Genomic DNA, 71714 nt, shown 5'->3' with positions numbered 1-71714 from the left:
CCGTGAACTCTGATGTGTTTGCGAACGCTCTTCTTGAGGGGACGTCGAAAAACGTTTCATTGCCACCGCAGACTGTGGACCTGCTGTATGTGCTGTTTGCCAAGTAAGTGTTACAACAAATAGGCTAACTGACTCATGAATGTGATACGCCCTTCATTAAGGGAAACACTGGATGGCACACCTAGCTAACAATGCTAGCATGCAAGCTGGTGGGCTAACATGTGGAGTGCATGCATAGTTTACATGCCATTTAACCAAATATTGTAGCTAGCCACACAGCTGGAAAGCAGAACTCTTCATTTATTTGTCTTCTGGTCGTCTCAATAATATTCCTCTATGCGCATATAAACAGAAGAAGAAACTTAGCTTGTCTTCTGTGGTTGCGACAGTGGGGTGCATTTCCTTGCGTTGAACACTACAGGCGTAAGTACCAGCACAAACGAATACGAGGCGTAAATGTTTGTTGGTAATCTGGAGAGAAGCTTTATCCCTTTATCCACAAGTCAAGACGATGATGATACATGACCTCCATCGATCTTAATGGCTTACAGTTTGATTAGCAGTTACTGGTGTTTTGCATGGCGTCATTCATGTGATGAGTTGACACGTTAGAGACAAGTCAAGATTGCCGCATCGATATGTACCGTATCGCCTGCGGCAACATAGACCCCCGCTGCAAGGTTTTATCTGGGGTTTACATACACCAACCGCATGTATAAAAAAGGCAAGCAATACGTCTTTTTGTCAGTGTGCTGCGAGTTGTGAGACTCTCGGCCTGCGCCTCTACAGTTGCCACCCGACTCCTGCAAAGGAAAAAGGAAAATCTCAGGCAATCTCCACGTTGTCATGCAGAATGAACAGCCACAGGAGCAGATGGGCAGGGTTTATTAGGGCTAAAAAGAGGCGTTCAGGGACGGTGCTGCGGATGGAGAGACATTTGGGCGGCTTGAAAGGTCTGTGCAGCGTGTGCACAGGAAGAGAAGACACAGCGCAGCAGTGAGATAACGATGTGCGAAGACAGGAAATGTTTTCATGCATGTTTTGATGATCTCATCTCTGTGTTTGTCCTCTGGTTTGTCCTTCCCATGTTTTCCTTTGTATACTTTTAGCGTATAGTTTTACTCAGTCTGCAAATGACTGATGTGATTATATCTTTTTTGATAGGGGGTACTACTAAAAGACATCCATGTGTGTAGACAACTGTGTATTATTCTACCATAGCTGTACATCCTAGATATCCTAGATACAAGATTAGTTAAAGGCCCTGGAAACCTGTTTTATCAATTATGCGCTGTGAGGGATATACTCCCACGCACACACAATTGTTCCGCCGAAGAGCAGCTTTGATTTTGTCACGAGAGAGATTGCTGTTTTCTGTGTCTTTCTCTGCTGAGTGGTTTAAAGAGGGGGTAGCTCAGTTGGAGAAAGGTGATGTCATGTACTCCCAGGCACCAATCACACTCCAGTGATATTTGATAGTCACGGTCTGACAACAACAGTGGACTTGTTTGCTTATCTTACCAGCGCCGTCCATGAAATCTGATCACACCACACCCACAAAGTCCTGATGAAGCACATTATCTGACATTTTGAGTGCTTCTCTCTTTAATAGACGATACTCGGAGATGTTTGCTTTTCTTTTTCTTTTTGATTTTGTATATTTTTTTTTCATGGATATCTGTCATTTTGTTGTAAAAACAAAGGGGCTTTAAAAGTACAACATATAAGACTTTTAGTTTAAAACATTGAAAAAAAACTATGATTATCCACATAGTCCAAATAAATAACAGTGTTGACATAGTTAAGACGTCTGTGTATTGTTCTGCAGAGATATCTGTTGAAGTTTGCATGCTAGCCAGCTAGCCATAGTAGAGGTCACAGTTAATAAAACCATCTCCCACCCTGCTCAGAGCTCAGAGTCAGCAAACACAACAGCTAGCTGTAATGCTGATTTAGCTAACAGCAGCTATAGTTAGCAGCAGTCAGCGGTTCCTCTGGTGATATGCTGCCCCCTCTTTGTTTGGATTGTGAATTTGACAGGCCAGTTCTTACAATTTGCGGATTTAATCTCGAATAATAACTATACTGTTGTAAATCAAGGCTGTAATAAACTGTGAATAACATCTTTACTAACTGCAACTGTTCTCGGCTTCTGTCTTTCTCCATCCGTCTGCAGCCATGGGAGTGCTCATGTCAAAGAAGCAGCAGGTGGAGAAGGTGCAGAAAGCCACAGCTGTCGTCTCTGCCTTCCAGGCGGGCATTAAGGACCGCCAGGTCGCGGCCAAACAGGCAGAAGCAGATGCGGAGGAGAGCGAGGGCCCTGCCAAACCACCGGCCAATGCTGACGAGAAGACCACTGAGGAAGCTGAGCAAGAAGAGACAGACAATAGCGCGGGTCCGTCAACCTCCCAGCAGGCCTCGGCGTCAGCCAAGGATGAGTGTAAGGTCAACCAGGAGGCTTGGTCGAGGTTACGGGACGGGAAAGGAGTGGAGCCTGAGGACCTCGACAAGAGCCACCAGCTCACGCCGCCAGCGTTCGTGCGGCCCAAAAGGGAAGCTGACGATGACCAGCCTGTGGAGGTGGAGCTGGAAAAGAAAGAACAGGTATCAGTGGTGACAGAGCGGCGGCTAGTGATCTTGTGGCCATTGAGATTTCGTGGCCGAGGTGTTATCTGAATCAGGAATGTGTAAAAATATCTCTAACTTTGACAAACACACTCTTTAAGTCCTAGGATTAGAGAGATGTCTCAGAGATGTCAAAGAATCTCCATGGCAACAGGAGCGTATTATCTCTTTTCCTCTAGTAAGTTGGGCATTATGATAAGGTAGATCAGCCAGACTGTAAAGGCACTCTTAGGTGTTATCCAAACAGCCTTGTTGAAGGTGAGAAAGTAATAGTTAAATGTAGTTTTCTGCAAGGCTACTCATTCCCACACTAGCAGGGAGAGGTGTTGCTGTTGTGCACGAGGACTCTTCACAGCGTGCATCTTGTGGGCGGGCTGCTTTAGTTGGCTCAGAGAGGTGACCATATCCAGGGTGACGCTTGACAACAGGGGATGGAGTTCACAGGAGCACTGACACCATCAGGTTTGCTATTTTGCAACGAGTAAACATTGCCTGGCAACTTGCTGTGCTGCTAAAGCTGCACTCGACGAGAGGTACAGAAATAAAAGCGTCTACCTTGCAATTTAAACAGATGCGTACTTGGGAACTTTTAAAGGTTAATGCAAATCATATCTAGACCAGAATGACTAAAGCGATATAATGGGATGTTTCTGCCAGGCTAAGACTTTTGATAGTTTATTTTGGTTTGGCAGAAGGTATCTGTTAGTAGCTCTTCCTTTAGGTACTCATGTAAAGTATGGTGTATGGTTTTGTTCTCTTTGACATCCATAGACATATTGTCACTTGATAATGTTAAGCTGATGACATACACTTGTACATCAGCATGTTGAGTTGAGCATTTAACCACACTGACATTGAAGAAACAAAATTAAATCTTTTTTTTTCTTTAATTCATTTTAACATGTTAGTTTAATTAACCACTCTCTACATAGCTTTATGTAATATGTACAGTATGTATTAATAACTGTACTAAAATGATCAGCAGAATGCAAAGAAAAGCAGTTTTGACATTATGTCCAAAACATCTGAGTTTTGTGTTGCAAAGATATCTGTTGAAGCTAGCATGCTACCCAGTTGCCACTTTGGAAGATGATCATCCTATAGTCAACAACATTAACACTTCCCCTGGTACTCCGAGCGCCCAGTCTGGGCATGGTAAACTGATGCTGAGCTTACTGAGCTTACCAGATCACTGATAACTGCAGTTAGCAGAAATTAGCTGTGGCCAGTTCTTACATATTGCACCTTTAATATGTTGTTCTCTGACCTTTAAAACTCTTTTCCCATTGTATGCAAGAATTATCAAAATCTGCTTGACACCCAATCGGCTGTACTGTAGCTCTGCCAACAAGCCAAAATGTTAACTGTGCACCAGTGATACAGACGGAAAACTGCCCTCTCTTCACTATAGATATATCAAGACTTTCAGTGCACTGGTGTCACCCCCCCCCCCCCCGATGCCCTTTGTTTTGCCCTTGCCCCTCAAACATCCTAAGGCCTCCACTGCTGACTTTGGCCAATTCCTGACCATCAGCCTGGTGTGTGAGGGCCCTAAGAGTAGCTACACTCAGTATGCCGTTTGTTACTGCGTGGCATAATGATCAAACTGAGGCCTGTAAGTTCACTTGTAATTATCAGTCCTCATTTTCCTAGATATAATCGCTGCATCGTAGAAACTAATAAATGACCTTCTCCATGAATCACAGTCCCAATTGAAAGCCTACATCTCATTTGATCTGGGACTACAACGGCGGAAGCCTGTAGAGCCATTAGGTCACATAAGGTGGGCCATAACCATAAGGTAAGCTTTGACTTAGAAAGTTTGACAAGGTCTCATCTGTTATGTGTCCACTGCCCCGTAGCCGGTGCTGCGGCACTGCAATAGAGACAAAAAACCTCAGGGATGGAAACTGACAGAGTGTTGGCTCGGTTAACCAGTCATGCGCTCTGCAGTCATCTTCCTTGAGCCTGACAGCTGAGTGTAATGGGGTCTGCAGGAAAGCCGGAGAGGGGATGACAATGTACGCATGTTGGACAAGGGCACAGATACCAGTCTCCAAGTCAAAATCAAAACTACCTTAGCGATCTATCTCAGGCTGTGAGCAAATAACACAACACAAACTACTACTACGTTATAAAACCAAACTCCTACCACTGACGGACTGATGCCTCATTCTCAGCTCACCTCAGAGCTTTGATGGGCGGGAGGTGAAGCTGTCCGTCGAATCAAACAATTGATCAAACTGGCAACAATGATCTCTTGACTCGCGATCTCTTTGTTTCTTTTAATGTCAGCCCACGAGTGACGAGATGTGTGACGTGTGCGAGGTGTGGACCGCCGACGACCTGTACCCCTGCCGGATCTGCACGCGGGTGTTCCACGACGGCTGCCTGAGGGAGCTGGGCTACCTGCGTGCCGAGGCCCTGCAGGAGATGAGAGATACAGCCCACACCGTTACTGGCTGGAGCTGCTACTATTGTGTAAGTCTGGACAGCTCACTCCCACCATCTCCTGCTGGACAACAAACATGTAGGTTTCATAAATGTCAATGCAAAAAATAGGCCTTTGTTCCAGGAAATAGTCACCGTGTTTCTCTTTTCTCTTGATTCAACTGCTTTTTTTTTACCCCGTGTAACCAAGATCAGCAGCAAGCCTTATTGTACTTCGCCCTGCTACTTAAGAGCGGTATAAATAAAGCAGCTTCTTGAGTGAATCCAAATGAAACATTTAGCATTTAGCATCATGACTGGGTGACTGTGAGGACATCTGCGTGCTTCAGAGAAGAGTTATTGCGTCAACTGACTGCTAAGGTAGTCCTAAATCTACTAATTTAAAGATTTAATTGTCATGCTTTTAATTCATGAACAGTATAAAAAACTGAATTGTGAGCAATTTGTTATCTGGTTGGCTTAGCTTAACTTGTTTCTAACATGAACAGAATTAGATAACAAGTCCTACCTGGGTTCTTTTCCTGAACTTGTCTATAGCAGTCAGTGTCTTTGTTTTTACCAATATAACACTGATCATGGCATTCAAAAGTTGTAATGTATTAATTAAAGCCAACCGTACAGTTAGAGTAGTAATGACAAACGTCTGTTAATCCCATCTGACAAAGTTTTGGCATCTCGCTGACGACACCTAAGGACGACTCTTTATATTAGCCGTGCAGCTAGCAGTCCAGACATACAACAGCCATGCAACCGTCATATAACGGCAATGCAACAGCCATATGGAAGACGAAAAAACAGCCCCGCAGCAGCCCCGCAACAGTCAGCAGTCCTTTCCTTCAGAGCAAACATTTCGACGGAACACAGGTAGAGGTCATTTTGCTGAGGATGGCTCTATGTCCTTTAAATGTCAGGGTGTTAGCAACACTAATTGGCTCCCGCTGAGTGAGTCGCCAGCGACAGTTGTCATAGCAGCAAATTAACCGTTGCTGCCCGAAACTTCCACCTGCTCCAGCTTCTAGACTGTTAAAGACCGTTCCGCAAGTTATAATTAAAACGGGGGCTGTCGCAATGCGAAAATTACGCTCTTTCAAACTGTAATTGTCTTTTTAATGTGCAAGAAAATTGTTGGAAAATGGACCATCCTTGTTTTGCGGTAAACACTACGTACGAGCTGCCGTTCACATGAAGCGAGGCGGAAAATGTTGAGTTTTTTTAGTTTTTTTTTTTTCAAAATAATAAAACAAACTCCCAGCCTCTCATCAGGCATCCGGGGCAAAAACGCCAGAGCCAATGACTCTCTGGTGATCACCGCCCCGGTTAGAGGCATAATGCAATCTGTTTTAATCGAGTCATAAACAGCCGAAGAGTGCTTTCGCTGGAGGAGCTCTTAGAGTGAAGTGGGGGGGGGGCGCTTCGCTGTCTTTCGGCAGCCAGCGAGGAGAAGAAGCGTTTGCCAAAGTTGTGTTTAGAGGGGGGATGTTTTCACACAATCCGAGGGAGGACACTGAAAGGTCCTCTTTCTTTGGCTGGCCACTGTGTTTGTGTGTGTTTGTGTGTGTGTGTTTGTGAATGGGGGCGGAATGAGACAATACAATGAGGGAGACAGAGAGAGGAAGAGGGAGAGGGAGCACTGTTTTATTTAAATCGTGAATTCTAATCTTGATAGTGAAAGAGAGCAGCTTTTTTTCTTGTTTTTTTTTTTCCCGGTCAGCACGCGTCACTCAGCTGTTACAAATCCCCCCTTCTGTCGCATCTGACATTTCATTTCGCACAGGCGCTGGAGACCGGCTGCTGGCAGATGGACTCAGTTTCCTTCTTGAAAGTGGATTTACAGTCAGCCTTCAAAGGGGGACTGCTGCATGTATGGCCCATTGGTAGCCAATGGATTCATGAACATGGGTGACCCCTCTTAACAGTACTCACTTCTTCTTTTAATGGTGCTAGATCCCGGGGTCGTGCTTTGGTCAAGGAGGACGTTGTAAAAGAGTATTAAAGAGCACATTCAAAGCAGGATGTGTGGATAACGCGGATGTTTTCAGTGGTTTATGTCCACATGGTTGAATACGGTCAATTCTGGTCCGTCTCCGTCAACTCCTGGGAAAAGCGTCTGCTTAGCTAGAGGATGTTCCTGTTAAACTGGTGTGTCCGAGCTTATCGGGGCGTATTCAATGAAAGCATGTGCTTCTGCTGCAGCTGGGATTGAGGATAATGAGAATGGAGTTTGTGGGGGGGAAAAAAAAAAAAGTGACTCAAATGCTCCACAGACGCAAAGAAAGGCATGGTTGGGTTGCTAATTCTCTTATGTGACCTAGTTTGTCATCACGCCCAGCCATCTGATTCATCGATGACGTCGACGTATTGATTTGTGCGACTTTTATGTGAACGAGAGGAATGTTTCTGCTCCGGCGCCGAGGCTACATCTGGAATATTTAAAGCCGCTTGAACGCGCAATCAATGCCGTCATGTTTCTGAACAAGACGCTCACAAAGAACTATTTATGCGAGCTGCCAGAATAAGATTAGAATGTGTTGTTATTATTACACTTCCTCCCTCCCGGGGCCTTTATTCTTATCCTTAAGAAGCTATTTTTCCGGATGCTGTCACGAGGTGTTGCGTAAATCCTTAAATCCCTTTCAAGGTTACGCATTTTTGACATAACCATATAATAATAGCGGTGAGTAGCGTTTGGTGAACATAGCGACACAAGAAATCAGAGATGGGCCGAAGCGGTGCCTGGCGTGAAAACAAACAAAGGAAGCAGTTTGCTGATGATGGCAGGCTCGTTTGGCTCTCGTTTGTCGATTCTCATCTCGTTTTCCAAATGATAGATATTGCTTTATGAATTGCAGCACACTGAGCACTGTAGGAAACTTATTACTGATGACTAAAAAAAAAACCAATAAAAGGATGAGACGGAGGTAGAATGGATAGGAGAGATAATGGCGAGTGGATTTGCAGCCTTCAGAGTAAACTGCGGCTTACACTGACATGAGCATAATAGCCGGTCCAGTTCCCTTGACTTAAAGTGGTTAAAAGTGTTAACGCCCATTGATGCTGACGTCTTTGCACGAGTGGCTAAATGAGACTACAGAGGATGTTGAGCACATTAAACATCATCACACCGAACACAAACTCATCTACTCGCTAATTCGTCTTTTCAGGCAGCATTATGTCACACATACCTCTCTGACTCTAACTTTCCAACTTAATGACAATTTATAGTGAGTGTAGTACCCTGTAGTAAGATGCTTAGTGGTGGTGCGACAAAGTCATGTGGCTGCGTTGAATTTTGTTTATAGCCTAACGTTAGCTTTCTACCTCTGGCGGCTTCAAAAATCGTAAATGTAGTTCCAGTTTGTGAAGATTATCCCGCTGAGCAAATCGTGTGAGGTTCATGAACTTGCGTTCGCCACAGAGCTTCAAAGACCACCAGAGGAATCCCAGTCGCTTTTTGCAGGAGGAAGCACGGCAACGCTATCTTCCAGGTTAGCCTACAAAATAAGACAGCGCTCTGTGAAATCGATGAAAATCATCATCAAGATCATTTCTTGTCTTAACTGGTTCTATCGCCACCGACAATCAGGAAATCTCATTAAAGATATGTGCTTTAATTTGACCTCAAACTATCCCAATGTCTTGCCACTGACATGGCTGGAAAATGTCCCGGCGTCTTTTTAAAAAATATCCAGTGGCTCCATACTCACAAATGTTCAGATGCCATCTTGAACCGTCGTCTCTCACTCGGCAGCAGCAATGTCCCCTCCACATCCCAACATGAAAGTCAAGTCCTATACGTATAACCTGAATGGTGAAATGGCGATGTATTTATTCTGGTGACTGGACTAAATTTGAAGGCATCTGAGGTACCCTGGTTCTGTTCCTAATGCTATATTTTGCTCTGAGGAGGCCGGCCTTTCTTAAACCTTTCCCGTGTTTGGTGGCCTTGATAAAGTGCAGACAGCAGCGACCAGAAGACGAGCTCAAACCATGTGGAAGAAAGAATGGAGCGTTTTGTCAGTGTGACAGCGACGGCCCTGTGTGGCCATAGCTCTCACTCAGCCAAGCCACTTCATACTAACAGTTCCACTCCGTTATAATGACATATATCAAAAGGACACAGTGTCCCAGACTGTATCCTCCTTTTTTTTGGAGTGCTGCAGACGGGACGTGAGACTATTATCCCGGTTCAGAGTTTCATTCTTTTTCACCTTGAAAGGAAACTCATGAGCGAGTTTCGTCATATGAGTGAGATCCCTGTATCATTACCCACTGAGCAAAACGTATCCAAAATACAGCAATAGATCTTATTCGCACAGCAGCCATTTTCCTTCGATATACCGCTCCTAATTGGAAAATTACGGGATAATGTAATGCTGCTGTGCTCTAGCACAAGTCTTTTTTTAAACGTAGGGATCAGCAACTGAAAATATGTTGGATTGGGAAAATCTGGAGGCACATTTGGATCTGTATTTTGCTGTAAAAATGACACATTTCATAACCTCATGTGGTTCATGTATTAATATGGTCTATTAAGCTTCTTTCTTGAACATTCAAAATTCATCCACTGAGGAACCTGAAGGAAGTATTATTAATGTTCATTATTGATATACAAGTGACATTCAACACCATTTCAGACATCTTTTCAACCTCGATCACAGACTTCCAACAAGTTCTTTTTTGTTAAAGCTTTTACAGCATTCTTCTTGGACTCAATTCAGCAAAAGTCACAATGTGGAATAAAACCTCCAACCACATGACGCAGAAACTCATCGAGTGAACGAGGGTGGCTCAAAATATCAATACATTTCGCACGACCACGCAATTGCCGCACCTGGATATTAGCGGGTAAAATTCAAGGCAGTGCAAATGAATAAATGAATGAATAATTAGCTTTGCATCCAGTCCACACTCTCGATCGCTAAAAATGCTGCGGACAGTGGGGCGGCAGGGTGCTGGCAGTTGCTGTGATCTTGATGACAGCTTGAAGAAATGCAGGAGGACATCACACAGCTTGTTGGCGCACATGCTCAGCTGCCAGTGTCTAATATAATGAGGCCATGTGGCCTTGTTTATTTTGTGGGTGAAAGCAACCTTCCTGCATAGTAAAGACCGGGGGAAAGGTGCGGAGTCCAGCGTGTGGGCGAAGGCAGCCTTTTAATCAGCTCCCTCAACTTCAAGTCCAACCGAAAATACACACAAAATATCTTCTTGGTGCTGCAGTCCATACTAAAGCATGGCTAATTATTGTCTGTGGTAATCAAATCTGTATCCGTCCTTTTTATTACATATCCTTTCTGCAGCTGAGTGTGTTTTTCTTTTGTTTTTGTTTTTTCCTGTGGGTGGGCGGCGTTTTTGTTCAGATTGCATAATGTGGGTTTTATGACGTCCTGACCGATTGCAGAGGTGATTAAGAGACTATGTAAACAAGCTGGAATTGACTCACCTCAATAATCCCAGAGGGACCATTAAAGTTGAATCATGCCACTTATCTGATAAATAATGTAGAATTGAAAATACAAACATAAATATTCAAATCAATGTCCCTGGTGATTTCCCCTTGCCCGCGGAATTGCTGATGTCTACAGCAGGCAGGGAAGAAATATATACGGAACATTACAGACACCTTCAGATGTCTTAGTCACGTAATGTTTCGAAATACTTAAATCTGTAAGTTTAATCAGGGTCTTGTGTATTTTGAGTAAGTTAAAGGGTCAGTATGTAATCATTTTTGACACTATGACACTATGAGGTCTGTGCAGTGTGTTGAGATATCTAGTTAGATATCAAGTCAGCATGCAAACCAGCCCAACCTGGCCCAAAACCCCTGTACTATTGATGTAATCACCAACACTTTCCATGCTCCCAGTCCTGACCAATAGCTGCACGACTCACTGAGCCAACCAACTAGATGATGGTTACTCTAGTGGTATGTTGTCCTGTATTTGTTCAGTGTGTGTCTTCAACAGGAGGCCAGTTCTTACATTATAAGGTCGTATAACTGGTTGCATCAGTATTTGACAGCATAGGAATGAATGAGATTCGGGACAGGTTGATAGAGAGGGGGGGAGTGACATGCGGTAAAGGGACCCAGGTCGGAAGTCGAACCCAGGTCCGCTGCAGCGAGGACAAAGCCTCTGTACATGGGACGCTGCTCTACAACTAAATGGTGCCCCACAAATAAGACCTTTAAGCGAAAGAAACAAAACAAAAAAACATGATACTGTGCATTAGCACATACAAGCAACGCACATTGCATATTTTGCAATTGAAAATATGTAAAAACAAAACAAAAAAAAATCAAGGCTTATGGCACTCTGGATTTAAACATCTTAATTGAAATTAACTGGAAATCACCCCTTTTCTTTAGGGCTGTCTTTTACTAAATATGCAATTATTAAAAGAGTGTCAGAACAGCACATCATGTGAATCACCTGGGAAACAGCAGATTTGCTGAAATGGAATCATAATCCACTACTTTGGCTAATTGCAGGCGGTACAGTTGGGACACTGCATAATTAGAGCAAACTCACTTATTAAAAATAAGGTAATGCACCTCTTGACTATAAAAGAAATTGGCTGAGCATCGCTTGTTCATCAAGGGTAAGTCTCAGCCCTCGTCTCACCCTTTTGCTGCAGGATAATCTGAATCTGCTCCTGACGGAGGAGGAGATGTACAGCCTCATGGAGACCTTCAAGCAGTGCAAGATCATACCAGGTGAGTCACTGGATCCAGGTTAGAACATACATTATGCTGAAATTCAGGAGGCAGTCCATTTCAACAAGCATCTGGCAGTTATGGAATGTGTTATATGTTTTTAGGGATGGTGATTTTGTTAGTAACATCTCAATTTTGATAGCCTCGAACCATCATGTCAATAATTTGGTGATGAACATTATCCCAATACCAATTTTCACTCCCAGTCCTAAATCGAGCACCCCCTTGCCTCTCTTAACAGATTTACCTCCTTTAAAAGTGGGACAACCTTTTAAGACCCTCACACATCATCAGTAGTCGTCGGTAGTGCTGATGTTAACAGAGGCAACCGGACATTTCCGACACGTCTTCTTCCGCTGAGGTGATTTCTCTTGGGTTGATGTGGCAAACCTGGTATTATCACAATGCTCATAAAGAAAAGAACCATAATACATTTAAACGACAACCCTTGGTTTGATTTGTGCCTCTAGAAAACCTCCATTTTATCTTCTCCCCACCACGTGTCGTAAAAGAAAGGGTCCATGAAGGGGACATTTTGCGCACCTCTATTGTCGATCGACATTCTCCTGCCAACCAAATTAATTTGTTAAGCCACCCCTGTTCCCTGACACTGCATCTTTTTCAAGTTTGCTTTCGTCAGAAGAAACACATTAAGCTCAGCACTGGTCTCACAGCTGAAATCACCTCACAGAGGAGACAACTGAAGAAACTTTATTCCCTTTGATTTTTTTTCTTTTTTATCTAATTTTCAGAGTTATTTCATTATTTGCCCTCACGCTTGTCTACTTCCAAATGCGACGTCATTATGCCACAGCTTGGATGGAGGGCAATCAGTGGGAGGTGGTCTGCGCTTTTGTAGAGAATGAGTCACGATAAGTTAATTATATTTGGAAGACTGCTCGGTGACTAATTAGGTCTGATGTGATGAATTGTTCCTCGCCGCTGTAGAGTCATGCCTGGTGTCAGATGAGCTGCTGCAGTACCGCCACTTTGCGTCCAAGCAGCTGTTCGATAAGGACCTGACTGACGAGCAAGAGGAGGAGGTCCTGGCCCAGTTTGCAGCGCTGGATCCTGAGAAGAAGGGTCAAATCGAATGGTCGGACTTCCTCTACTATGAGTCCCTGGCAGTGTTGAGGAAGTTACGCTCAGAGGTGAAGTATTTTACAAGGGGGAAAGGGAATTATAAAACAGCTTATGAGCATTCTGATTTTGCTACTATATCTAATAGCACCCCGAAATCCCTAAATTAACACCTATAACTAGAACTTGTCTTGCACACAGTGGTTGAATGTAACTAAGTACATTCACTCAAGCACAGTACCTAAAGGTGCAACATGCAAGAACTGCCCACCTGACTAAGTCATACTTCAAAGAAATTGGGGCTAACTGAGCTAACTGCAGCTAGTTAGCTCAATTAGCTGTGCGGCTAGTGGTTCCAGACTTTGAACTTGGAGTACTGGGGGAGTGGTAAATCTTGCTTACACTGCTAACACAGGTGCGTTGGCAGGAGCTTGCTGGTTTAGCATGCTAGCTTTAGTATATATCTCTGCAATAAAATACATAGACATCATGACACCAAAACTGTTCAATTTTTTGAATATTTTGGACAAAAATTCTTGCATATTGCACGTTGCATGGTTTTGATTGCAGGACTTTATTGTAGCAGAGTTTTGACACAATGTTGGATTTGTACTTTTGCCAAAGTACAGGTTCTGAAGGTCGTACTACAGATGTATTGGTGTACAAGATGCAACTATGCAAAACCTACAAGTGTTAACTAGGAAGAAATATTGGGATTTGGGGCTACTATTGGACACTACACAGTAAATGTGCTATTGGTGCTATAGAAGAGGCTAAGAAGCCCCTGACGACAACATCCATTACAACCATGGCTTGTGAGCCTCGCAGGGCATTATCCAGCTTACATTCTGTCCCCTTCAGTTTTTAACACTTGCCTCAGAATACCCGACATTTGCTTTAGGCAACAATATTTCATTCTCTTTGTGTTATAGAGCAACTAGATAAAAGGTTTGCCTTGTCTCACCACACAGGAAACAGACTCTTGCAAACATCGATAGCCAAAGTAATGGTGTTTACATGCATGCCAGAGTTCAGCAATTGCAGTGACCAAAACATCACATCATGTGCAGAAAAAAACAGAAGATTCATGAGCCTCTCTTAAACATCCTGAGGGCAGAATTCCAAATTCGGCTTTACAAATTGACTTATCGTCAAGCCCTGTTGGCTGAGGGTCTGACAAAGGCACACCTTCGTCTGGTCAGCCAAATTACTCTCTAATCAGGCTTGAAAAGAGTGCAGGAGCATTGATTAAATAATGCCATTGTTTGATAGAAAGGCTCAGGGGAAAATGTGTCCAAAAAAATCAGGCTTGCATCTACGTGCCTGAATTACACATTTTTATTGACACTAGATCACCAAACAGCAGTTTAATAGTGTGCTTTGTTTTAGGTCTGGGAGATTAAATTTGGAATTTATGGACTGTGTGTGTCTCTGGGGTAGCAAGGGGTGAAGCAGCGCTAGCCGATTATGTCAGCCAGTGCTAATGTGATTGGGAATGATTCAGGCCAAATAAATAGGCCCTAAAATACCTTTTCCAGGCCCTTAAATTACTGCTGTGACAGTAAGCATAGAAGGGGAATGGATACAAGTAATTCAAATGAGTAGATCCAGGCCAGCTAATCTAACAGTGTTTGAATTTGATTTTTTTTTTCCAGAACTCACTGGTTCGTCTGCTGACTGGTAAGGAGAGAGACAAGGCACGGTCAGTGTTCCTGGGTCTGGCCCTGGATAAAGACGGCGTGATCTCGAGGGCAGAATGCCGCCAGGCCCAGCAGTCCTGGTTCCAGAAGCTCAACAAGGACTCGCAGTCTTGCAATGTGAGGTGAGCAAGCCAAAAGGAGATTCAGTAAATCCTGTGCCCAACACTGCATGGTGATATTTAAACCTAGAGCGTCAGTTTGAAAACTCTGAGAAAACAAAAGTATTTCATGTCATGCTTTGTACTAAGTCTGGCAGGAGTTCAGGGAGCTGGGATCTCATCTTTATGCAAACTGCAGCTGGCAGAGGAATAAAGATTTGGCTGCTTGGGGAATAGAGACAGTTAGACAGAAGTCTGGAAGAAAGATTACAAGCTGTGTTCTTTTCTCACTACATAATGCCCCCTGTGGTCGACATAATCCACATTTACTGTGTCCATTGTCTTTGCTTTACAGATGACACACTGTTTTACACGCCGAATATAACAAATGATAAATCATTTGATATAGTCCTCCGACAGAGGACTTGTTCAGTGTTACATCAATTCACTCAACCTGCGAGAACCAAGTTAGTAATGAGTCCAGATCTGCCTCTGCTAGTAAACGGTCAGGGATTACATTTTTAAGTAGACAAATAAACAAAACAAAACAAAACAAAAAACATTTTCATAGCTTGTAGTATCACTTCTTCTAACGGTACTTGCTAACTTTGCTAGCCTGCGTTAGAAACGATAACGTTGTGACAATTGTTAGCATTGTCAACTTAACAGTAGCCAGCCTTAGCAAAGTTTAATGTTAGCTGGCTAATGTAGACGGCATTAACGTTAGCTAGCAAGGGTTAGCGTTGTTAATGTCAGCTAGCTAGTGTTAGCACCCCCGGCTAGCGGCTGAATGGTTATCGATAACGCCTTTAACATGTTATTATTTTGAACTTTGTCACTGCCTTTGAAACACAACTTAAAGGTCCAGTGTGTAGGAATTAAGGGCTAGAGATAGTATTCATAATTACGTTTTCATTCTTATATAACCATCTGAAGCTAAGAATCATTGTGTTGCGCTACCTTAGAATGGGCTTTGTATAATCTCCAGAGGGAGCAGGTGGTGTTCTGCAAGTCCACCATATTGCAACATCATGTTTCTGCAGAAGAAATAGTACCAGTATTGAATGACAACTTGAAAAGCACTCTTCAATGCGAAAGCGGTCGCTTGAGGTGGTAAAACTACAGAGAAGTACACGATGCTGCAGTTCTCCGTGGCTCGAAGGAGTCTAGCGAGATTCAGTTAATCATTTGGCTGCACGCCCCACGTCTTTACTGCCTGGTGACTCTTACTGCTCTCATTTCCGCTGCCGCAGTGAGCAAAATATAATAAAATCTAATGATACGCCAGTGTTGCATTCACAACATGCTCTCGCGAAAAGTTATTGCAGGCCTAAAGTTTCGCTATGGTAAAATTGCTCTGTTAATGAATATGCAATCCATTTGTTTGATTAATCCACACTGCTGAACTCCCTTTAAAGCAAAAGGTCCTAAATCACAACCTGAAGTAATTAACTGATTGTATTTCACCAATGTGCCCTGATCTCAGATGAAGGGGGGTAATGCCTACTGTGTATCACTGAGGTATGCCTACCATAGCTTCTGTAATTCCACTGCAATAGAGTAGCTCTCATCTACATCTCCATAAATCAGTGTTTTTAATAAGGGGGAAAGCAACACCTCAGACACTCCAGAAGTTACGGGCAACACAATGTTTTGTTTTGTTGTTTTGGTCTGTGTATGTATAGCTTTACAGATTGGAGGGTGGAAATTACAGTTAAAGCACGGACCGTTATGGTGTAATAGTGCGTCCATTACACCATTTGCATTCCATGAAGCTTAGTCTCTAAGATGATGAAAGGGAAGATAATATTCAGAAATCAAACCACCGAACAAAAATAAATAACTGAGAAAGTGCCCCCCCCGGAACTTTACTTTCAGCATTTATTATGCATGACATCCTAGAGAGTTGGGAATTTAAACACCGGTGTTAGCGTTTATGATTTAACACGTCTTCTAGCGAGGGTGCCAAATCGAAAGCCACAGCTATGACTCTGCAGGTAATGCAGCACAAACCCACTCTGCTGATGTCTCTGTCAAAACAAGTAAGCATGTAAAAATAATGCCTCATATTAAAATCAGTAAAGTATTATGTTTCATTCAATAATTCAATCAACCACTGCTGCTCGTGTCGTTAGCAGGCACGTGATGCTGAATATGACTGAGCTCCTGCCGTTAGCGATTTGTCATGTATGAGATTTATGATGCTTTTGCTCAGAGCTCAGTCTGACAGTATTTTGCAGACTCCTGAGGCAGAACTGTTTGTGCTTTGTTTGGCCAAGATCTATTAAGGTTCGGCGTCCCGAACTGGCTACAGGGCATGGACTCAATAACACGTGTACTACAACAAATACTTCATTTTGTGAGGCTGTTTGTTGATACTGGATCAAGGGAAAGGCAGCATTTTTTTTTTTTTTTTGACACATTTCACAATATAACGCAATCTGGTGCAAACCTTCAACACAAAGCACAGCCTCAAAAATGACCACAGGGTTGGATCAACACCTCTCTGGTGAAGTCTGAACAAAAAAACGAACACGGCGAACTTCAAAAAAGCAGTCGCTGCCGGGTGATAATTGTGTTGTACAGCTGTTGCTTTCATTGTGTCCATCCTCTGTAGTCTAGATGGTTTATATACTGCACAGCACGTTGGATATTTTGAAAAAAAGCTGCTTTATCAGTATTTTACACAGACAGACCTCATCAGAGTGGTACTGACAGGAAAATACGCTCTGATTGACTCTGATGAGGTTACATTCGTCTGCACTCACTGTGTGTTTGTGTGACATTGTGTGTGTGTCAGTGGTTGAAAAGTATTCAAATCCTCTGTAAAAGTAGATTACAAGTGAAAGTTTAACATTAAGGTAGTCATATAATGCTCATCTTTAGGTTCATAATTTTATTTGCCACTAGAACAGGTTTAGAAAAACGCTCGCTCCCGTCTCTTTAAATCTGCACAGTAAGTAGCGACTATAAACCAAAGTGGAGTGAAGGCTCAACAGGCCCTTTCATCAGTCAAGCCCTAATAAAATATCAAACTCAGTACCCCTGTATCACTCTGAATTGTATGAACGCTTAATCATCAGCTTAATCAGCAGATCTAGGATCCCATCAAATTTTGCTTACTCAGAGACCAGCAATCACAAATCCTACGTTACATGATATTTTTTAATCAAGATCCATGCATTATTCCCAGGGAAATTAAATGAAAATGTCAAATAACATCCTATTTTGCAGTGCTAAAGGTCTTACAGAAAACATTTTATGTAAGAATAAAGCCACAGAGCTGCTAGAATGCTGCAGAAGAAAAATATCTAATTTCCTTAAAAACACCATAATGATTGCAAATGAATCATTTCAGAAAGGCTTATCTGTGTGCTGGAATTTCGACAGTTGGTTGCTGCTCCGAACAAGGTTTGTATAGTATAAAGTATCTGGGTATCTTGGCAATTTACTATTTGTAGAAAATAAAGTCAACAGGGCAATAGCACGCCATCTCCCTAACACTCACTCGCTAGCGTTGGCAACACTGCCGTTCACTAGCGTTAGCAACGTTAAGCTTCATAGAAATCCATTCTGTAGTTTCTGTGTAATCTTGCTGACAACCCAACCAATCAACAGATGGACACACAGCCTCCTTGGCGGAGATAATTTAGTGAATTAAGTTTAACATTTCTCTTTGTGGTGTGTGGTGAGAATATGTACCTGTGTGCACGTGTTTGTTACTGCTTCTAACCTTCTTGTGCTGTCAAATCTGTGCTGTGCCATTCCATCCCTCTCACCTTTTGAACATGCGGCATTCCCCACAGACTCATGGGACTCTGCTCTCCTATGAATTGTGGGTGAGTGTGACTCAGCACTGCATGGCTTGCCTCCCTTTCTTCCTCACTTGAACACCCTCGAGCACTCCGCCATCCTCGAGTATTTTCAGACAACCCCTCAATTTTGGATTTTCATACGTAATTTAACCCATGCACTCCAAGAAATAAGGAGAGAACCCTCTAAATGCCACGCTGGAACTCTTTTCTAAACGTACAGTAATCAGAACACTGCATCCTTTGAATTAACTTTAATGAGAAGGTAACGCAAAGGCCCTTCTTATGATTAGGTCTTGTTATGCTGAAGCAGGGATGTGATTCAGACCGGCCTCTAATTACAGGGATCAAAAAGAAAGCCTTTTGTTCGCTGCAGGGTAGCTTTGCTGTAAAAGCCTCACTTATCAATGTGAGAGGACACTATGGACATAAAGGGTGTGAGTGTGCACACTATGTGCATCAGGTCCAAGCACAACACTCTCCTGCAACCTCATTCATGCTCATTAAAAAGCAAATATCAAATAAGTCTGCTCCCCTTTGATGGCTGGATGACGGACATTAAAGAGCAACAGCGTGAGAGTGGAAAAGTTTTTCCGAGCAGCCATCAGTCAGATCAGAAGGTTGATCAGAAGAGCTTCCGACTGACTGGGAAAGATCAAAAACTAGTGAGTCATGCAGGTGTGGAAGCCAGCCACATGGGTGAATATGAAGTGACTCACTGTGGCTCTATATTTTGACATGACCTGTTTGATTTGGATTCTAAAAGAAAATGCAGCCAAAAAAGTTATTCTTTGCACACCTGTGGATCGGCAGATGCATAACAGAAAATCAGGAGACCGAAATGTTGTTATTAAACAGTGAAAGTCTTTGCACTGCAACATTGCTATTAAATGATGGAGGTCTTTGTACCGAAACATTTATATTAAATGACGAAAGTCTTTGCACGGCAATGTTGTTATTAAATGATAAAGTTCTTTGTACCGATACATTGTTATTGCCTTTTCCTGATTGCAAGTGAAGTGCACAAGGCTGTGCCACTTTGTTGCTCTGTATCAACACCTTTCGAAAACAGCATTTCTTTTTTTGTTTTTCATTCTGAAGTTTTTCAGCTGCTTGGGTTCCGCAGCACTCCCTGTGCATATATGTAGGACACTTGACAATCAAGTCAAATCAAATATACAAGTCTACCGTTTTCTAGACTAGAGAAGGGTATATTTGATTCTAAATACAATGTTGCCTCAAACTTCTATCTAGCTTGAGCAGTGAACATTTTAAGGGTAGTCTCACAGAATTTCAATTTATATGGACCTCTAGCACACACGCCGTTGCTCTTTGTCAGTAAGGGAGTGACAGTTGTTAGAGAGGGGGTGTAAGGGGTTGTTCGAGAAAGGTCCGAAAGCTCAAGAAAAGCTAGCAAGTAAGATTTTTTTTGTCAATATTTACATTGTGCCAGTACACTGATTGGAGAAGTCTGTATGTTCCACATTTGCATTCCTAAAATGGGAAATAGAGCATCAAGAATAGTGCTGAAACTGTAAGTTGATTGACGGATGATTCGCCATTTGCAATTTATGCAGCAATCATATTTCTACACTGAGATTGAAATAACTGTTCAAATCTGGTGAGTGCCTTCTGTGTGTCAAGTGCTGCTGCTGCAGTGGCGGGTGGAACTCATTTGGAGTGACACTGAGAGATGATGCAGAGTTGTTTGGGTTAATCAAGGCTGGCAGCCACCAACTCCAACAGATTAAGGTGGTCTGTTGAATGTGTCAGTTATATATAACACTACTGTGACTCTGGATGTGACAGTAACGGCATCAATGCACCTCTTCTGTCAACTGTCCAAAGAGTGGAAATGAGTGCATGGTGGGAAGTAGGGTAACTGCATCAGCAACCAAAAAGAATTACCTGCGGGATGTGACTGATGTGAATAATCAATCTCTGTGATTTCTTAAAGTTATAATCAGAGGAAGTACATCATAAAATGCAAACAGGAAACATAAGGAAACGCGATAAGGGTGGAATTTCAGCGAGGAAATTTAAGCGAGCAAGGCGTAAACATGGCGGCTGCCCAAAATTGATCCCATGTAGCCGTGTTGCCCAGACTTTACAGGTCCTGGCGCATCATTGTTGGCATGCCACGTAGAATGTCGTCAAAACACTTTGATGGAGATTAATGAAATTAATTAAATTTTGTTTAATGGAGCAGAGGCTTTTGGTTGTTACTTTCCTTTTTCTTCCAAAAATTGACGTTTACTACTGTCTGATAACGACACAGCCCTGAAAATGCTAATTGCATACATTTCATTTAAATGTTAGATTATCTTTCACAGGTTCAAATAGGATAGGATAGTTTTGAAAAAAAACATACATTACAGAGTTAAATGCAGGTTGACAAGCGAGGTACTACCACTATGTCTACTAACTTTTTCTTTTCTGTCTGTTTTTTATTTTTTCATATTTTTTTTTTTTCAATTTTATTTTTTACATCCTTTGTCCTTCGCAACAGTATTAGTCACGTGGGCCCCATATGTGAGAGCAGCCCAGCCAGCTCTGGCAGTGAAAGGAGCAACGAAAGCAGGTTTGTCTTCTCTTATCTTTTTTAACAAGTGTGTGTGTGGCAGGTAGCAGAATGATTAGAAGCACCTTGTAATGTAATAGGCTTCCAGTATATAGAAATGTAGCTCTCTTCTCACAGGTTCCTACATCTAACAGGCTTCATAGGCCTGCATGCTCCCTTCAGCAGTACAATTTACATTAACTTATTTCACCCTGTTAGAATAAGCCCAGACTCTTTCTGCTAGTCCAGCCTACACGTGGCTGTTGTGACCCTGCAATGGGTCCCCCGAAGTCAGTACTTCATGGGCAGCAACAGCGGGATTAATTTTGAGCGACGCGATGCGACCTAGATGACTGCAGCATGGACGCCGACGACCTTCCCGCCTCAGGCTTGGCTGCCCCCTTCAGATGACCTCGAGCTCTCTTCCCAACCGCTACCGGATAATGAAGTCCTCTCTGACATGCCGTGAATTTTGAGACTTCACCTCATGTCACACTACAACATTTTTGCAATAATTTCAGCTAATGCAACGGCACTTTGGGAGGAGACCGCAGGGAACCACGGCCACAAAGACGGCTACACGGGAGAGTCTTAATAAGTTGAATGCTAATTGGCAGAACATGCTTAGACGGATGTCTCACAAAGGCTGTTTTTTTTTTTTCAGAACTGAATTTTCAAAGCAGCGTGAGGCAAATTACAGCGGCGCAGAGGCGAGATAGTTACTCTAAAAACACGGTAGCTGTGTTGTTTTTTAAAGTGGTGTAAAATTCCCTGAAAAGACAAAAAAAGAACAACATGTCCAAGGCCATTTATTCCAGGGTTCACAGGTCCCTTGAAATCCTTGAGGGTGTGATGGAAAAGCAAGGCCTTGAACATGTTTGAAACATGACATACGTAAAAAGACATCGATCACAGAAAGATCTGTACATAATGTTACTAGATAGGCTGCGCTGTGCTGTCTGCATGTGTGTCCAGCACTCACGGCAGCACAATTGTGAACTGTCCACGTATCAAGCCTCTCTCTCTTTTTAATTGGCGTCTGTGAGCTTCTGTAAAGCCTGCTGGTTCTCATTATAAATATGATCAGTGTTGTAACAGTGATTAACCTTGATCTGCGTCTCAAACTGGGCTTTGTTTGGTCCTTGAATTTGATGGTTAAAAAGATGTGGGCGCCTGTTTGTTCCTATGAGGACATGCATAATTAAAAGTTATTTACTTATACTTTTTTAATGAGGCCAGTGTAAATCTATGAAACAGCTGCGCATTGTAGTTTTCTCACAAATATCACTCAAACTAGAGTTGAAAAATACATTTGTTAGGGACTATTTTTGGCCTAAAAACACATTTGACCCATTTGACCCAGTGCAACATGGGCTCACTGATGTGATTTTTTTAATTGGACAACAATGTATTGGACAGAGGAACAGGATAGATTTGGCTTTGACTATGCAGTTGATACGTGTCACTAGATTTGATTCAGTGCCAGCTTTGGTCTTTTCATGGGATCTCAAACTCTGACAAACAACGCCTCTTTTCATTATCATCCTCGATTTTGTGTGTTTGTCAGCCTGTTCTGACTCCTAACACATCAGCTACAACAGCTATGAAAAGTTCCAAATGATAACGCTGTACATCATGCCGCATTTCACAAGGCACTGCTCTACGGTGGTAGCATAAGGAGAAAGTTGAGATCACCACAGGAGGAATATGGGTTGGCTAGGTGGGTCAAACACATAACCTAAACCTAACCACATAGTGTTGGTGCCTAAACCTCACCAAGTAGTTTTCGTTTCTAAACCCTAAGCGAGTAGCGTTTGTGCCCGAACCAGAAAAAAAAAGTGCAACATTAACGGTTCTAAACTCATCTGAATTGTCTGTCAGTGTTTCGTCACAATTGCTAATTTGACGTCACCGTGGAAGCTCCGCAATGTGCTATAATTACATTCAAACACTGAATAGACAAGTATTTGCAAACAGCTTCCATCTTGTAAGTAAACCCTCTCTTTACTCAACAGGCCGGTGACCTGGGCGGACTTTTTAAAGGAGAGTGCCATCTACATTCTGGCTGCGCGCCCCAATAGCTCTGCCATGCACATCCGCCTGCCTCTATAGTCCAGGAGCCCTCCGCTGCACCCCTGCAGAGAGAGGGAGAGAGAGCTAGAGGATGCGCCCCACTGTCAACAGATGAGCGGAGGAAGACGGACGCGATGACACGACGACACGAGCAAAGGCAACCGAGCGAACCCCGGACGGAGCGCTGAGAGACAGCAGATCAAGCCATCGACAGAATCTCTCCTCCTCTGCGTCACCTCGAGAAAAAAAAAACAAAACAAAAACACACCCACAACACTGACAACACACAACGCTGACTGACACACTGACGATGCAAGTGACAGCGGCTGTCACAGGTTCCCGACTTCCCCCCCCCCCCCCCAAAAAAAAACAAAAAAAAAAACCCGACAGCTTCCCACAAATGTGAGGGATAGGACAAGGGTGACAACCCACCCACTCGCGACTAGTCAGTCAGGGATATTTCTAAAAGTTTTTGGGTTTATAGTTCGTGCATACAATCAGACAAGCTCCTAGGACGCTCACACTCTGTACTAAATGACACTACGCTCCACGCTGCCCCCCCCCAGCTTCATAACGCGACCTCTCTGTGTGGGTACACATTACTGTGACTGGCTGCTACTCTTTCAAGTATTCACTCCTTTGGGCCTCATGATGTCCTAATAATAGTTCCGTCATGCTACTGTAATGGGATTGTGTTATTCACCGTCAGAGTTGTTAATTACACTACACGGAGGCACATGCAGATTCATTATTGGTACTCTTTTGACGACTGGATAGGCTTTTTTAAAATTTTAATTATTTTTTTTTATTTTGTGGGAGGAGATTTAACCCTGCAGCTGCCACTAGCGGAACATATACCAAACAGGAATGAAGGCTATCTGCATACGTAATATTATATGGGAACTGCTATTCACACTGGTATGAATTGTTGTAATGCATAAAAAAAAAAAAAACGCTGTATTTATTCCTGTATCCTCTAATATATCCTCTGTTTACCCCCCTCCTTCCCCTCATTCTATATCCTCTGTTCTCCCCCATTCTCATTCAAGAATCAGTGTTCTTCTGACGTACTAACTGTGAAAAGGGATGTGAAGTGAATGTTAATGAAAGCTAACCTTGTAGGCGATGTGTATATACTGCCATATAGTGAATTTTGTTCCTGTCGTGCTCAGAGCTGCACCTGGAGGAAGGTGGAAACACCCGCCCCCTCTGCTCAAGTGTCATTATTTTCACTGTGGAAATGAGATGGAGATGGGCGACCGTGCGACATAACCGCTGTAATGAATTGCCGAGAGGCCATGGGAGACATGGTGCAGGCGTTTGTCCTTTTTTTTTTTTTTGTTAATAGGCAAAGAAAATGAGAGGGGGGAATTCTATGAAGTTACAGGCTACACAACAATGTAAATGCACATGAAACTGCTCGTAGACTCACTGGAAACATACTGTAACAAATAGAACTTCATGTAGTGTTTATGCCATGTGAGGCAGGGTCGATGCCAGGTCCTCTTAGTGAATAAAGTATGGTGATGACATGAATCTTGACTGCCTTGAAGGGATGTGTCACAGCGCTGAAATAAATGCATGGCATTTACTCTACTTCTTCAGACGACGGGTTTGTGTCTTTTCTCATGTGTGTTTATTAATACTAACAGCTATTCTTATTATGTTAGGAATTAACTAATTTTCTGTTTTCTATGAGGTGGAAATATAATAATTGCTATGGAAAGTTGATTTTCTTTTAATGTGTCTTAACATCCATTTGGATTGTCAAGAAAGAATATACATGGAATTTATCAAAATATTAATCTGACTTGAACAATTTCAATTGATTCTGGTTTTGCAAGCAAGGCAATCATCAGAAGTAACGATGCAGACCACAGGTGCATGTGTATGATAAAACTAAGTTTCTCCATGTTGCTACTTTACAGTTCTTTAGCTTCAGTTTTTTGATTTTATCTCATGATCAAAACTCTTGTTAGGTTTAAGCACAAAAACCACCTGGTTAGAGTTTAGCAAAGATATCTGTTTTTGTCGCCACACACACGTTCGGAAATTTTCTCAAAGTCTCCTTAAAGGTGCAGTATGTAACAATAACATTTATACTCAAAACAAGTAGGGGGCAGCCGCTAACTGCTGCAAACTATGGCTGTAAATCATCTCAGTCAACCGTGAAGCTACCAGTACAGACTGGGAGTTTGAAGCACTGGGGTAATGTTAGCAGTAATGCTAGCAGGTTAGCATGCTAACTTCAGTAGATACATTGCAATGTTGTTACATGAAAACTGTTATTCCTTTAAATTGTTGATAATTTTAGCATTTAATTTTTAAGACTTCAACTCTTAGATATTGCACCTATTTTTCCCATAACAATGCATGTTAAAATCCATAAATAAATAAATACACATTTGATATCACATCATTTTCCATTAGACGTAAGCTAATGTTAGCATTCCTAGCCGCCGTGTGTGTTTGATTGTAAAGACTTAAATTAATTCTGATGTGTCAATAGACATCTTTGACACACTCACTAAAGCCCGGAAGTAAAACAGTAATGTTTTGACTGCTAACATGAGCTAATGGGTCATCAATTTATGTTATTTCACTGTGAAATATGGCCTGACGTCCCTCCAGATTTTCATTCTCAGTCATCTTTTCATTTACTCATCAATCAGGGAGTGGAGCAGTGTTAAAGTGTGCCAGATCTCCCATGTTTACACACTGATTGTAAGCGTGGAACACAGTGGCGTATCATTATTTCAGCATTCAAGCTGCCCACCCTGACCGTGACATCAGAGGGAACTGGCCACCAAGCAAGCGTCAGTATTTGCCAACCTGAAAATGAAGCCGGTGTCGGGATATGGTCTGTAATGATTCGTATTGAATTCTAACTAGCCTCTTACCAGCAGTATATTACTACATATTGTATTTGCATGCACATCTTTATTTATAAGACACTAAGGAGCAGGGCAGTTTATTCAAGTTTCTGTGACACTGACATGGAAAACATTAACCCTCGAGAGCTTCTCTCCTGCTCCCCGTTCTCCCTGCTCCAGGAACACCTCCAGCAAAACCTGCATTAGATAAAGTTTAGTTTGCCAAACACATCAGGTGCTCATCCCCAAATCCTTTTTTCTCTTGTGGAAAGCAGAGCTTACAGTGTGAACACACAAACATTACATCATGACTCATACCACCATGTTGCCTGTGGCCATCAAACCATCCCGGGCTTCAGTTAAAACAAATAACATTTGAATTCTGCTTTTATTCTGTACTTTAACTCTGGCTAACTAGCTGAGCGGCAATACACTATATACAGTGTGTATGCTCTTTGTTTATTTCACTGTCTTCTACAGTGATCTTCAGATGATGGGGATGCTGACGATTCCATCAGCCATCGTGTCCATATTTGGCTCTTTCACTGTAAAAACTGAAGATCTAACCAGATATAATAATCTGTAATCTGTAATAATAATAATTTAGACTGAAAAGGAAGCCCTTTTTTCTAGTAAACGTCACTTGCTGTGTCACAAAAAGAATCTTTATCGTTATTTTTAACTTGGGACATATAAAACATCCACCTCAAGGCTAGAAGATTTATTTCAAGAACTAGTATATTACATTTGCTTATAGTGAATAATTTACTGTCCTGTTGCAGTACGTCAAAGTTTATTTACAACAAATCAGCTGGAAGCAAAGACGACTTTCTTGCTTTAACGTGTTATGATGAAAAAATGTTGATGATGGCGCAGTGTAATGGCAGGAAGATAATGACACCATTGTCATTAGGATTGGTTTCCTGCAAACCTCACCGTGAACTGTCAACCTTCACTGTCCTGTACTGGGCATGAAACCTCTGATGAAGCTGGCTGGTGATCCTGCTGGGCTGGCAGCCTGGCTCCATTTCTGTCTGTTTTCACATCTCCATTATAGAACATACGGACACATGAACTCACATTTTACCCTGCTCGCTGTTTGTAGTTGCTACTCTGAGGAATACACTGCCAACAATACCTCTTGGAACGCTAAGGGAAAAAAACGTGTCCATTTCCTCTCCAAGAAGTCAGCGTCTTCAGCCAACTCAGGCCACGTCTCGCTAAAAACGGAAAAGCATTTCCATTACGCTTTAAGAAAGTTCCGTGTGTGATGGCATCACTTTGAAGATGATCCCTGTGCACACAGAAATGGAAAAATGAAGCGTGCCAGGCCAGCAGCTGGCTGTGTAACTTTGTAATGAAACACCACAGAATAACACCAACGCTTTCTTCTACGGAGTACCAATTATTGTTGTCCTCCCACTCTAGGGCGACTGTGGCCAGCGTCTTGTTATAGGAAGGTCGTTGGCTCGATTCTGCATTTCGAAGCATCCTTGGGCACGATACTGTGCCCCAAACTGTTCCTGATGTGCAGGTCGGCACCTTGCATGGCAGCCACCGCCATTAGTGTATGAAAGTATGTATGAATTACTGCAAGTTGCTTTGGACAAAAGCGGCTGCTAAATGCCCTAAAATGTAAATGTACTCTCGCAGGACTGTCTGACTGAAAACATGACAAGCACGCACAAAGCGGGGCCACGATGTCACCGCTTTCACAGGATCTGCATTTTGCAAGTTTACACGATTCCAGCGGCACTAAAGCAGCACTGAATCCCTCACTTCGATTGTCCTCTGCGTTGCATTCCAAGTGGCTGGAGCAGAAAACATGGCATGAATGAATCGCTGCTCCACCGAGTGTGATTGCACAGATTATAGATTCCACGGTGGTGGTGGTGGGGGGACACCCATACAATCTCACACATGCGCTATGAAATTCAAGAGGGTGGTAATAGTGTAGCAGATAGGAGCTGAGTGTCTGCTCGACCTTACATCGAGAGGACAAGAGGCATTACGGCCACTGGACCTTTCACCTGCCGGCGGTTGGAATTTAAAGTAGGATTGCCGCTTGTAACACCGAGAGGTCACCTTCTCCCTGAGAGGTTTGTGAGAGATAGGGTTGGACACGAACTGTGGGTTGAACGATGCCTTTCCTTGAATGCCCATCAAGCTTTTACCGAGTGAAACCGGTCATAAAGAAAGAAAACAGGCTCACTGTCGAGTCACACCGTGTAGCTGTAAAATCTGTGCCGCCTTCAGGCTTGCGTTACTTCTTCCATCTGCCGGTTAAAACAAAGAGTCCGGCGGCAGCGTCTCCCCGAATGCTGAACCGAAGGTCAAACTGTGAGCTTCGGAGCGAGTGAGACGGGGAGAGATGGAGAGAGACACAACGGGAAATTAGAGATAACAGGACAAAAGGATGACGCAGCGTGTGTGGGAGAGGAATCATTTAGACGAGGATGTTATGTAATTGTTTCCTAACAGATCCGCCGATAATGTCCTTGACCGGGCTAATTGCCGCATTAAACGCCGAGTCAAATGTGAAACTTGAGCTCTGAATCGGACCCGCCCAGACAGTCTCAGAAATGACCAGGTTAATGAGAATCATTGTCTCAAGCAGCCGCCGCGTCACCGGGGACGTACCGCTTGTGATTAAGTCCGCGTGTCCCTTCATGGGGTTAATCGAAAAGTTGCAAAGCAGTGAAAAATCAATTAGAGAAGGTTAAAAAGAAAAGTCCCTTTTCTTCTCTCTGTTTCTTGTCATGTCATCGTTAATTTGCTTTTATTCAAGATGGCGACATTTTCTGAGGAACATCCAACAACATCTTTCTAACAAGCCCAGGTGCTCTCCCTTTGGACATTGAGTTATCTTGAATCCATCTGTCGACGCTCAAGGATGAACCCTTTTTAATAAAAAGTTAGTTAACCTTGGACACCACCATCTTTAGCTCTAACCAGTGTTTACAGAGTGTATTGATTTGTTGTCCGGAGAGCAGACGGTTCTTTACGCTCTGCTCAGCAGAAGTTTTTGCACAGATGTGATTTAGCTGCAGCGGTGTGTATAACTCAGTCTGACGGACGGTGCCGGTGGAACCATCTATTCAGTAAAGTTGCTCCAGTTAATTGAAAAAGGTCTACTCCACCACGGGAAAATCTTCACAAGATGTAGGGCCGGTTGACGAGTCAGGCTTTAAAGCAAACGACATAAAAAAAAAAAAAAGGTCCCAGACAACCTAAGCCAAGGAGTTTTAAAATCCTTGTCCATATACAGTACAGTATGCCATGGTGTCAGGATCTGAATAAAGGCCTTGCTGTTTGAGGATAAGGCTAAAGATGTTCTGCAGTGTTCTCATGGCCAACAAATCCCAGTGAAGGTGATTTGAGTCTACTAACAAATATCAGCCAGAGTTTCAGCTTATTCCTCTGTCTTTAGAAGATAAGACATATCTGAGCTGTCAGATCAATGTTGCACTGGCTGATGTTTCCTTCATTGCAAACACGGGTGCTATTGTCTTAAACCAATCCCACATCCAGAACAGCAGAACACCAGATCAGATAGTCGCTTGGCCCACATTATACTGTATACATTATATATGTATAAGTTATTTTTACCTGCACTTCTGATACTTAAGTGCACATACTGACAGAAAAACTACTTTCGTTACTTAAGTTGATTTAATCGAAGACTCTTTGAAAATTAAACGTCCTTCTATGATCCTCGCCATCCAATGAAAATATATACATGAGACTTGATACAAAGATCCTGGTACACTGGTACATTTTTAAAATACTGGACTGTTTTGCTTCCTGTTTATGTGTTTCGACAGAACCAATGAGCCCTGGGTCCACATGTAGGCTAGGGGAGTCAGAAAAGCATGGAGATCTTGCGGTTTCAGGGGAGTTTGCTGTCAGCAAGAAAAGCACAGACCAGCACTGAATGCATCCTTGAAGCCTGAACAGAAAAGGTGAAGTCTTCATGCGATGTCTCACACAGGAAAACACACGGAAAAACAAGCGTGCCAAGTTGTGTTGCCCTCACAGATGTGCGCTTGTAAGAGTGCCAAGGCAACAAGTGTGAGTCATCACCCCCCCCTTCCTCCCCCCTCGTGTCGTCCAGAGGAGCCCAGTATAAAGGTTATCTGGCTTGTGTACAGAGAGTGTATCAGTGGCCAGCTGCTGGCCCGACGCGCTGCGGTGCGGCTGGCCACTGCTGTGTGATGGCTTCACTCAGCGAGGGACGTGCAACGGTAAACAACAGTGGCAGAGTGGCCGCGGCTCGGGGGGAAGTGTTGCCAGAGTGGAGCCACGGCAAAATGTCAGCGCATCAGTCACATCACGGAGTTCATCAGCAGATCTGCGAGCGCCCCCCCCGCCACAGTTTGGGCTTTGGCTTCAGTCTGTTTTGGCACGAGAGAAGTCGACTTTCAAAGTCATACAATGATGCAGCATCGGGGGTCGACCTCAGTCGTTGCTCTAACATTGCCAACTGATACATCAACATTTACAGCACATCGAGACTAACAACACGCCACTATAAGCATCCAACTCCGTCCCTCTGATCCATTTTTAAATCCACCTCCGCATGCGAGCAGAAAAACATCACATCCCACCTCCACCAGTCAGGGGCCAACTTCACCCATCCTAGGAGCCCACTCAGTCTCCTATAAGCCCGCCGTGAGCCAATTACAGCCGTCTGGTTCCAAGACAGTCATCTGAGATGGCACTTGGATCTCAAAAACTCAAATTCGAAATTAAATATTGAAGCACTCCAGTGAACATGCGCTACTGTGCGCATGCATCTCTCGTCAACTCCTTTCCCCGCTAACAAGACACGCACGTAAGGTTTTCACAGTAACAGTCGCATTGTTTTCGACAATTCACAATGATTTTCCCCTCTCAGATAGAAGCCAAATCTGAGAGAGAACAACAACACGATGCCCTGCTTGTCATGAGGCACGAAGGCTGCGGAGGGAAAAATGAAATCTCCGTAATTGAACACCCGGCGTGGAGCGACACCTGTGTGCCGCCATCGCCAATAATTCACTGCCGTAAAGTGAGCCGCGCCTGAACTAGAGTGAATAGGGTAAGCACGGTCCTACAGAGCAAGGTGAAGGTCCTAAAACATACATACGAATTCAGGTGATCATCATATCATCATCATATCATCTCTTATCACGCATGAAACCCAGAAATATTGTACTAGAATTTCTTGAATTTGGACTTTACGGTCAAAACCAAATCAAAAGATCTATAAGTTATTAAGACTTTGACCTTTCACCAAACTAATTCCTTCAAAGGTTGGTTCTTCATTATCACTGCATCTTGTTTGTGATGCCTTACTCTGTCACAGGTAGACATTTGGTTACATTTCACTGCAGCAATGTGGAGAAATCTCCCCTCAAAAATGAATTAACTCTATTTAGATTATCCTGACCTTCCATCAAATCGATTACTTCATTGATTAGTTCATCACTGTCTTTGCATCTTCTCCCTGGTGTCTTATTCTATCTCTGGTAATGATTTCTGGTTTACTGTATATACGTTGAGAAGAGCAGTTACTGACCACAACAACTATTAACAGCCAACCGACCAAAGAATAAATAAATAAAATAAGATAAAAGCCCACCGCTACAAAGTCCCCTAAAAAAAACATAAGAAACAGACACAGCACACTCCCTGCAGAGCGAAGAGAGTGTTTTACTGTGAAAACAGGTCCAGTGGGAATAATTGGGTTTAATACCATTAAGGAGAACGTCAGAGTAAACAATCACTCGGATTCGTCTGTAAACGATCTGACGAAACATGAGAACATGCTCTGTCTTCATACAGAACACATATCAGCAAAAGCAGGCTCACGTCACCGCAGTGGAATCCTGACTGGGAGCGCACATCATTAGCGGCATTAAATCTGTGTCGAAGTTTGAGGAAAAAACAGATGGGGAATGGGGGCGAGGGGACTAAACAGAGATGAACAGACACTTTTTTTTTTTCTTTTTTTCAGCTTTAGCTGCAGCACAACACGACTCTGCCAGAAGATGCTGCAAAAAGAAGGCATTACACTGCTTCCAGCGAGGCGGGAAGAAAATTCACCCTTACCCTCACCAAACTACAACTGTAAGACACACAAAAACAACAAAGAACAGACATTTAAACTGGTCCAGCACAGGTGTAGCTTAGGAGATGAATCAGGCTACACTCCATTAGGTGTTTCACCTGCGGAAGCAGCGATTTGAATGTTAATGTGACGCTTTTTCCTGCCAAGACAATTCAAAATACGTGCTTCATCCATTGACAGGTGTGCTGGCACGACGGCACCGCTCAGGGAAAACGTGACGGCGGCAGCTGTAGCAGGTTTGGCACTGTCACAGGATCAGATTGGGTCCGCCTGACATAACAATTAACGATTTGCTGCATCGTCTAGTCCGTAACGAGAGTGACTCCTCGAGGCACTGCAGAAGAGTAGAGAAAGTTTGAGAAGGTGACCTTTAAAGGAACCATCGCGGCTGGAGCTCAACAGTTCAGAGGCCACCCAGAGAGACCTTTTGTCTGGACGGCAAGAAGCACTCACTCCCCTGCACATGTCTCAGTGCCAGGGAGACTCACAGCAAATGTCAAGACTGGCACAGAGCTGTAGTGTTTTCTTTTCCTATCAGTTGACTAAGATTTAGCTGAAAATGCAGATTTAATATAAATACATCTTTTCTCATGAGCAATGATCCATGGTGCAGTATTAAAGTATGAATAATATACAATATAAATAGCCTATTACATGCACATACGTTTTTGCAGCGCTTCTGTCAATATGTTCACCTTGACGTGCCTATATTCTGCCTGTAAATTAGCACAAGTGACGGTATTCCAGAATTTGTAGTTTTTTTTGTTTTGTTTGATTGTTTGTGGTTCTTTGTCTATAGTAGGTCTTTGTAGTTCACATTTCTGAAATGTGTTACATGCTACCCTATTAATTAAGATGGACTGTACAGATCTTTTAAGGAAAAATGAAAAATGACACAATAAATAATTAACAATAAAGGAAGAAATAAAGGGAAAAAAATGGAAAAGGAAAAAGGCTATTTCTACATGTATCTGAACATTCATTGTGCAGTTCTACTGTAGTTTTTGTATGTTTGTGGTACGCTGCCTATTGTAGCTCTTTGTAGTTTACTTTTCTGAAAAGTGTTACACAGATTACCATATTAATCAGGACTGACTGTGCGTGTCTATGACGGGGAAGAAAAAAGCTATATCTGTGTTTAACATTACGTATTCATTCTTTTTGTGCGTGTCTACATTTATTTATTTATACTCATGTCATTTTTATGTCCTTCATATAGATCTGTTGATGCGCATAATTTTGATAAATAACAACAATGACGATGACTAAAAAAACAAACAAACAAACAAACAAAAAAAACACTGAGGGTCACAGCTTTATTGGCTCACCACATGAGAACAGAGCTTCTTTGCCATACTGTATCCTGTCACTGTACTTGACTCACGCTTCCATCTAGTGGTCAGTAGATACAATTACACCCTTTATAACAGAGGGCCATGTAATTTGTAACACGATCATGATTAGAAACTCTACCGTAATGCCACAGTCATTATATATACAATGGCGTGTCCATGTGTGGAAACAACAGGACTGTGTGATTATTCTGTCCTTTTACTCAAGTTGACCTTATTTTATGTTTGTGTGCTGCGCATGTGCCAAAAACAGGGGGCGGGTTTGTTGATTCCCGATCAAATGTTTTGTTTTCTGCTGCGGTGAAATGGGTCTGACGAGCTAGCGCACATAGCTACGACGGCAAGCGTTTCTCAGGTAAAACAAACAAACAAACAAACAAACAAAACAGCAAAAACACACGACTGTCTGCATTATAGTGAGCGCCTCCGTTGTTTCAAATGGTATCAAGTCCAAGTATCAGCCAGTAGCACCGTTTGTGTTAACGGGACGGCTACACAGGGCACTGATGCTAGCTGCTAACTGACGCTAGCTATAGTAACGTTCAGCCACCTGAGGTAATGTTAGGTTGCTAGATGCTAGATTGCCTCCAGTTCACTAAACAGTCACCCTGTAGTCACGGAAGAGTTGGCAGCGGAGCCCAATTGCGTGCACATCGGGTTTCAAGGTGAGCTAACGTTAGCCTTGGCTGGGGGTCAGGTGGCTAATGTCAACACCGTAGTTGGCACAGCGGTAAAATCCGTAGCCCTGTAGCTCAGGTAACCCCAGACGATTGGGTTGCATCTTGTCAAGCGCATCCTGTTTATCTGATACGTCATGATGGCGAACTGTAGTGGCAGAAACACTAATGTTACTTCTCTCAAAATCATAGTGTAATCAGTGGAGAAGTACATCAACTCCACCCGCAGTAGTAACGCAGAAAGAGAAAGACCCTTATTTTAAAGTGTGTCACTTTGGCACTGATGCAGCATTCTCTCACACAGTTTCCCAGTCACAACACTATCGGATCGCTAACAAGTCACAGTTAATGGCCTGGAAACACCCGGTTATCTCAATCTGCAAAGTTACAAGTAACTAAATTAAACAAATACATGTAGTGGAGAGGAAGTATGTAGTTGCAGAAAATGGAAATACTCAAGTTTCAGTAAATGTACTTCCATCACTGTTTGTTCAGATTTGACCCCTTCTCTTAATTTAGTTTATAAATTCAAATCTTGCAGTGAACAGTTTCATTGATTTGATCATACATTTACATCAAACTGACTTTTTTGCATATCAAACCAGTAGGTTAACTTAAACAGCCGCCCTCACATAAACTCTGACACAGGCACTAAATATGCATAAACTTTTCTGTCACCACCCTGTGTCACCTTGAACTAGGGGCATTAAGACTTTTGCCCTTGGAGGGCCAAGACTGAAAGTTAATTTTGGGCCAGAGGCAAGCATCTGTTTAACTGTATTGTGTTGTTAAGGCCCAAAATGGCACTAGGACCCCGACTTTCCTCAACTAACTTTCTGTGCAAAATGTCCATCAGGCACCAATTAAATGCAGTATTTTTACCACTGTAAACATCTGGTGGACCCTCAATAACGGTTGTGGGGATAAAACCATACTGCTATTAAAAAGGCCATTTCTCAAGTTTGAACAGATTTTTTTCAAGGTCACCTCTGATAGTTGGTGTTATTTCATTTGACCATGATATGAAACTCTTTGTATTGATTTTAAACATCCATGAAATGGGATGTCCATTACCGTAGATGCCTTTATTTCGTCAAGGTTACTGTAGTGTACTTATGCAGCGAGTCGTGCAGATGGATTTTCTGCACTGCATAAGTAATGTCATGCAGCAGCAGCATAATGTGAGAAAAAACATCAGTAGATCAAAACATGAAAGCCAATATATGTGTTGATTGTGACGTGTATTCTCTCCAGAAGGTTTCTAGTTTCTACAATTATGTTTTATACTGTAGTGAAATGAAGGTGGGAAAACGCAGCGTTATGTAAGGTTATTAGTAAAATCATAAATATGCGGTTTGTATTTAATAGTGTGCTGAACAAAGCACTGGTCCTTCAACTAGTCATTTCATGTTGAAAGAAACGTTATGTAAGAATAATTTTGAGCTTAACATGACAAGCTGCTGAAACTATTACAATGTAGGGAGGCACCCTTGCAGTGCTTCAAAAAAAAATTCAACTGCTGTTCAGTTTCTAGCTGCAGGGATTGTGTCACAATCATACAGTACGCTTTATTTAGGAAGTCATAATGTGGAAAAACCAGCTCAATTCAACTGTCAGATGTTGATGTGGAGTATGAGCCTGCCAAGTCCTTCTACATGTTTTCTGACCCATGGCTGCTTGTAATTTGTTACCAGTTAACTTATTCTGCTGTTGTATTCATTCTTCATGGGAACTTTAGTTCAGTGCAAATTCTCTTATGAGGTTTGTAAAGCCATTTGTGTTGTCAGTACTCTGGTCTCAGGTGTTAATGATCAATTTGGAGAAAAAAAAAAATTGGAACTTCTCTGAATTGCTGTTGATCTCTTTAACTCCCACTTACAGTGACTTTGTACCAGCCTCCAAAAAGACAGAGTCATGGGGAATACAAGCAGTGAGAGGGCTGCCATGTGCCAGGGGGAGAAGGGTCGGAGGGACAGCCGAGGGAACAAGGAGGGGGAGAGGCCAAAGATCCTGATGGACAGCCCCGAGGATGCAGATATTTTTCATGGTGAAGACATGAAAGTAAGTTGTCAGAGACATCTGTTTCCATCATGGCTGTGCTTGTTAACTTTCATTATTACAAAAGGGACTGTAAATAATACTTGCTTGATGGGTATTTCAGGCTCCTATGGAGAAAGAGGAGTTCCTTGCGTGGCAGCAGGACTTGGAAGCGGATGACAAAGGACCAACGCTGGACCGACCAACAGTCTTTCGCTGGACTGGAGACGGCAAGGAGGTCTTCATCTCTGGATCTTTCAACAACTGGGCCAACAAGATTCCCCTTATTAGAAGGTGAAGAATTGTCCTAAACCCTATGTAAGGTGATATATTGTCAGTTGTAATCATAAACTTGTTATTTCATAGGAAGTTTTTTTCTCAGTCAGCTTAATAATGCTCGAATAAAACAAAAAGACTGATTTAATTAATTAGTTGGTTGTTTTATAAATGAAACAGGTGAATTCATATTCAAAATTTCACAATATCTCCATCAGAACTGGACAGTATATTGAGTATTTTTTTCTTACATCCTTTCGGGTAATGAAAGCATTTATGAAGTGATTTAGAAGAGATTTCATTATACTTGGATATTTCTTGTGTCGGGGCGTGCTGGTTAATGTAATATTTTGACAGACAGTATTTAACCTTAAAGATTAAAGTGTGCTCAATTTTAATTGTTCTTTTTTCTTTTAGCTTAGTCGACTAAGTTTAAAATTCTGTTTTTAACATAAGTCGATATTTGTTGGGGAATAATTATTATGTATTGCCATAACGTCTAAAGGCCATATAGCCCAGGTTCCTGAATGGTTTCCTGGACCCAGTTTATTGATTTGTTTGAATTCAGCTCACATACAAGATGTCATTCATATTATTTATGGGGTAAAATATTCAAAGAGAAGTAACGTTTAACTGTCCTGTGCACCAAATTCTCTCTTCCTCGGCCAAAGTCAGAACACCTTTGTGGCCATTGTCGATCTACCTGAAGGGGAGCATCAGTACAAGTTTTACGTCGATGGCCAGTGGACACATGACCCATCTGAGGTCAGCACTTATTCTCACATTCCAATATGACTGCCTGTTATTATTACCATCAGTGTCGGGCAAGAACAAAAATAATCTTTTGACTGTTGAACCAGTATTATCGTTACCTAATAAATCATAATGGTTTCACGGTAAGTCTGTTGTTATACCAATAGTATAAAACTGCAAGTGTACTGTGGATGGCAAGTTTTGAAGTCTGGAAGTGACATCGTGTTGTGCAGCTTCAGTTGTGATTTAGATTTTTCTCCTCACAGCCAGTCATAACCAGTCAACTCGGGACCGTCAACAATGTCATCCAGGTGAAGAAAACAGACTTTGAGGTGTTCGATGCTCTAATGGTGGACTCACAGAAATGTTCTGACATGTCAGGTGAGTGCCGACAAACTCTTTTTCATATCAGTCCTGTTAGATTCCCCGATGTGTTGTAGCGCTGCAACCAATGATGATTCTCATTCTGATGAATCCCTAAGTTATCTTCTTGAGTACTTGATTCATTGTTTGGTCTGTAACACCTCCCAAGCAGACCTCCTCAAATGTCTTGTTTTTTCCACAACCCCAAAGTACTCTGTTTGCTGTCATAGAGATGTAAAAAAAACACAACAAAAAATATTCACATTTAAGAAGCTGGAATCAGAGAATTTTAACTTTTTTTTTTTCATAAAATCACTAAAACAGACAAATCCATTATTTTGTTATCTTGTTTTCCTTTGGCTCCTTGAAATATTTACCACCATCTTTGAGTTCTTTTAAAAATCAAAACTGAATAACAGCAACATTTTTTTGTTTTGCAGTGCTACTGCTATGTGAACAGAGGCAGTAATTCCTAACTCAGTAACAGTGTGTTATGTTTGAAAATGATCTCACTCATAGTTTTCCACCCTCACTCTGCCTCTCCTCCTTTCCCTGATTTAGATCTCTCCAGCTCTCCTCCCGGGCCCTATCATCAGGATGCCTACGTCCCTAAACAGGAAGAGAAGTTCAAGTCTCCACCCATACTCCCACCTCACCTGCTGCAGGTCATCCTCAATAAAGACACTGGAATTTCTGTAAGTCTCTCACAGTTATAGCCACTGTGGTACTTTGTAAAATAATGAACATCTTGTGCTCTAATTTTTGTTGTAGCTGTCACATAAAATACCACCATAATTGCTCTCTTTTAAATGGAATTGTTTATATCGTAGACTTTTGTCAAGAATTAAACATTGTTTTTATAATTGATGAATAGGATCACAAATGGAAGTAGTCAAATCATGAACACAGCAATTCCAACATTGGCAATGGATGAAGTGTATAGCATCTTAAAGATGAGATAAGCAATGTATCTGAAACTAGAGTATTCAATAGTAACAGGAAATGTTTTTTTTTTTCTTCTTTCCAGTGTGACCCTGCATTACTCCCAGAACCCAACCATGTCATGCTCAACCACCTCTATGCTCTTTCCATCAAGGTAAGGTCTTAGGTGCCTGAAGATTTCTCTGTCCTCTATTTTTCAGCACCATGTGGCAGCTAAAAATGTCTGGGAAACTTTCTGCGGCGACACTTGAGAAAGGACCAGCTTTGTTAGCATTTTGAGCAGAAACTGTGAGCCGCTGCAGCTGCTAGCAAGCTCACACGAGGCTTGCACAGCAGATTGTATCTGTGAGGTGCCAGCAGTGATAACAAGCTGCTAATAGGGGAGCTGAAGGACAGATAATTGCCGTTTCCCATATCGTGACAGGAAAAACAAACTAAACGTGCATGTGAAGCTATAAATACTATAATATAACAGTGGTATCGGACTATATCTGGGGAAAAAAAAGAAGAAATATAACAAACTTTACAGTCTTACCCTGCTAGTGCACCCTCATTGAAAGCATACACAGTATTTACAATGTCAGTTTGTAGCTGAGCAGTATAAATATTATTAGTTATTGACTTTAAGATCATTTTTGTTCACAGGATGTGTCTTCCTCTTCAAAATGACTGCTGTCAGAAGCTTTGCAACTGTAATCAAACAGTTACAGAGAAACAGATAAATTGCCTCACTGTATTCATACTTATTCATATTCAGTAAAGGAGAATTTTAGGTTGTTATTTCCCAGATTCTTCAAAAAGGCACTGGCAGTTGGAGAACAGCAGATATGGCCCAGCTGGAGCTCTGTTAGTTGTCCCAAGTTCCATTGAACATTCCCAAGCTTTTTATTTCTTTCAAATGCTGCTTAATGGCACACTTAATGGATCATTTTGTAGTTACTTGGCTTAAAGAAGCCCCTTTTTTTCAGCAAGATAATCAAATGAACAGAGGACTGCAAACAGAACAGTCCTGTGTGTAAATGTATTAAAAGCTCAATTATTGGACACTGGGGAGCTTTGCAGAATGAAATTAATTTGATTTCCTTACCATATGATACATGAATCCAATTGTGTGTGAACATAATAAGAACCACTAAGAGAATGGCTTGTTAAAAGGTGTAGCTTTCCATAGCAACTGAAGTTAAAACAAATCAACTAACCGCTGACCCTCAGAATGGCTGCACCTGCGTATACATGCTAATTTCTTTGTAAAGATGTTTAGAATTCGATGATTTGTAATAAAAGCGCTCACTAGAGCATGCTGGCAATGTTAGACCTGTAGCGTGCTTTTCAAAACTTGGCGCCTACGTCACTCACAGTTTAACTTGGCAACTGAGTGACATCACTGGAAGCAATCTATCAGATTACATGAAGCTTCCTCTGGAGCCCAGTCGCTCGCCCCACCCTTAAGCGATTTCCTCCGACTGAGCTGAACAGTCCTCATTTCAAAAATCTGAAGTTAAAACGAGGATTGAAAAGTTGTAATAACAAAAACAAAAGCACGTCTTTGGTTTCCATTAATAGTTTCTTAACAGCAGCAGTCAGGAATGTAGTAGCGTTAGATATTATATTGCCGCATTGTTGATGGGGATTAGTGAGCGGAGCAGGATGAGATTAGTGGGCGACCCTCCCACTACTCTCTCATGGTTTACAGTATGGTGACTCTGCGCATGGTATGACTGATAGCATTGTTCCCATTCACCCACTTGTATTTATGCTGTATGCGTATGTTTCCTTGTTAAAAAAGGCAGTTTTTGTGTTTTTGTGTCCCAGGATGGAGTGATGGTGCTGAGTGCGACACACCGCTACAAGAAGAAGTACGTCACCACCTTACTATATAAACCCATCTGATTGAAGACCAACTTCATAATCCTGCACGAGTGTTTTATCTGTACACTGAGTGTACAAAATATTCAGTGAGTGAACATGCTCGCTCAAGCTCAAGACCATTACCTTTTAAATTCGCATGCTGACTTGAAGATTCTCACACGGGGCTCAGAAAGTTGATGTGTGACTACTGATATTCTGAGGGCCAACAGTCACCTGGATGAGAATATCAGGTTAAGGCTTATAAGCGGCTAACAGCTCTGAGATCATATTTTGTACACTCACTGTGTATCAAGTTATCACACATTTGTTTAGGATCATAAATGTCACTCCAATCTTACATAATCTGCCTTTATTTGTTCACTGATTGCCCTGTGTAGTTTTCAACAACACTGTCTTTGCTTGGTAGACATAGTGAGGCAATAATGATGAGGTAGGAAACAATTACATGTCTGTGACAAAAATGTAATGAGGAGGATTGGTGATGCTGGGAAAATCTACCTGAGGTTGCCGTTGTGTTACCCGCAACGGCAGCAACACCACGACTGAATGTTCAGGTCAAAGAAGGACAAACATGCACTGCAGTAGTTCTCCACTGTTTTCATTTGCCTATTTATCTTGAGAATATTTAATAATATCCACACCACACACAGTAGATATTTTTCTATAATTTGTTAAGTATTCAATGATGTATTCTCTTTTCCTACATTGATTTATGATGTGGTTTAATTCGTTGTCTTTATGTAGTTAGTAGTACAGAGTTGCGGTCAAGACCATTCCAGTCAAGACAAGTCGAGACCAAAACCGTTTATTTTTAATTTTTGAGAAATTAATTTGGTCTACATGTTAGAATTACTTTTAGTTTTGCACTATCATGTTTGAATTTATTTTTTAAAGTAGACTATGCATACAGTGTATGTACACGTAGAGCGCGACGATGTATCAGAATAATAATCACCCCTTTTTTTTTGAACGTCTAAGCAGGTTTAATAATCTTCACGCTGATGTACCTTTGCACAAGTATTAGGATTTTCTTATTTTTGTGATGTTGTAAACACATTCCAAAAATCAGTAGTCGTTCCCCGCTGGCATCATTTGTTTGTGCCATCGAAGACTGCCAATCTTTAGTATGGTGTATCTATAAAACACGTTTCAAATGAATTTGGCAACGTATAAAAGTAAAGAAAATATAAAAACACCACAACACTTGATGAAGGGACAAACTTTTTTTCCTAGTTAACATGCACTGTTAATATTCTGTCACTGAAGGTTTAGAATGTGTTTTAAGTTGAAGGCAGCACATATTTACATCAATGTAATATTGTCATTTTTGCTATGTTGGTATAATTGCCACTAACAAATGAGACTGTGACGTCTGTTATTTTTGTTCTGTGCTGTAGGCCAGTAGATGCTGACAATCTCCTCAGTGAAGGTCTCGTTTGTTTGTGTTACCTCTGCTGATGGAACTAACGTGGTATTGATTTATTGATGTGAAAATGCTGCGACTTCAAGTAAACTGAAGTATCGTTGAAATGTTGCTGACCCTTTGAACCATGCTGATGTGTACACCTTTTCCTTTTCCATTTTCAGAGACATTTGTATTAAAGATTAAGTTATAAATTCATATGCAGTTTGTCTCATTTCTGATCACTCTTAAGGTCAACAATTGGCTGACTTTTGTGGTCTTATATTTACAATATGCTTATCCAGCAAATGCATTAATGCAGAACAACTGACATTTTGCAATACATGTTCCAGGGTTTCAGGGCGGAAAAGATTTACATTACTACAATATATTTACCTTTTTTTTTTTCTTATTTTAACATGAAGAATGTTTTTATAGCTGTGGATTATCCTCGGGTTGACATGGACTACAGGAAAGGAGCTTTTTAAGTGGAAAAATGTGAAATTGGCAGTATCGGCCATGATTATTGGTTACTGATAAACAGGAAAAAAGATCCCTATTATGAAAGTAGTAGAAATCCTCCATCCTAGGATTGTTCTAATACTGGTGATACTTTTTCACTGCCTAAAATACAGGGACAAAACAACAAACAAAAGGAGACAAGTTTACATGATCCGATGCCACATAGTGAACATATCGGAAACATGACCCTGATTTTTTATAGCAGCGTCTCTACACCTTTATATAACTTAACATTTTTTTACTGCACAGGTAGCCAATATCTAGAACAGGAAGGGACTTATGCTGCTTCAAACAAATCCATAACAGAACATCTACACATGGTTTGTAGCATACAACTGTTGAAAAAGTACTATTACATACTATAATATATATCTGTATATACATATTTTTTATATATATATATATATATATATATATATATATATATATCTATATATATATATATATATATAGTGTATATATATTAATAGTATTTTATACATATGATTCTAGATATGTATGATATGTACAGGCAAAGTTTAGGTACTGGAGTCATGTATGGGGAAACAAGGGTGGTATGGGAACATGTTTACCTGGAAGTCAAGATAAAAACAGGAATATCAGTCTTGTGAATTCACAGATGTGATGGAAAAGCTGGAACAATCTTCTCCACAGACAGACGCTGCTCAGGACACTGTGCCAATGTGCTCGTCGTTTCAACATTTATATCTCTGTTGCTTCAAGTCTGGGATTTTCCACGTCTCTGTGCATGTGGCAGAACATGGCAACACGCAGATTGTGTTGGGTCTCACATTCTTTTTGTTGGAGACTGAGCGTGTTACATAATCGTGCAAACGTGTCGCCAGGACAGAAATTCACAGCTATTACAAAGCGATGGTTCAGTTTGTAAAAATGCTGTCTGCTCTGTGATTATTTTTCCACTATGGCATTTATATTGTCACATCTATAACAAGGCAATGAAAAGATTAATTGATATCACATAATCACAAATCAACCTGTTTTTTTTTTTTTTTTTAACTTTGCACCTGTGTTCTCAAAAACAATGAAGGCAGCCCTCAGAGAGCTCATCGCTCACTCACTATGTGAGAAATCAGTCGACAGGAAAAGTCTCATTGGAAAACATTTACATTGCATTTTGATTCATATCTGCATCAAAATACACAAAGTGGCTGACAGCCAGCTCTTACTAGTAGTTCACTGGTAACTTTAGTAAAAGTTGTGTGAGCATGCAATCATCTCACTCAAAAAACTATGAGCATTGGTATGCTGCTGTGACAGCGTCCACTCTTCTAGGAAGACTTTCCATAAAGGTGTGGAGCCCCCGCTGCAGACATTTTCTTCCATTCAGCCGCGGGAGCATTAGAGAGGTCAGCCACTGACGCTGAATGTCGGTGTTCCGCCTCTTCCCAGAGGTGCTGGACGGGGTCAGTGTCGGGGCACTGTGCGGGTCAGTCGAATTCAAACGTTACTTTTTTTGGGATTAAAAAAAAAAAAAAAAAGTAGTCTGGACGGAACATCAAATGTATTCGACGAGATTCAGAAAAGTTCACGGAGAGTGTGGCCGTGCGGCGAGGCGTGTGACCCTGTTTAGTATGAACAGCTGACAGGCCAGGTCCCAAGGCCCCATGCTCCATATATAAAGAGGGGCTGGTGTTAGAGTGAGAGCTGCTCTGAGACTAGCCCTCTGACTTTCAGGATGAATACCCTCCAGGCTCTCCTTCTCGTGGCTGCAGGCCTCTCTGTTGGTGAGTGTGACCTGACGGAAGCCCGTTCATCTGTACCCGCAGAGGCAGTGAAAAAAACAAATCTGAATAGTGATTGTGTGTTCTGTTTGTTGTGCTTCAGCCCAGGCCTTGGACTACAAGGCACTCAACCAGTTCAGACAGATGATCCTGTGCGTGATGCCCGACAGCAGTCCAGTTTTTGATTACGCTGACTACGGCTGCTATTGCGGTTATGGAGGCTCGGGGACACCCGTGGATGATCTGGACAGGTCGCGATTTATTCAGCCTTATACGCCCCCCCCCAAAAAAACAATCTTTTCCAGTCTGTCTTTAAAACGTGCTTTGTTCGACTTTCTGACCCGTAGGTGCTGCCAAGTGCACGACGCGTGTTACAGTGATGCTATGCAGCACCCCGAGTGCTGGCCCATCCTGGACAACCCTTACACCGAGTTCTACTCCTACAGCTGTGACGAGCAGAGCAAGACGGTCACCTGCGGCAGTGAGTACAGCAAAACGACCCGATCCCATGGAAGGGGCTCGTACTTACAAACATGTTACCCGGCCTGTTGACTTGCCGAAATGCCTTTTTCTTTCAACAACACATTTACTGATTTGAGACTTCAGTCAAGAGGAATGGTTACTGTTCTCCATCGCTCTCTATCTTCTTCTGTCTCCTCCAGGCAGCAATAATGAATGCGAGATGTTCATCTGCGAGTGCGACAGGAAGGCTGCCGAGTGCTTCGGCAGATCACCCTGGATCCCAGAGCACGAGCACCTGCCCAGCGACAAATGTTAATAAAGACCGGACGACCGCCTCAAGTCAGGAATCAACACTTCAAATCAAACATCCGTTTTTTTCTTTTTAGTTTTCAGAAGTGACACCTTGCTCAGGATCTGTGGCATATTAAAAAAAAATATTCACGAAGACCTGATGAATTGTCATTTTGGTGACATATAGCCATCCATCATTCCCTCCTAGAACTAGTTACACATGCTGTGTTTGTAATTGTGACGTAATCCTGACAATAAACACAGACGTGAACACACAGGTCTGCATCTCTCATTTCACCTGACATGCTGTTCACTGACTGCTGCTTATTTTAACAAAGGTGTGATCTTCACTCGAGCCGCCACAGAGGGCACCATGGTCCACCTTTTGCTTCCCTAGTTTGCAGGATGAAGCCAGCAGTATGATGTCATGTAGACTCTCCCATTAGATACGTGTCAGCTGCCTCAGTCTGCTTCGTGTACATGTACATATATGTAATATTTGCCCATGAAATAATGAAAAAATGTACATACATAGTAATAAAAAAACAATATGTTTAAGATGAGCGGCTTTTGTTTCACCTCTGTTTTATTTTTTACTGTCTATGCATTGGGATTTTATGGTGTTTAACTCTGTTTTGTGAATTTCTATTTCATTTTTTTAACACATCATCCGCATAGTCACCTTTTCTGCATGTGGACCAAACATGGTGCGATCTCACAAACGAGTTAGGTTCTCAGCAGTGGTGGGAAGATGGCTGAAAATCAGAGTGAGAGTACAGTTAGAGTACTGAGTATTCCTTTCAAATGCCACTCAGAGTATTAGTTACTTTCTAACCACTGATGTCAATAGCAGGCGTCCGGTCGAAGGGGATTCTGTTTCTCCAAATCGTCAATCAAAATGTATTCTCCTTACTCCTGTTCTGCTCAGCAGTCAGATTTTTGTGTCTTTTGTCCGCATGTCAGGGTTCTCACTGACCATCTGTGATCGGACAGTCTTGCTGGTGACAAGGATTAGATACAACATAAAATTGCACTCAGTATTAAATCATTATTTCAAAGTAATTGTAGCGGCAATCTAACCACAAAACTGCCACTTGGGGGAATCTGAAGTCATTTCCAATGCGAAGAAAAAAATATTTACAGAGAAACAGCTGTGTTGAATGACTAAACTGCAACCAACTTGTCAGTATGACGGAAAACCAGCAAGACTAACATTATGATATAACAGAAAACATCTCGGACGAACACACGCACACAAACGAACGGTTGAAAAACCGCATGGCCTCTGTGATCCCAATTCCCCTCTAACTGTCCACCGGTGACTCCCATATATAGACAATGTCATCACCGTGATTCCCTGTCTATGTCCCCTGGTGTGCAGGTGGACGAGCAACACTGTGAGTTACGTGACTCACCAAACACACACACTACAGATATACATTTGTATATGCAACATGCAAAAAAATGATCCCTTTTAATGCAGTTTTATTTTTTCAAAGTAAAATAGCCTTTACATATGCAGTATGCCTAATTCTTATTCATTTTTCCTTTTCTGAGCACAATGGGGGTCAGTGTGAGTTTTTGCTTGGAAAGACAAAGTTAGGGGAAGTTCGGATCCAAACGCTCCTTTGCATCTTAAAGGTGCAACACAAAAACATTCTGTAAAACACCAAGCAGTTTCATCATTTGCAAAACAAATATCACAATATCATTAACAGCTAAGTCGCCGTCATGCCCTGTAAAGTTATGCGCCCATCAATCTACTAGCACGTCAAGAAGAGGAAAAACCAGCTCATAGCCGAGTCAGGGCCCTTTAGCAGCATGTAGCGTGTAAAAGCAAGCCCAGCTATCCAAAACAAAGAAGAGAGAGACTTGGGTGACAACACATTACTGTGTATGGGAAGTGAAACTTTTTCCACTGGTCAGGGTGCTTCATCGCTACACACAGCTCTCAGGGCACCAGATGGTTGGAAGCCAAAGTTTGGTTGCTTCCGGGACTATTTGGCAGCAGAAGAAAACAAACCCGGTGACAGCAGCCTGGTGTCTTGGCTCCGGCTAACCACCACTGTTAGCTCCCATCAGCTTACTCTGTGTGATCACAGCTGTGGCTGCAGCCTACTGGATCAGTCTTCGGGCTATTGTTCAGACAACACTAAACATCAGCACTGTAAGCACCAGCAGCTGGTAGCTGGCTGCATGCCATCAGCCAGCTGTGGCTGCTGCTGGCTCAGAGATAAAATGAGGGAAACAGTAAATCGAGGAAACAGGAGATAAAAATCCTTTCTCTGACCTTCTCTTGCTGTTGTTGGGGCTGCTGAAAGGGGCCGGTGCACCTGGTTGTGCCTCACATCAACCAGGAGTCTTCTTGTCTGATGAACATAAATTACGCCTTGGTGCAGAGGAGGATTACTAATATCACTGTGCAGCACATTTCAAGATGCCAGGAGTGATCTAAATAAATATATAGAAGTCAGTGTCTTCCTACAGTCGATGACCTATATGAGACCCATATTCTGATCTGGCTCTGACTGCTTTGGGTGACTGAGCTCTTGATTGTAAGATGATGTATACAAGTAGATGTAACTTTGGTAATACTATATAGTAGAGAACACAAGTTTGCATGCATATTATCAGCATATTGGCGATTATTAGTCATTATAAAATGTATTCATGATTTATTCCGCAGGACCATATTTTAAAAGTACCCGGCTAAAAGTACCCGGCTATCCAGTGCCAAACTACTACTGAATTATTTATTAGCAAGAACATGATCTGAGTTAGGGCAGCCTGATCGAAAAGAGTCAATTTGACACATTAACACTTGTTACACTGGAACAGACCATGTTAATGAAGTGTTATTAAGGGGGATCACTTTTCTTGTCAGCTAAAACTCACTGTGACATCGCCCATTGGTTTGTGGCCATCTTTTTTTTTTTTTTTTTTTTAATGGAGCCAATAGTGACTATATCTGGATGAAGGCGTCGAGCTTGGGTGGCTATCTTGATTGGATTGGACCGAGAGCTGGAAGGGCGCGCCGCGGTAGCAACTTAAATAACAGGGTCAGCCAAGATGGCAACCGCCACTCATGTCTGTGGGGATGGGAAAACTGGCAGCTGATATCAAGTTGCAAAACTTTCCTAAGAACGATTTTGGAACCTCACTATTATTCTCAGTGGCTCTTTTTTTTATGATTCTGTTTACACTCATCATTCATAGGATGGGAGAGATCCAACACCTGAACAGATTGGAACAGACCATATTAATGAAGTGTTATGAAGGGAGATCACCTCTCTTGTCAACTAAAACTCACTGTGACATCACCCACTGATTTGTGGCCATCTTGTTTTTTATTTTTTTTTGGAGCCAAAAGTGACCCTATCTGGATGAAGGTGTGGAGCTTGAGTGGCTATCTTGATTGGATAGGGCCGAGAACCGGAAGGGCACACCGCGGTATCAACTTGTAAATCACAGGCCATGCCCTGAGGCACACCCTGCGTCATTGTCTGTTGTACTCTAAATGGGACCGTCATTTACAAAGTGAACATCCTGTTGTACTGAAGAAAACTTTAAATTAGAGATTGAAACCAGAAACTCACTAGGAGACTGTTCACTGAGGTAATAAATCAAGTGAGAAGCAGGGTCGTTTTCTCATGAGCTAACATACCCTAGACTTCTTTAGAGTCAACACACGTTACTGTACAGCCCAGTCACAGGATACAATGTAATGTTAGCAGTTTACATGTCCTCCAAATCACAGATACGACTGACGTTGACATTTGTACCAGGCATGCTAATCATGATGCCCCATTTATGCCATGGAGATGGAGGGGAAGGAGGTGACATTACTACAGGCTACAAGAATACCAGACAAGCAACCGCCATTCAAGCCTGTGGGGACTTTGGCAGCAATCAAAATTGGCGGCTGATATCAAGTTGCGAAACATTACTAAGAATAATTTTGGAACCTCAATATTATTCTAAGTGGCTCTTTTTTGTATGATTCTGTTTACGCTCATAACTCATAGGATGGCAGAGATCTAACACCTGACAACCAAAGAACATTGATAACAGTCATTACTAAGGAAGTTATAGCTTTTGGCAACAAGGCGTGTAAGTCGCTACACGTGCGGACGGCTCACGTGCTACATTCCGCATGGTATACATGAGATTTCCCTTACCCTAACCAGACCATAAGCACAGTGTTATGGAGAGAGACAAATGGAGAATTGTACCTAAACAGACGTAACGTTGCCACACAGGGTGACCACAGTTCGAGTCCATTGGGATATTTTTGGTTTAGCAACCAAAACTGTCGGCTGAGTTGCGAAACATTTCTAAGAATCGATTTGGAACTTTCACACTACTCTCAGTGCCTCTTTATTTTGTTTAGGCTCATCCCTCACAGGATGTCAGAAAAGGAGCGATCCCATACCTGACAACCAGAGAACATGGGTGACGCTCATTGTTAAGCATGTTACAGCTTTTCGCAAAAAAAGGTGTGTAAACCCGCTGCACGTTTAGATGGCTCATCTTACGTGCACTTGTACAAATAAGTACGTGTACTTAGCTAGTGCTGCAAGCTACCAGGCCTCCAAAGAGGAGCAGCTCGAGTCTCTGGAGACATTGACGGCAACCAAAAATGGGCAGCTGATATCAAGTTGCGAAACATTTCTAAGAATCATTTGGGAATGTTATAGCTTTTGGCAACAAGGTGCATAGACCCGCTGCACGTGTGGACAGCTCACGTGCGACTTTCCGGATGGTATATATGAGGTTCCCCTTTCCCTAACCAGATCATAAGCACAGCGTTATGAAGAGAGTCAAATGGAGAACTGAACTTAAACACATGTAAAGTTGCAGAAGAAGGGAGCGTTTTGAACTTCTCTGTGATTTTGATTGGCTTGTATTGTAACTTATTGCAGGTCTCTCTTCGGATCTTGTCTCAATGAAAAGCTGGGGATAAATAAAGCTTTCCTAACACTTGGATAACAGGCCTTTCAACGTGTGAATGGCAACATTTCTATACTTCAGATTGTACACTCTGTTACCTCTTTTGGTAAAGCATTTGTTACAGCTTGGCTGGCAGCTGATATCAAGTTGCAAAATACATCCAAGGAGTGTCTCTGTGTTGCTTTATGGTTCTGTTCTTGAACGTCACTCACAGGACATCAGGAGGGGGAGACATCTGATACCTGACAATCACAGAGCTCTGATGACGCCTGCTACAGTTTTTGGCATCGAGGTGTGTAAACCTGCTTACCCGTGGGGGCGGCTCACATGCAACATTCCAGATGATGTCACTCAGCGTTCTCAGTGTCACTCTTGGAGGAGGTGGTCCTCACAGGAGATCAACCTGTGAGAAAAGACGGAAACAAGTCTAACAGAGAGTTGACTAAGAAGGCGGGGAACGGGAGCAGAAGAGGAAGAGACTCTGTTGTTGTGGAGGGTGACTCCACCCTTGCATGTAAACACTAGCCCATGTAAGAACACGCTGTCCCTGATGCTGCCATGGTTACCACTGCCTTTTGCCATACCAATCCCGTACAGCACAAGGCGCCATAGTTCCCAGAGTGCTGCTCCACTTTTCACTGCAGGTAGGGGAGTGTCTAGAACAGGCTGTCACATGCAATTCATGTGCGGCAGTTTGCCCAGGTGATCTCTTACTTCGTTGACTCCTCTGTCTGGTATGCGTACCATGCTACATGAAAAGACACACCAAAGATCTGAGGCCAAGCCAAGAGTAATAGAAACAAAAGTCATGAGCACAGGTCATTAATTTGTTCTTTCCGACGCTTTGGAGAAAATGGGTTAATGGCTCAACGTCAAAAGTTCAAAAGATTCTCGGAATAAAAGGGTGTCTTTGTCTCTTTGTGTCCTGATACTTTCTCTCAGACAAACACAGGTTTCAAGTTTTCACTTTAGCTCCAGGGACCCTGTATCAGGGCTTATGTGTCATGCTAGGACACACAAGTACACCTTATATAGAGGTAAACTTTAAACGTGCATCATGCAGTTTTGAGGAAAACATTTTAAAGGAGAAAAATTTTCACTTATTGATCCACTTATTGTTTTTTTTATTACTTTTTTTTAATGCAAACTGTCCTCTGCTTTGTTTTTGTTAGCAGCTCCCTAAAGGTTAAATGTGCATTATGTAGTTTTGGGGAAGACGTTTAAATATTTTATGCCTAAAACAAACTGAATAAACAAACTGTCTTCGCTTTCATTACTATATAAACCAAATTAAAAAAAAAACTGACTTTAAAGGAAAACATGGTTAGTCCTGTTATATGTGGCAGACCCTGCCACCTTTCTAGCTTCAAACAGTGTTCTGGGGACCTTATTCCCCTCAAGGACAGCTTGAACATGTGGAAATATGTAAAATAACTATTTCTGAGTTTTTATTATTATCTTACTAATATTGTCTATATTAACTTTCTGAGGAATTTCTGTTTCTGTTCTGTATGGTGCATCATGAAGATACAATTGTAAATGTGCATGTGTTTAATTATTTCATTTCTACAGAAGGAAGAAAAGACACAGAAAAGCTTATTTTTTTCTTTAAAAACATACATTTAATCAAAACATAAATGCAGTATGTTTCATTCACATTGCAGCTGGGTAGTTTTGCTCAGGTGGGTTAGCGTGACATTAGTCCACAGTCCATACATCCCCGAAAGCACACAGTATCAAATAAATATTAGATAATTGAGATTCTCCCATTATTTCTATTCACATATAGCTCTGGTAAGCAATCTTGGGTTGAATTCACTGTTCCGTACACAGAGCTTTCCACTCTGCTGTCACTCTGCTTGACAAACTCCTCTGAAGATACTGAAGCTCAGCAGAGTTCTGCACATTGAGGGACACATGTGAAGGCGAAGATGCTGAAGGCCATGTTGGTGGCCGATTTTGTGAAAGTTTTGGGTAAGAATAGTGAGCATCACCTTGGTTGGCGTTCAGTCCATCTTTTTCAATGCACACCCTGTAATTCAACCCCCTGTTGTCATCCCAGTGCGGCGTTGTGCCAGGTCCGGGCCTGAAGTACACACAAAACTCAACTCTCTCCTTTGGATCAATTTTCTTCGGTAGGCTAAGTTCAAAGGCAAAAACATCCATATCAGAACCTCCACAGCGCTGCTGCTGCAGGAATGTGCAAGGAATGTCATGATGGCTCCGCCAAGAGTCGAAGGTCACCCTGACGTTCACAGCCTTCTCAGCGCAGGCATGGGAGACACACACTTTGCCGTGCAATATGTGCTCTGAAATGTTGCAGCTTTCCAGCAGTACGCGTGTCTCTCGCAGACGGGCAAGGAAGGCTTTCAAGTCAAGAGTCGGCTGAGGGAAACCTAGCCGGAACTTGTAGCGCTGCTGTTTGTTCGAGAAGGACTGTTGGCCTTGCAATTTGGCTGGCGGGGGTTTCATCAGCAGTGTAGCAACAGAGGAGGATGGCTCAGGGACAAACAGACGCACAGCAGTGAGCGCCAATCCCTTGGCATCCGCGAACACCACTCGCTTCTTGTTCGGACCTGCGCCGTCTTTGCGGAAGCAGCTCCGAGGCCCCGAGGGCGCAGTGGAGGAAGACAGCGACGAGGATGTTGGGTAAGGGGAAGAGAGGGAGTGATGGGGAGAGCGAGGGCTGGTCCTCTGTTGACAGTCAGTCTGCTGATATTGCCGCTGCTTGGGTTTCAGGGGAGCCATGGACAGCAGTTGATAAAGAGGCTGACGCTGGCTGAGGCTCAGGCACATGGCCAGGTCGACTGGCATCACGGCGGGCTGGTGGTGACTACCCAAAGCTTGGAGAACTCTGTGGAGGAGGACACGATGGGGTTAAGATCTATCATTACAAGGGATCTCTGTTTTACCAAAATTCTGCTTCGACATGTAATGACAGATTTCACTGAAAGTAAAGACGCTTACCTTGTGCAATTCATTTTCCAGCGGTAGATGTTACACTGCCGCTTATTTGTCTTTGCCAGAGGGCTGCACCCGATTCAGAGTTATCTATAAGCAGAAACACGTTATAATTAAACATCAATCAGTCCAGATATAACCCATCGACATGACCGAAAAACAGCTCTTGAATTACAAATCGAAAATCTAATCTTAAAATTATACTCACAGATTGAAATTCACCATGGGGTTCAGCAAGTTAATGCCAGAGTTGACGAGGAAAAATGTGAGTCTGTGGTGCCTCTGCACTCTCCGGAGCTTATGTATTGAGTCTAGAAATGAGGCTGAACCCTCTGCATGTGGGTGGAGTTTTGCCAAAGAAGGGAAGTGTCTTTGTTTATATCCTGCCCCTTGAAAGAACTGTCACATGGAGACTCTTCACAGATGAACTAATGTTGCTGTTATGCAGATCTGACTCACATAAACAGTTTATGGAAGAACCCAAGATGAAGAATAAGGCTAAGCATACAGACACATGGACTACACACATGTGCTGTCGGCACAAGCCGGGAAAAAATTAAAAACATATATGGGTAGCCTTTTAAAATGACAGGCTACTCCTTTAAGTAGTTTCAGATGAAGAGAGGTTGAAAGTGTAACATTCAATTAAAAAAAACACAATTCAAATATTATAATATACATATTTTTTCCCCCCATTATATGTTGAAATCAAACTGTAAGGCGTGCAACGTTTTAAATTCTGTCTTCTTACACATTTTAATTCAGTACAGAGCTGCCATTCCGAGATCAGGCGAGGCATGTACCTAAAAAGCAATGACCCAACATTTAGCTTTGATGTTGCTGAAGAAGAGAATGACATCGCCATTCATGGCTAAGTTAAATACATAAGAATTCTAGTTTAAAGCAATAAAACATGAACTTTTCGTCTTCAACTGTGTGTGAAGAAACAACAGTCTCAAATCTCAAAGATGCCTATCTACTGTGTTGCAGGTTTATCTACTGAAGTTAGCATGGTAACGGGCTAGCTTCTAGCCGCTTCGTACCTCAAGAGGACAGTCAACACCAGCACCCTCACACGCTCCCTGTCTGGGCATATTTAGCTAATAGGGGTGCTAGCTGCATGGCTAGATGGTAGTAAATATGGTAAAATTTATACTGAAGTTAGCCTGCTAATCAGCTAGCCCTGGTAGATATGCTGTTGGACAACCTACTCCCCCCCAGCGGTCCAAGGCTCCTGTGTTACTGCTAAACACACTTTATCTATTGAGTATTACTAAGACAGGTGGCCAGTTAAGCCATCCACAAGCTCATTATACTGTGTTTGTCCTGGAAATTTTACAATAATGCCGTTAAGTTTACATCATTATTTACATATTTTTAGTATTCAACTGTAGTATTGTGTGTACAACAACCTTGAATGCTAAATAGCATAGTTTGGCAATTTGGGAAATGCACTTTCTTGCTTTCTTGTCGAGAGTTGATAATGCTGCTATGTTTGTATGCAAAGAGGAAGCTACTGCAGAGGCCAGTTGGATTAGCTCATCTTATCTAAATTAATGGCCAATGCCATAATATTCATGTAGCGTAAGAAACAGACATCTGCAGTCAGTATCTTATCGGTCTCGATGAAACCAGAACTAGAAAATGACAGTAAGATTATGATTGGCACATAATATGAAAAGAAGACTATACAGTATGGTTACGGCTTCAGAACAATATATGGTTGTTGCTCAAGGAAATAGTGTAACATGTCTTGATCAAATGTATCAAAACGCGCATTTCCTAAACAGCAAGTAGTCTAACTATTACATAATATGTATAAAAGAACACTGGGGCTGAGAGCTGGCAAGGCTGTGGTTGAGGGTTGGGCGCTCAAAAGAATTTGAACATTCCAGCCTATAGTTCATGAGCCAGTTCTTGTGGCAGGACTATGAAAAGACCGGTGCTAGTCTGAACTTGTATTAAACAAGTGAAGTCATGTCAATTTAATTTAAACAGTGCCGAATCACAGAAGATCTTATCTCATAAGTTATTGAGAGCAGGTCCAGACCGACACCACTGCGGGCTTCTTCATGGAGGTATGTTGAATCTTTGTAGGCCAGCTCTAAATAAAAAGTTAGATAACTTCTGTTGTGATTTGCCGCTTGAATTGGTGAAAACCAGCCAAGACCAGTCCATGTGTTTTCACAATGCTGCCTCATGTAACAATGACACAGTGTCCCCTTTGAATGAACACTGAAAGAAGTCCACCATCCAACTGACACAAAAACTCCGGGCACTGGCCCGGTTTGATTACATAAACTGTTGAATTCATGACAGGCGAAAAGCAGAAAAGCCACAGACTGACATTACTCAAGGCTGCAGACTGTCAACGGACAGGCAACACGGCGGGTCTGTGTGTGTCAGGTGCCTGAGTTTGAACGAGTGGGCGGGTGGGGAAAAAAAACATTGGCAACAAATAATTCAGTCCTCGCATGAGCTCAGAATTTCAACCTAACCATAGAAATTTAAACCAGCTGAACTCCAACTCAAGGCTGCAAGTTAGGGAGAGGCTGCTTAGCTAGCCAGCTACATTAATATGCCACCATTGACTTATGTGAAATGAGAGCTCACTTATATACATATTATGAAAAGAAGACTAATAGCGTCACTACACCGCTGTCAACAAGTGCTTGCTCATGGAGGCATGTTGGATCTCTGTAGGCCTGCACGAATTAAAAAGTTAGATAACTTCTGTTGTGATTTGGCACTTTTATTGGTGAAGGCCAAGACTGTTCCTTCAGTTTTCACAATGCTGCCCTGTGTAACAAAGACACAATACCCCATTGTTTTAACATTGGATAAAGTCCACCATCCAACTGACACAGAAACTATTGACACTGCACAGGTTTGATAACATAAACTGGTGATTTTATGACATACCCAAAGCATGATGATGTTTTCTTTGAGCCACACATTGAACAATCATGTTTTGGTCTGCGAACCTGTGATGTAATCGTTAAGTCTTCTTCTAGAATAACTTGTGCAAATCACCAATCCATGTACCATAGCTGGTATGTGAAACTGGCGATTTAAACGTTTTGTGCTGTAACTTATCACTATGAAGTTGATGTTGATTGCACAATATAATGCAAACAGTATAATGACACCATTGTTTAGATTTGTTCCCTATAAATCTCGCTTTCACTCTCCCATCTTGTGTGCCATGAGCCAAAATAATCCATAGTACTTATCATGACTGTAATGGAGAAAGATAGGAGAAGTAGTATTAAGAGTGACAAGTCTGTATATTGAGGAGGAGGTCTGGACAGATGGTTGGGTTGAACATGCACAGGACTTTTCACCTAGGAGACTGTAGTTTGTGTGAAAGCAAAATTCAGCAGTGATTCATTCTAACTTACCAGTGTAGTTAAGCTGACTGAAAACTTAAGATATGTATGTTATGTAGTTATATAAGTAATGCATTTATTTTATGCCAACCAAGTATCTGTGAGCTTACAATGATGGTCAGGTACACCTGTTGGCTGTCACTGGCAGTCGACCTATTCAAATGAATCTTTTATGCCGTTCTTTATAAGCCTTAAGCAGAGCAAGTTTATTCACAACTAAGTGTCATGAAGACTGCAAGCAAATACAGTCTACACACATAGTAAAATGTGTAGACTGTATTTGCTTGGATGCCGACAATCCAACGTGCCCTGCATTCAGACTTTCACCTGTGGGGTGACCCCCATAGTAAAACAATGAGTAACGCCGTACACATAACTTCCACTGCTGTCAGTATATTTGTCTTCAGTCTCATGTGGAAGAGCATGCCAGCAAGCTCCTGGTGATGTACTTGCAAGCACGTATTTCCCAAGTTGTCAGTATATTCCTTTTACAGGTTGCCAATGGCTTTTTTTTTTTTATGACATCAATTGTCAGTCAAACTGCCTAGCTAATGGAGAAAGTTCTCAGACAAAGGGTTTGAGAACAAGGCGTTCAAACCATGACTAAGGCCTGTCTCTTAAAATAATGGTGATGCATACTTGTCTGTCTGCTCTCTGAGGTGCTCTGTTGTCCAAGTGGTAATCACAAACTAAAACTTTTTAATTGTGCAAAATTGTGTGATGAATTTCACTTCCTGCGTGAACCCTGCTTTAACACATTTCTTTAAACAGATTGAATATACTATACCATAAACATAGTACACCAAATAGACAATCATCCAGCATTTTCCAGAGGTTAGAATTTCAGAAAGGAATTTCTTATAATGCAGCTAATCATAAGACATCATAACCATGTCTTTTTTTATGGTTTCTGAATAGTGCTACGTGACATATCCCAATTTAACACCACAGACCTTGTGATATATTTCAGTATGTTGTACGCATGTATAGGAAATTCCAATATAAAGATGTTGTATTCAGGTCTGTTGTTATTTTTGCCTTAACAAAATGAACCTTTCTAAAAAGAACACGTGCTGTCGCTCATGAGGGGAATGTCTGGTCTCTGTAGTAGGCTCTGCTCTCGAATGAAAAAAACAACAAAAACCTTCTGTCTCGATAATATGTAAATTATTGGCAATGAGCAGTCTTGGAATCTTTACTATGCTACCCCAGGCGCCAAATACAAAACATCAGAGTGTTTGGATATTGTATGAAGTTCACCGTCCGACTGACACAGAAGTTGAGGGCGCTGCACAGGTTTGGTTACGTAAACTGGCTCATTCATGACAGACTCAAACAATCATGTGTAATTAAATAACCACTCAGAGGTGTGAGGTTCCACTGTCACACCAACGCTCTCCCAGTTCTTGGCTTACGCACTCCATTATATATGTTATCAGGTTAGAGCACTTGCTGATTAAGGAGGAAGTACACCCTTTGACACGATGTTTTCCTCACTGTAAAGTCCTTCTTTCCACATTATTTGTGCAAATTCCATTAATATACTATAGCCAAGATGTTAAGATGACAATTAAAAATGATGATGAAGGTTCTCAGTCATCCAGGTCATGGTAATTCAGAGTACTTTATTGTAGGCAACTGGACGTGTCCACAATTAGAAGTACACATATTTTATGTGCATCTTTTTCCATGTAAGCCTTAAGCAGAACACGCCTTCTTATAGGACCACATACTTTATACAGCCTGTACTTGGATGTTGACAATCCAGTGTGCCCTGCATGCAGACTTTCACCAGTGGGGTGAGCCCGAATAATAAAACATTGAGTAAGGCCAAACACATACCTTCCCATGCTGTCACTACATCTTTCTTCAGTCTCCGATGATCAGTTTGTTTGTCCTTAAGCAACTCTAGTGGTAAACCATGCCAACCAGCTTGCGATGATGCATAGATGACGCGAAGATAAAAAAACAGTTGGCAACAACACAGGCAGGTTGCTATGTCTGTTTGTGAACATGATGGTATCTCCTTTCTGGCCATTTAGTCTCACCACTCACTCTCAGGGGGTTTGTATTATTTATTCATTCCACAGATCTAATGTGAAAAAAAAACTGATTTCTAAGTTTATGAAACTGTATGTTTAACAAAGATCGTCCTCACTGCAAAGTTGTTAAAGGGAAAAACCACGATGTAGGCAATGCTAACTGATCGTTCCTCAAACAAAACATGCTGGAAATGTTAAAGTAGAGCATTCATGTCAGTTTTAAGTGTATTGTGGTCACGTTGTTTCACCCTTTTCACCAGTTACAACTGGTTGACTTAGAGCAATGAGAAACTTGAAGCAAACCACCAACACAAGCTTTGCCTCCAAAAAGAGCTTCAATGTTACTGCATGGCTAATTTCACTTCATCAGATCAGATTACACGTGTTTTAACTGGAACCTCAGTGAACCACAGTTTTTTTTTCTTCTCCAGAAAATGATTAGATTTCCTGTTGATGTTATGGTTGATAACTGACCAGTTTCATTGGGGTAGGTTTCTGTCACAAGAGCACAAATGGGATTCCTTTTTAGAAACACCTCCTAAACGCAAGTAATACATAGGTGCATTGAAAGCTGCTTGAGAAAATGTATTAAAATGCTGATCATTTTTAATTAAAAAAATGTGTGAAGAATCAATTAGCTTCGGAATGTCTCTGTGGGCGTCAATCTCTTGATCTCCTTAAATTAAATATTTCACACTGTAGCCTTGCGTCACATTAAAGCTAGGAATGGTAACTTATGCCAGAAGCATTTTTGGTTATATTTGTAGAACACGTCAATGGTAAATAACATCCTGAGAGCAATCAATAAATCAAATGCACTGACAAATACTATAATACAGTGCTTTACATGTGGCTGTTGCAGGCCTCTAATAATCCGCAGTAAGGTCTGGTAGACTTTTCAGAACGAGGTATGATTGTGATGGCTATTTTACTTGTGGCTACATGATTTTGTCATTTCAGCATTTAAAAGAGTTGTCTAGTGCATTCTTTTTTGAATGACACAAACTAGCCTCCAGCACATCTCCTTCTGGCCAGTGAGAGCTACATCTCTTTTTTTTCCCTAATCCAACACCAAAGAAAAGAGAGCCACAGTGCTGGGCACAAACTCACTATTCATTCATCCATAGTATGCAGGCTTCCAGGCACATGTGACATCTTGTCTTATTTTTCTCTTATCTCATCTTTCTTACTGGATGTGGTTTACTCATACATTACTCATCAGAAGCACAAGATAAAATAGCTCCCACCTTCCTTCAAGTCAGTGAGAAAGTGTTGCCAAAAATCACGTTGACTGGTTTCTTCAGCGTGCAGGTGTTCACTGAGATGACATAGCATCTGTCCATTTAAGGTCTGTCTCTGCCTAGCCAATTCTGCAGACATATGTCATTAATGTGGACTCAAATGGATTCAAAGAGATTTCCACCACTGATCAATAGTTCTGTAAGCACAACTACAGTAAAGTGCCATCTCTCTCACTCATTAATACACCTCCTGTCACTAATTGCCTCTAATGTCTCTGTAAGCCAGTAGGAGTGCATGTTGGCTGAGCTGTTTGTTCTAAAAAGACAGGGAGCCATATGAGGATAGCTGTTTCTACTTGTGACAAAACAAACCTGAAATGGTTCTCATTTCACATGTGCGCCTTGTCAGGGTTCATTTGTGGAATTTCTCCCCTTCTTAATGGGGTTGGGACCATCAGTTGTGTTGTGCAGAAGTCAGGTTGGTACACATCTGACAGCCCTATTTGACAACTGTTAGAATTCATATTATGGCAAGAACCAATCAGCTAAGTAAAGAGAAGAAACAACAGTCCATCATTACTTTAAGAACTGAAGGTCAGTCAGTCTGGAAAATTGCAAAAACTTGTGTGTGTCAAAATCCATCAAGCCCTACGACAAAACTGTCCCACATGAAGACCGCCCCAGGAAAGGAAGACCAGGAGTCACCTCTGCTGAGGTTCAGTTCATCTGAGTCACCAGCCTCAGTTATCACAAGGTAAGAGCACCTAAGATTAGATCCCAGATGAATGCCACACAGAGTTCTAGCAGCAGACATCTCTACATCAACTGTTGAGAGGAGACTGCACGAATCAGGCCTTTATGGTCAGATAGCTGCTAAAGAAACACTACTAAGGAAAAGCAACAAGCAGAAGAGATTTGTTTGGGCCAAGAAACACAAGGACTGGACATTAGACCAGTGGAAATCTGTGCTTTGGTCTGATGACTCCAAATTTGAGATCTTTGGTTCCACCTGCCGTGTCTTTGTACGACACAGAAAAAGTAAACGGATGGTCTCTACATACATGGTTCCCACAGTGACGCATGGAGGAGGAGGTGTGATGATGTGGGGCTGCTGTGCTGGTGATACTGTTGGGGATTTATTCAAAATTGAAGGCACACTGAACCAGCATGGCTGCCACAGCATCCTGCAGCGACATGCCATCCCATCCGGTTTGCGTTTAGTTGGAACATCATTTAACTTTCAACAGGACAATGACCCCAAACACACTCCAGGCTGTGTAAGGGCTATTTGACCAAGAAGGAGAGTGATGGAGTCCACAGTCACCTGACCTAAACCCAGTCCAGATGGTTTGGGATGAGATGGAACGCAGAGTGAAAGCAAAAGGTCCACCAAGCGCTCAGCATCTCTGGGAACTCCCTCAAGACTGTTAGAAAACCATTTCAGGTGACGACCTCATGAAGCTCATCGAGAGAATGGCAAGAGTGTGAAAAGCAGTAATCAAAGGAAAGGGTGGCTATTTTGAAGAATCTAAAATTTAAAACATGTTTGGAGTTATTTCACACTTTTTTGTTTACTACATAATTCCATATGTGTTCATTCATGGTTTTGATGCCTTTAGTTAGAATCTACAATGTAAATAGTCATGAACAGAAAGAAAAAAACATTAAATGAGAAGGTGTGTCCAAACTTTTGACTGGAAGTGTATGCTTAAAAAAAAAAAAGAAAAAAAAAAGAAAGCAATAAGGAGAGAGAAAGAAAGTGGCAGCTTTGGTAAAAGATATGAATAACCTGTTACTGCATGTACAGAGAAACGAAAAGAAAACACACAGAAGCATGCTTGAATAAAATTGTTGAAAGATGAGGATTTAGGGGTATTCAGCACTCTGTTACAAGGCATGTCGTGTCTTGAAGACAAATTTTGCCCGTCCCTTCTGCTCAGTCCACATCAGTTATCCTTTCGATTGTGGTAGAGGTGCAATATGTGCAAGAATTTTAGCCTAAAACTGACATTATGTCAAGGACATCTCTGCAACATGGTACAAAGCTATCTACTGAAGTTAGCATGCCAACCAGCTTCCCGGTATCCACTTTGTACCTCAGGAAGTGACAGCTCGATAGTAATCGAAACCAACACACCCTGCTGGTGCCCCGAGCTCCCAGTCTGGGCTGAATCAGTTTGTTTGAACGCTAGCTGCTTGATTAACTAAACTCAGTAGCTGACGGCAGCTGAAGTCAGAGGCGGTCAGCAGTTACTCTGGTTATATGCTGCCCCGTATTTGTTTGGAGTATGAATTAGATAGCTGGCCAAATCTCATATGGCGCCTTTAAATGACATTAAAGAAAAACCCCATCAGCTCCAAAGATTGCTTGGCAGTATGTCTCAGGAAAAATGGTGCTTCTACATTATATATTCACGTCTCATAAGTTGGATAAGTATCCAAGATTAGTTACTGGAGTAGACAGTCTGAAAAAGGGTCTCCTAAGAGGTCGACTACGGGTGGTAACCAATACTATAAGCTCACCTGCGACAATATTTTGAAAATAACTGGACCCAAAATCAAGCTGAGCAAGCGAGCTTGGCTCATTTTAGTTGGGAACTAGCTCTTAGCGGTCCGGACAGCTCCTCTGTAAGAAGGATAGTGAGGCGTTCAGGTGCCATTCACCATCAGTGACTTTATTGCACTCTATAGCAATGAACAATATAGACAACCCCCTCATGAGGATCTGCTGTAGCCCTGAGTTGACTATCATCATTTGCTGTGGTATGTCTTCACTGTCTCGAACAAGTGGCTCGGGGGTAATCCTGCCGTAACACCGGTGAGCTCACTGCAGTGTCACCAGCGACATGGATTCAACACGTCTGTCTGTCTGTTTCCGTCATTCCTCGTGTGGTTCACCTTGTGCTAGTTTTGATTGATGACCTGGGACGACCCACTGTGCCTTCAGTGTCTCGACATGAATGTGAAAAGCTGATGATGTAATAGCATATTTGAAGGTTCACGTGCGTCCAAACCTCCACATTAATTTGAGCATTCCTGAGGTTGTATTATAGAACAGATCAACCCACAAGCGGTGAATGAAAAAAACAAAAACACTGATTCCGTATTTAGTAAGTCTGAAATATTACGTTATGTTTATTAAAAACTTGCTAACAAACCCAGCCTGAACGGATCGACTTGAAGGAGGTTCAGTCTGGAGGTTCTGGATCAGGAGCGTGGACTGGACCATTTTAGCTGACTGAAGATTCCTGGATAAACATCCTGGACTCAAAGGGTCTACGGGGGTTCTTATAACACAGAGTAAAGCACACTCCATCGAAAACAAAAGCACAGTCGGGCAGGACTTCCTACCCATCTTTGTCTCTTTTCTGGGAGCTGAGTCTGGATATTTGTGTAATCGCTCAGCAGAAAGGTGAGTGTGCCTGGCTGGCCTGCTTGAGCTCTTCCAGAAGATCTCAAAAAACAAGATGCTCACCTTATAGTTGTCTTTCGTCATGTCAGTGAAATGCTCTGATTCATAAACAGTTTCAACATTTGTGTGGCTGACAGAAATGTACATTGCCAGCATTTATTCTGAGATTAGGTTGCTATGCGCTACTTTGTGGGGCTGTAAAAGGCTGTGACACCCCCAAAAATTCTGTAAGATAGATACAATACAGGATTTCAAAACTTTAATATCAAAATGTTCTCCCTTTGGATCCAGTCAGACATTATTATAAATCTATTATCACTATAATATCTATAATATCACTATTATACACAATCATAATAAACACATAAGGCTTTCATTACTAACCAGTCTTGTTAACAAGTTATTTATAACTGCTGATAAATGGTAAATGAATTTATGATGCTATTACCAACACTTACAAGCTTCTTTAACACATAATGTTAATGAGCATCTTAGGATAAAAGGGACTTATTATCCTCTGACACATATTACTTATTATTAAGTGTTATTAGAGAAGATAGAGCAACAGAAATAAATAACTCAAGTGAAAAATAATCATCTTTCTTTCCTAGGGCGTTCCATTAATGAATTACTAGACAGATGATGAAACACTGGAAAGGCACGACTGATCTATTTGTGGTTTAAATCATTCGATGACCATTTAAATACTCCACTGCAAACAATTTGCCAGAAACGCTGCTTTAAACACTTTTGAAGTTTTTAATTTGAAATGTAAAAATGCCTCAGACACTTCTTAAGACTCAAGTTCATTCTGGGAGAGATAAAAAAATAAATAAATAAAATAAATAAATATAGCTATAATAATAGTATCTTCAAAGCCAAAACTTTCTTTCTTTTTTTTTTTTGGATGGGGGGGAAAAAATAACATCTTCAAAGCCAAAACTGCATTTCTGCTGGCAGACCGATTAGGATTCTGCTCTTAAGAAGAATGATGAGAGAGGCTGATGTATGCTTGCAGGGATAGAGCAGCAAATTGCACAGTGTAACCCTATTACCACCCTTGGCTGACTGAAGATAGCACCCTACAGGACCTCCATCATCATTTGTGCTGACTGCACTGTGAAGCCAGAAGGGACGAGGGTGGAGCACCCTCCAGTGGGAAGAGAGGGGAGGACCCGTCTCCACTGTGAGAGGGGTTGGCGCTCAGTGTTGTGTTTATGTAACGGGGCGAGGAAAATGCCTTGATTTAAAGCCTTCCTTGAGATGTCTGTGTGGCAAAAAGGAATGTGTTCCTAATCGCTCTGAGAGGTCCTGTTAGATTCACTTAAATACAATCATTCTCTGATCACTATATATGATTTATATGTGACTTTCATCCAGTTCTTACGTCTATGTTATGTCTGTTTTGAGTCAGTGTTTCAGTGTCTACTACAAGGAGAGCATGTGACAGTAATAAGAATAAAGCTTCACCTTTCACTGACCGACAAGGGTGAACTCACCGCGCCGTTTTTTTAAATGACATTGAGCAGCGTCTAGCCGCTTTTCCCCAATATTTGAATATCTCTACCTTGAATAAATTGAGAGTAAATGGATTATGTCTGGATGTACTCTTTGCTATTCTCACTTTTATAATCCCATCACAAGAGCGGCTCTGTAATTTACTTTGCAGTGTGTCCTTATCTGCCAGCTTCGAAATGACTGATATTGCGGGGATAGTCTATATCCTGTCTGTGTGCGTCGGCTCCTGCACAGTGATTTTCTAAAGCTCTGAATTTCATAGCATTCGGTCCCATCAGCCACCTGTGCAGTTCACACAAATGTAGCCCTATAAAGACTGATGGGATTAATTTGTTCTGTTAGTTACACAGGTGACCCAAAAAAGTCATACTTGACTTAAGCCAAAAATATCTTGTTAAAATAGGACGAAGTATGAGATGTATTAGACTATTGGAGATGATTATCTGCCTGGGTAACTACCGGATCTGACATCCATGAATTGAGTACTTGAATCAGTTGCAGATTCAATTAAATTAAACCAAAAAAAGAAGCTACGTTCACTCTGATGCAACATGCCATCTCCATAGTAGGCTAACTAGTCATTAACATTAAAGGTAGTTGAGTAAAAAATACATTTGCCCCCACGTAATGTACTTACGGGTGGAAAACGGAAGTACTAGGGTGACGTTTAAGTAGCTCAAGATTGTATTTGAGGTAAACTTAGATTTTACAGATTAAAGTGTGTTTACAGGTCATGGGGAGTGCTACTGCAGTACAACTGTAGTATAAAGCCTTTGTGTGGCTCCAGAGGAAGCTGCATGGAATCTGATGCATTGCCTCCAGCGATGTCGGTCGGTGGCTGAGTTGCATTATGGGTAACGTAGGTGCCAGGTTTTGAAAAGCAGTCCACTGGCCTACATTGCGAACACAGCTGATATTGCAGAACCGGAGATCCATTTCAAAAACCTACGTTACCCACAATGCAGTTCACCCCTTGAGTATTTTCAGCATTTTCTGAGATTCCATGCAGCTTCCACTGAAACCACAAAAGGATTTACACTCCTTTTTGTTTCCACAACTGCAACAGTACTCCCCAACACATGTAAACATGCTTCAATGTGTCCTCTTTAAGAACACTGTTTGAGTAAATGTACTTGGTTGCACTCCATTACTGCACACATCCTTCTCTTTTGTCCAATCCTGGCATGCACATAATGTAAAGTTCGAGTTGACTTGAGGCCTAATGCACTGCTGCCACACTCAGGGAACACAGAACTGGACCCAAACGCAGATGGAGGTAGGCAACAGGTAGATCTCAGTCAAAAGCTTACATGCAGGCAGATTTTGACAGGCAAGCAGTCACTGGTCCGGGTAACTGTGGATGTAACAGAAGCTCGACAACAAAAGGGCAAAGCAAGAAGAAACAGAGAAAGCATCGCAGACAAGCTAACACCGGTACAAAGGATTGGTGCTGGTGTATGAACTGATGATTGAGGGTAATGAGGTGCAGGTGTGGAGATGGGTGGGGAAGCACGGGCGTGTTGACAGGGTGATCTCAGGACAGGTGGGAGTGGCCGGAATAGGAATGGGAGAAGAAAAGGTTTGGGGACACCTGGTGGACAGGTAAGGAGAAACGCTGAAGGAGTCGAGATGTGGTTGAAGACGGGAACACAGAAGCAGTTGTCATCCTATGATAGCGTGCGCTAGCTTTCTTCTTTCAGGCTTTTGGAAATGGTCTTTGTTTCATTTATTCATCTCCTGTTTTCCTCCTGAGCAATGACAGCAACAAATAAAAGAAGAATAATAATAATTACAGTTGTTATTATATTTATCGCGTTATGTCTGTTGTTGTTTTTTCTCTCTTTTCTTCTCTTTGGTCTCCGGAGTGCTTTTTTTCAGTTTTTCATGGACACAATGTACAGTGTTTAATGTAAACATGGCACATCAGGTTTCAAAAGGCGATCTCTGTGATTAGTTTCCTTGCGAGCACTTGAACGCAAAAAAACAAAGAGAATCTCAGATCATCCTTGAAATGCTCACCGTGATGCGTCACATGTCAAGCGAGCGTTGAGCCTTTGGAGCGATGATTTCCACATCATACTGACATGAGATGTAATAACTGTCTCCCGGGGGGTAAGGAAATCTAAAAGATATCTAGTGTGGTGATTCTATCAAAATACATGAAGCTCAGTGGTGATCATTAAAATCTGACACATAACATGTGCCCGGCAGGTTTGCGCGTATGCAGCGGTGGATGCCAGCACATCATTTTTTAGCCGCCTGTGCTCAGGGGACTCGAGATTGGAACTGGTGAGATGTGCACTGCTGCCTCACCGCAGTAGCTGAGTGGCTTGTTCGTAGCTATTAGTGAAATCAAGATCTGGGGATATTAAATGCGTTTTTTGCAGCTGGCGTCACGGGGTTGTGCCTCGCTGCCGTGTTTACCCTCGCAGGCTGCGGTCCAAGGCTTAGGGAAGGAGCGCAGAGGAGATAAGCACAGCTGTGGGTTTAGCTCCCAGCTTTTGCCAGGGGTCCTCAGCATGGGTCGAGGCGGCAGCTGGGACACTCGAGCCTCACTCCGCAGTTGGAGAAGTCGCAGCAGGATGTAATAGCGGGAGCAGAGTGTCAAGCGGCTCGTCCCCCTTAATCTGATGCAGTCGTTTTTCCCATCTAGCTCTTTGATTATCGCCGGGATGCATGCGGGGGACACAGTCAAACCCCAACTGCTACAGTGGCCCATCTATCACTATAATAACGCCGATGGTCATTCTCTGTTGGAGAGTGCACTAATAAGGCTTAATCTGCCGTACTTCATGTCAAACAAGGGAAAGACTGGAAATAATACGTCCTTTATTAGACAATAAATAAAACAGTTGTACCCTAAGGAAAGTAATTCGACGTAACGAGACATTTTTTTTTTTTTTTTATCAAGTTAGAGATAAAGTAGAATAAGAATTTCAGAAAACAGTGAGACCCTAATACGTATATCTAAACATGTTCTGATTAGAAACTGCATATAATGTCTTAGACTTAGAATACACTATAATTTCATACTAAATTACATTCTAAATAGAAAGCAGATTAAAATCCACATTGTTTTTCAAGATCATGCTTCTTTGATAGTTTTCTTGTAATGTGTCGCTAATCAACCTCTGAAAAAGTCCAACAGACCCTTTTCATGGCGGATATTTTGACCCATCCAAACAGGAAATGCACAGGTTGGAATTCAAAAAGCAAACGATGGCCGCATTCCATTCAGGTGTGTAAGTGACAGCGCTCTAGTATGGACCTTTTCGACCGCAGCCATTTGACACCAAACAGGAGGGCAAACACAGGCGTGAGCGAGGACGCTTACTAAGATTCTGTTCCGTTCAGGTCAGAGTTCAGGGGGCGGCCATTGTACATGCTGGCTCCCTTGGAAGTCTCCGCTCAGTAAATGGAACAGAACCTTTGGTCATTGTCATCAATTAAGCCTGCGTTTACCTTCTGTTTTGGCTGCCATGAAAAAGGTTTAATCAGCGGAAAGGAGCCATCACCAGCGTCTTTGGTCACACCTGTGCTTTTGACAAGCCTGAAAGTGAAAAGCGTCTAACGAGTAAGAAATCAACATGTTTTTTTTTTTTTTTTACCCTTTTGCTTCATGTTGCAGCACCGCTTGATTGATGAAGCAAATTACCATGTATGAGCGGCTACTAAGGTGCTGACAAAGAAGCATGTGGCTATCTACATACTAGTAGCCTAATTACAAACTCCCCAGGACTCTGGACAACAACCTGACTGTGTTGTTTGACTTTATTTTACAGCACAGTTCTGTTGTAATGAGCAACAAATCACCCCGTTTATTAACCCAATGTTTACACTTATTTCTATTTTTGTCGAGTTTGATATAAAATGTGACTTGTTACATCTTACTCAACGTACGGTGTAAGTGTTATTTAATTTCATTATTTCTTTCTTTAGTTTTTGCCCAATTTAATGAAATTATTTAAGTTATTACGTCTAAAACACAGTGCGGCCCAGTGCTGGATGCCAAGAGCATGTGGAAACAGACAGGATTGCAGAAAATGTATAACACCACACAGAAAAATCCAACCCCACCACCGCTTCAGTCAGTGTTTGCCTTGAATCAATTTGTGCAAATCAAACACACTGTGTCTGAAATGTGAAAAAAAGGGAAAAAAAAAAAGAGGTCCGCCGCTATGCTTGGGCTACCCTCTCACATCATCATCTTATATTGTTTGTGACCTTTCTCGCAGGAAGGGCTCCTTATTTGCACGGAAAAGAGCAAACAGCCCCCATGTTGAAGTATCGGCACAAAATGGGTTCTGAATTAGACTAAAAGCACCGGCCGTGCGGCAGTCACGCCAGATATTTTTTTGACACGAGTCAGAATGCTGTCACCGCTGAGATATTCATAGCCATTGAAATGCGACGTTCACATAAAAATAAAGGCAGTGGAGCACAAAGGAGGGAAAGCTGATGGATCGTTTGACAGCTGCGTTCTCACTAAAATGCTCTGATGTTTCTCCTTTTTAAAACCGATAATGAATTCTAAACTATGAAGACACAGATACTATAGGTAAAGCACGTTATCAGGACGTTATGATATGAAACGAAACACAAGATACACGTAAGACTTGCAGAGGCGCTCATTAAACACTAATGCACCTCAGAAACAAGCTTTTATATGTTAATGAGCTTCCGTGGCGTGCAACCATTGGTGCACTGGTTGCATTCTATGACGCATGGACTCCCCGTATATGCTGGAGCACAGTGCAAGTAGAACAGTTCATGTGCATGCTGAAGGAACTAAAATCCCCATGGGGCTTAACAGTGTATTAACGTGTGATGTATAATGTATAATGTAGTGTTGTAATGTACCTCCAACTGCACAGGAAACAGTCTTTACCCCAACATACAGAATCACAGTGAGGGGCATGGCCAAATGTGGTAAAACCAAACAAATACAGTGAATTACTGTATTACCGATTACTGATACATGAATTCAGGGGCATTTCAGGATGTTCATAGCGAAGATGAGAAGCATTACTAAGACCAGCATAGAGTTATTAAATCCCACTTTTCGGTGCAGGACATTTTTCTTTCTTTCTGCAATATCATTTTGGCCGGTCCAAGAAAGGAAAGTCTATCTATCGTTTTAAAATACTCCTCAAAAGTCAAAGTGAAAGTTACTTTTTCGAATAGTACGTGAGTAAAATTTTTCAAATATCTGATATGACATGTAAGTATTGGAGTAACACATGTACTTACAGTAAGTAATAATTGTTTTGTATTATCACTACTCTTATTATTATTTTAATCAGACTGCGGTTAAATAAATCATTTCAAATGTGTGCTGCTTTGGCTCTGGTGCAGCATGCAATCTGCAAAGTAACTAAAGTAATTAAATACACGTAGTAGCGTACAACTGAAATACTCAGAGTAAAGCACAAGCACCCTGAAGTTGCAGCTTAAGTACAGTACTCGAGTTAATGTGCTCAGTTCCACTCACATCACATTATACTTCTTTTCTGACACGGGCACGCGCGACTGTATCTGGCTTCAGTTGGGGCACGCCGGTTCAAAAGCAGACTTCCCTTCTTGACACCGTGACAAAGGTGTCGCCTGAAGCTAAGTCTCAGGATTGGTTAAAAACTTCAGAGACTGACACCTAGAGAAAGAGAAGTGACACCACTGTCATGTTTCAGATAGAGACAATGGTGCATTATTCTACTGTACATACACAACTGTCACAAAGGGAGTTGGCCTTGAAGGAATGCATGTGTTTTATGTAAATGATGCTCCATTGGCAATATCAGAAATATATAAAATATGTTAATGTGTTACAAAAGAAAAAAAAAAAAACATCCTTGGCTTGCACCATCTCAGCAACAACACCTTCCTCCTGGCTGACACAAGCCTGGACAGAACCGTGGATTTACTCTGCTGCTGCCTCACCCTCACCCTGCTATCAGGGTGTCAGACTGGGATTTGTCAGGACAGGTGGCTTACTGTATGTCCGAGGAAAAAATTCTGCAATTTCTGCCGATTATGTGCCCACTCGCTCCTTCCGAGTGACCTCATTATTATCTGGGGGAACTGAAATCCAGCGCGGCCCCCTAACTGCTGCTCATCTGGTTCAAGGTTTGACGAGGTCGGATGTTGAGGGTGACCTCATGCTTATCGCTGCGATGTTGCTTAGGACCATGTGGATATCCTCTTACACTTAACAAGATTGATAGTTTTCTCTTTACAGCTGATTTTTTTTTTCATGGTAAATCCAACAAAAAGCCAGCAACCATTTGAACGCTGACAGTGTGTCTGTGGCCTAATACCACACTCTCGGTCACTGAAACAGTGTTTTGCCCGTTCTAACATCAGTGTTCCTAAGTTAAACAGTAAGAGTTGTTCATTTTTGAGAACTTGTGCGCTTTTTCAGAGGTCAGTGATATTCCCCAAAAAACAGATGTGTCCTAATTTGGAGACTGCGGGAGCATTTTGCTCAACAGCTGCGAGGAGAGACGCATTTTCTATTGGGTGTACTTTCACAGCTGGGGAGGAAATGGAGCGGTCAGGTGAATCCAGGTGAAAGTTACCAACCTTTTCGGTTTTCATCCATAAAATCCAAATGGATCTTGATGGGAGACATTTGAAAGCACGGCGAAGGACAGATCAGGCTGTACACAGACAGAGCAGATTGCACAAAATGGAGCCCACGAGACCAAAGTGGTCATGAATCTGCCTGATTTAAGAAAATAACTTCATGTATGTATACATGTGTACACATTCTTTATGTGTTGTGTCTGTTTCAGTTCAAAATCATGCAATCCAGTGTCATTTGGTGACATTTCATAATGCCCATCGTTAACAAATGGTACATCTATGGTTCATTAAACATTAGTTAATGGTTAATTAACTGTTAACAAACAATTTAGTGTTTCATAAACCATTCAAGACATCAGTTGCAGCTTTAAAATGGCCATCCAAATAATATTCATAGACGAACTACACATATTTAACACGTATTTAACCATTTACAATATATTAGAAACAACAGCTAAATGGTTTGTGAAGCATTTAATTGTTTGTTGACAGTGAAATATTTATTAACCGACTATGAATCAACCATTTATCACTGATGGCTAAAGGATTTCAGTTGTCTCAGAGCAGTGAAGCTTCTCTCCATGTGCTCACTCCCGTGCTGTCTCTCGCAGCTCCACTTGAGGGCAGTGGAGCATCAGTCATTTCCATCACAATAGCCTCTCTTTTCCCATTCTGCATCATTAAGCCCCTGCACAAAACATAAGCACAATAAAAGTCGCACTGTACCTTCTTCATTAAGAACAGCACAAGCACACACTGGCCCCCTGCCCACAGGTGTGTTGTGTTTGTGGCGTTGGCGCCGGCTCAATCAGCCTGATAGAGCCTCATGAAA

The 71714-nt window shown here is 42.0% G+C and overlaps 4 protein-coding genes across 8 annotated transcripts in view; 3 read left to right on the top strand and 1 right to left on the bottom strand.

The window, feature by feature from the left end:
• The window catches only part of phf24 (PHD finger protein 24), a 35595-nt gene extending 10877 nt beyond the window's left edge, over window positions 1–24718 (top strand). The window contains exons 1-9 of one of the 3 annotated variants that reach the window (XM_037118272.1): window positions 1–103; window positions 2177–2604; window positions 4921–5106; window positions 11713–11791; window positions 12740–12942; window positions 14527–14693; window positions 18476–18508; window positions 20991–21062; window positions 23057–24718. The exon at window positions 1–103 is cut by the window's left edge and continues 232 nt beyond it. In XM_037118272.1, the coding sequence (XP_036974167.1) occupies window positions 13–103; window positions 2177–2604; window positions 4921–5106; window positions 11713–11791; window positions 12740–12942; window positions 14527–14693; window positions 18476–18508; window positions 20991–21062; window positions 23057–23153 (1356 nt within the window). In that variant the 5' untranslated portion in view covers window positions 1–12 and the 3' untranslated portion in view covers window positions 23154–24718. The remainder of the gene's footprint in view (window positions 104–2176; window positions 2605–4920; window positions 5107–11712; window positions 11792–12739; window positions 12943–14526; window positions 14694–18475; window positions 18509–20990; window positions 21063–23056) is intronic. The other 2 variants (XM_037118274.1, XM_037118273.1) reach the window with 2 other exon arrangements.
• Window positions 24719–33609: 8891 nt separating this feature from the next.
• On the top strand, window positions 33610–41989 carry prkab1a (protein kinase, AMP-activated, beta 1 non-catalytic subunit, a). Its single transcript, XM_037117893.1, has 8 exons — window positions 33610–33806; window positions 36010–36189; window positions 36290–36459; window positions 37113–37206; window positions 37461–37575; window positions 38119–38252; window positions 38585–38653; window positions 40312–41989. Exons 2-8 carry the CDS (start codon window positions 36043–36045, stop codon window positions 40387–40389), a joined length of 807 nt encoding a protein of 268 aa, XP_036973788.1. The 5' UTR covers window positions 33610–33806; window positions 36010–36042; the 3' UTR covers window positions 40390–41989.
• A 1922-nt stretch (window positions 41990–43911) lies between these two features.
• Window positions 43912–45064, top strand: LOC119030140 (phospholipase A2-like). Its single transcript, XM_037117529.1, has 4 exons — window positions 43912–44037; window positions 44138–44285; window positions 44382–44515; window positions 44697–45064. The coding sequence occupies exons 1-4, from the start codon at window positions 43989–43991 to the stop codon at window positions 44810–44812; spliced, it is 447 nt and encodes a 148-aa protein (XP_036973424.1). The 5' UTR covers window positions 43912–43988; the 3' UTR covers window positions 44813–45064.
• A 6280-nt stretch (window positions 45065–51344) lies between these two features.
• Window positions 51345–57980, bottom strand: si:dkey-242g16.2 (uncharacterized protein LOC336380 homolog). 3 transcript variants are annotated; one of them, XM_037117481.1, is made up of 4 exons: window positions 52907–53236; window positions 52705–52788; window positions 52187–52591; window positions 51345–52156 (listed from the first exon to the last, which is right to left on the bottom strand). In XM_037117481.1, the coding sequence occupies exons 2-4, from the start codon at window positions 52716–52718 to the stop codon at window positions 51553–51555; spliced, it is 1023 nt and encodes a 340-aa protein (XP_036973376.1). In that variant the 5' UTR covers window positions 52719–52788; window positions 52907–53236; the 3' UTR covers window positions 51345–51552. The 3 variants fall into 3 exon arrangements, with proteins under 3 accessions (XP_036973376.1, XP_036973375.1, XP_036973374.1); XM_037117480.1 differs by lacking the exon at window positions 52907–53236 and adding an exon at window positions 57930–57980 and having other exon boundaries at window positions 51345–52591; XM_037117479.1 differs by having other exon boundaries at window positions 51345–52591; window positions 52907–53238.
• Between the last annotated feature and the right edge of the window lie 13734 nt (window positions 57981–71714).

Source organism: Acanthopagrus latus, chromosome 12 (assembly GCF_904848185.1).
Source record: "Acanthopagrus latus isolate v.2019 chromosome 12, fAcaLat1.1, whole genome shotgun sequence".
NCBI classification, from domain to species: domain Eukaryota; kingdom Metazoa; phylum Chordata; class Actinopteri; order Spariformes; family Sparidae; genus Acanthopagrus; species Acanthopagrus latus.
Note: the sequence above shows the minus strand (reverse complement) of the source record. Positions and strands in the feature narration are given on the sequence as shown.

Bases quoted from the DNA above. Each gene is read 5' to 3' on its own strand.
- prkab1a (XM_037117893.1), top strand. From the start codon at position 36,043: ATGGGGAATACAAGCAGTGAGAGGGCTGCCATGTGCCAGGGGGAGAAG. The intron at 36,190-36,289 runs GTAAGTTGTCAG...TGGGTATTTCAG, and splicing joins TTCATGGTGAAGACATGAAA to GCTCCTATGGAGAAAGAGGA. The intron at 38,654-40,311 runs GTAAGGTCTTAG...TTTGTGTCCCAG, and splicing joins TCTATGCTCTTTCCATCAAG to GATGGAGTGATGGTGCTGAG.
- LOC119030140 (XM_037117529.1), top strand. From the start codon at position 43,989: ATGAATACCCTCCAGGCTCTCCTTCTCGTGGCTGCAGGCCTCTCTGTT. The intron at 44,038-44,137 runs GTGAGTGTGACC...GTTGTGCTTCAG, and splicing joins GGCTGCAGGCCTCTCTGTTG to CCCAGGCCTTGGACTACAAG. The intron at 44,286-44,381 runs GTCGCGATTTAT...TCTGACCCGTAG, and splicing joins CCCGTGGATGATCTGGACAG to GTGCTGCCAAGTGCACGACG.